Source organism: Myxine glutinosa, chromosome 1 (genome assembly GCF_964187855.1).
Source record: "Myxine glutinosa chromosome 1, kmMyxGlut1.1, whole genome shotgun sequence".
In the NCBI taxonomy this organism is placed as follows: Eukaryota; Metazoa; Chordata; class Myxini; order Myxiniformes; family Myxinidae; genus Myxine; species Myxine glutinosa.
The window spans coordinates 319872597-319944685 of NC_136261.1; the positions used below are offsets into that span (position 1 = coordinate 319872597).

Below are 72089 nucleotides of genomic sequence, written 5' to 3' on the forward strand. Positions count from 1 at the left end.
AGCTCACGATCAATAGGCTTCTTGCTTATGACCAACTCTACCATCTGGTGAAGTTTCATGAAGATTGCTTTAAAATTGTGACCTGTAGGCGATTGACAAACAGACAGACAGACAAATGAAAAATCGGTCAGAGACCGAGGACTTGCCAGAATGTACTTTTTTATCGGCCATCTTGGACAAATATGGCGGCCGAACCACGTGACCGATGACATTATCATTATTTGTTTACTATCATCTATTTTGTCATCGTTTTCTAAACTAATTTATTCCTTGATGATGCTCAATAAATTTCATCTTGTTCGGATGAAGTTTTGTACTTGTCGAATTATGACGTCATAATGGAGGCCTTGGGCCGAGAGAGTTAAAAATTGGGCAGTCTATTCCAGGGCAAGAGAAATATGTGTGTAAAGTATGGCGATTCTATGTGCAACGGTGTAGACGTAGTACTGCGAACAAACAGACAGACAGATGAAAAATCGGTCAGAGACCGAGGACTTGCCGGAATGTACTTTTTTTTTTGATTTGCCAACCACTCCCCGCCATCGCGGTCATCTCTCCAACGCACAATCCCACGAGATATGCGGAAAGGACAACCCAAAACCAATGATCTTTATAAGATTTGCTTTTGTTAAGGCTTTTGTGTTAAAACAAATATGGCGTCCGAACCACGTGGCCGATGACGTCATCATTATTTGTTTTCTCAACTAATTTATTCCTTGATTATGCTCAAGAAATTTCATCTTGATTGGATGGAGTTTTGTACTTGTCGAATTATGACGTCATAATGGAGGCACCTATGTCATCATCATTAACATATTTTATTCCCCATGGAGAGTTCTTTACAATGAGCCATGTCTCAATTTTTTCTATTCAGCACTTTCGGAGATATAGAGGGGCAACGTTTTTCCGTTTTTCCAAGATGGCGGCCGAACCATGTGACCGATGACGTCATCATTTTTTTTTTTTCTCCACCAGTTTATGCCGACATGGCGCTCAAGAAATTGCATCTTGATCGGATGAAGTTTTGTACTTGTTGAATTATGACGTCATAATGGAGGCACCAATGACGACATCATTAACATATTTTATTCCCCATGGAGAGTTCTTTGCAATGAGCCATATCTCAATTTTTTTTCTATTCAGCACTTTCGGAGATATAGAGGTGCAATTTTTTTCGGTTTTTCCAAGATGGCGGCCGAACCCTGTGACCGATGACGCCATCATTACTTTTTTTTTCTTCACCAGTTTATGCTGTCATGTCGCTCAAGAAATTGCATCTTGATTGGATGAAGTTTTGCACTTGTCGAATTATCGAATTATGACGTCATAACGGAGGCCTTGGGCCGAGAGAGTTAAAAATTGGGCACAGTCTATTCCAGGGCAAGACAAATATGTGTGTAAAGTTTGGCGATTCTAGGTGCAACTATGTAGGCGTGGTGCTGCGCACAGACAGACAGACAGACACAAACCAACCGATCAACATACTTGCCGGAATCTTTTCCGGCAAGTAATAACACACAAGACCAACCATTATACTTGAAAAATCTTCGATTTAGCAAGTAGTAATATAAAGAGAGGCAGATAAATTGTTCCAGGTTGACAAAGGGGAAAGGTCAGTGAGCATCAAAAGGATTATGTATTTATCGACAAGGGAGATAATATGGCATTGTTTTGTTTTTAAACATTAATGATCCCCATCCCCCTTCCCTCGCACATGTGAAGAGAAAAGTGGGGTTAAGCAATTGGTTCACGTCCTTCCATCCGTCCGTCCGTCGTATCATTTTAAGATAGTTAGTTTATGATCGAGGAACAACTTATTTAAATTGAACGTTTTATTTTGAACGCCAATTGGAACATGAATAGGAAGACATTTTCTCGTTTTACCTGTACCTTTGATCAGAATGCGTCCCGATCGCACATGAGCAGAGAGGAGTGAGATCATATTTTATTTTATCAGCCTGCCTGGCAACAACAACAACAACAACAACAACAGGCATTTTAAGGCCATTTTCCCTGCTGGAGCGGGGGTTAGCCTTGCGGGCCCCATGACAATCTTCTCCATTTTTACCTTATTTTCTACATCTCCCCTTGTTAACCTCCTTGCCCGCATTTCTTCTTCCACCACCTTTAGCCAAGTCTTTCTCTGTCTTCCCCGTCCTCTACCTCCTACATTCATTTCCATCATTCTTCTCAACCAGTCACTTTCATCCTTCCTCAACACATGTCCAAACCATCTCAAACTGTTTCTCTTCACAGCATCCATCACAGGCTGTATTCCCATCATCTTTCACAATTCATCATTTGTCTTCCTCTCTCTCAACGATACTCCGCACATCCACCGAACCATTCGCATTTCCACCCTTTCCAGCCTTCGTTGCTGCTCTACATTCATTACCCATGTCTCGCTCCCATAAATCATAACACTTCTCACACATGCAGCATACACCTTTCCCTTTCACCTGCCTGCCTGGCAGTCAAACAAAATTGAAAATCATTCCAAATAGGAAACTTACTGTTTTTTAAGGATGTTAGAAACTAGAAAGGACACATACAACAGCTACAAATACCTAATGTAACGTGTTTGATAAGGTGATGTAATAGACTGGGTAAAACAGTGGTAAACCCTGGAATTTATTTATTTATGCACTTTTGAACCTTTATTTAAATTGAATTATAGCCGGCAAAGCCGGTGTTGTGCATGAGCGCGTACGTATTATGTTGAAAAGCCAGATTTTGCTGGATCCCTTGAGAATTTCGAAGCTTTGACGCACCAAATCGCTCAATGGAGGCCGCCATCTTGCGGATGCGGAAGTATGCATAACAAATTGAAAAAAGTTCAATAGGAGTTTGTTTCACCCGTCTTTTTTTTTCCACAATCTTATGCACCTCTAATTTGTAATTAAAATACTTTAAGACCAACCTCGTTCCCCGGGCCCACACGGGCCCTGGTTATCTTCAACGAAAATCGTCACCAAACACCAGAACCAATGAGATTCGAGCATTTGAAAAAATATTTCAAAAACCAAATCACTCAATGGAGGCCGCCATCTTCCGGATGCGGAAGTATGCATAAAAAAATTGCGAAAAAGTTCAATAGGAGTTTGTTTCACCCGTCTTTGTTTGATTCACAATCTTATGCACCTCTAATTTGTAATTAAAACACTTTAAGACCAACCTCGTTCCCGGGGCCCACATGGGCCCTGGTTATCTTCAACGAAAATTGTCACCAATTATCGGAACCAATGAGATTCGAGCATTTGAAAAAATATTTCAAAAAAGCTTATTACCGCGATTCGGAGGCTGAAAACGGCATCAAATATTCTAAAATTGACGAAGAACTATTTTTTAGAAATCTCGCGGCCGTGGGGGATCGTTTTTCACGGCTGGAAATATCCGAAGTTGAGACGGAATTCACCGAATTAATCAAGAAGGAAATTTTATCAATTTTAATCTCATCCAGAATGCAAATGGTGTCATTTTGAACGAGGTACGGTACCTGCTGCACCTACCTACTACCAACTACCTAACCTACTGATGCCATCGTGATGGGTAAAATAGTGGCAAGAGGCTTTGGCTTCGCCGGCTCATTGCGGCTTTGCAGTCGGGTACTAGTATTTATATACGTACTTGGATACTACAGAACACAAATCGCCTTCACAATACTTCCAAGATCCGCCAGTTTTGCAGTAAATTGACATGTTATTCTAGGGTGGTGTATGTAATAGGAGCTGTCAAGCGCAACCCCTGGGAGGTGGGCGTGGCAAGCGCACAGCATTGAGATGAAGAAGAGGCTGCAGCCATGACCAAGTACAATGCCAATTGATGCTGCGTTCCATGGTGATCAATAAAGCCTCCATCTCCTAAACTGTGACTCAACGTCATCTTATTAAAGTGTATAAAGGACGTTATGATATATAAGACTTTATCTTGCTTCAGCAGCGCTAAACTTCCGGATTTTTTAAACGATCTTTAAAATCATTATTTTATTAAAATTGAAGTATAATCTTAAACACTGTGTGGGTATCGCGTTATATGAACTCTAGTTATTATGATTTTGTTTAAATAATTAACCCTACTTCACCTAGCCCTCGACTTGGAGTTTGTTGCATTCTTCTTCTTCTTCTGGTTAGTCTGCCTCATTCAATCCTGAAGATTATTGCAGAACAACCATCGTGTATGTTCGTGTTATATCCTTTTCTGAATGCTGAATATAAAGCAAAGCACGCACCATTTTTAAGTCTTTGGTTTGACTAGGCCACGGTTTGAACCACCGACCTACTGGACCCAGAGCGGACTCTCTAACCATTACGCCACCGAGTCTGAAGTTTTCTCCTCTTCTCTCTCTCTCCTCTTTTCCTGTTTGTTCATTAATTTTCTTACCATGTCCAAATATCACCCCACTACCTCCAATGTCAGTTTGTTGCCTTTTCCTACCCTCCGTCACATTGCTCTTCCATCAGCCCAGATCTCATATATAAACCAAAATGCACACCCATGAGCAGAGATCAAAATGCCTTTCTCCTCAACTATGAGGCAATGAGATTGAGAGATCACTTAATAAAGACTATTCCCTAAAATTTTGCAGAGTTATTTTGATCAGAACAATTGAAAGGTTGGAAGGCCAAATAGGTTACAAAGCACAGGCCTACCAATCAGAAACCAAAAAACCAAATGGGGACTGCGAGGGTGAGAGGGGAGAGGTAGGGTTTCCACATGTAGAAGAGCAAGTTCTAGTAGTTGTATGGTGTGCTACCATGGTTGAGACATCTGCAGACAAGTCTTGGTTTGGTCCCTAATTGCCTGTGGATGGCTACGGAGCCACAGCTAAGAGGGGGGGGGGGGTTGTAGGTTTGCAGTTCCCTGACAGACCCCAAATAAAAGTGTGCATTTCCCTATTTTTGCATTTATATTGAAATTGGACTTTGCATTGAAATTTACATTGAAATTTACATTGAAAGGGGACCGAAAAACAACAACCACGGTTCCCGAAAAAGGGGGGGGGGGGGGTTGTAGGTTTGCAGTTCCCTGACAGACCCCAAATAAAAGTGTGCATTTCCCTATTTTTGCATTTACATTGAAATTGGACTTTGCATTGAAATTTACATTGAAATTTACATTGAAAGGGGACCGAAAAACAACAACAACCACGGTTCCCGAAAAAGGCCAACCCCCGCTTGCGGGGAAAAATGGCCTCTAAAGGTGGTTATTTATTTATTTATTTATTGAAATTGGACTTTGCGAGATGTGACCAATTTTCGGAAGCCACTTTTTAGTGTCGCAACACGCTCAATTACGTGGCAGTACTACGATTAGCAAAAGATCTCTCAAGGTTACCAGCATCGTCATTTATCAATATTTCGGAAGTCTTCACCTTCTGAAAATTGCTAACCTCTCCAATTGCAACCACTTCTTTCCAATTTCCAATCGGAGGACAAGTTTCGTGAATGATATTGAATTTCTTTCGAAAACGTGGACGAAACATGACACCGCGAAACTTCGATACTGTATTTGCTTGGTGGATAATATTTATTCGAATTGGCAGAGGCAAAAAAGGAATGCGTGATCCATTTCAGGAGGAAAGTATCGCGAAACGTATCGTATTGCTTGGGATACAGTCGCGTGAAAAAGTAAGTACACCCCATTTAAAGTTTTGACTTTTTCAACATATTTCAACATACAGCTATTTGTTCTTCATTTCAACAATATTGATAGATAAAGGTGATATAATATAACAAATATCATGAAACATTTACATTTTGTAGTCCATTGTATAATTTAAATAAACATAAATGCAAATTTCGCATGTGCAAAAAGTAAGTACACCCTTGGCTCCAATAGGTGGTATTGCCCCCTTTGGCAGAAACAACCTCAAGTAGGCGTTTCTTATAACTGTCGACCAGTCTCTGACATCGACTGGGAGAAATTTTTTCCCACTCCTCCATGCAGAATTCTTTCAGCTGTGCGATGTTTGAGGGGTTTCTTGCATGCACAGCTCATTTCAAATCCCCCCACAACATCTTGATGGGATTTAGATCCGGGCTTTGACTTGGCCATTCCAGAACCCTCCATTTCTTTATTTTCAGCCATTCCTTAGTGGATTTACTGGTATGTTTCACGTCATTGTCATGTTGCAAGGTCCACCTTCGGTTGAGCTTCAACTTTCCGACAGATGGCCTCACATTATCCTCAAGCACCCTCTGGTACAATGAAGAATTCATAGTGGATTCTATGATGGTGAGCTGCCCAGGCCCCGATGCAGCAAAGCTCCCCCAAACCATAGTATTTCCACCACCATGCTTTACAGTTGGTATCAGGTTCTTGTGGTCAAATGCTGTCTTTGGTTTTCGCCAAACATGTCTTCTGGTACTGTGGCCAAATAGCTCTACCTTTGACTCATCTGTCCAGAGCACATTGTTCCAGAAGTGCTGGCCTTTGCCTAGGTGTTCATTGGCAAACTTTACTCTTGCCCTAATGTTCTTTCTGGACAGGAAAGGTTTCCTCCTGGCACACCTCCCATGTAGATCAAATTTGTGCAGCCTCTTTCTAATGGTAGACTCGTGCACTTTGACATCAACAGTAGCAAGAGCTACCTGTAGGTCCCGTGATGACATTCTGGGGTTCTTAGAGACTTCTTTCAGCATCTTACGGTCTGCTCTTTAGCTGAACTTGCTGGGGCGGCCTGGCCTGAACAAGTTGGCACTTGTTTGGAGTCTTCTCCACTTGTAGATGATCTTCCGGACAGTCGAATGATTTATTTAAAATTCTTTGGAGATCTTTTTAAATCCCTTCCCAGACTCGTAGGCATCTATAACCTTCTTTCTGAAGGCTTCAGAGAGCTCTTTTGATCTAGGCATGGTGACGCCACACACTTCAACAACAAAGAGCAAACCAAACTAAATCTCTGAGGTTTAAATAAGACAGGTTCCTCCAAGATCCTCTCTAACAATGTTCTAATCATTTGCACTTGAGCTGGTGCACCGGATTCTAATATTAGGTATTTCAAGCAGTGATAAATGTAGGGGTGTACTTACTTTTTCCACATGCGAAATTTGCATTTATGTTTATTTAAATTATACAATGGACTACAAAATGTAAATGTTTCATGATATTTGTTATATTATATCACCTTTATCTATCCTGGTGTTGGGTGTTGGTGTTGGGCTAGCGGCTAGGGTGCCAGCTTAGGATAAATAAAAACCAAGGATCCTGGGTTCGAATCCCGGTCGATCACTGAATTAACGCCAGGGGGGTTGACTCAGCCTGTTCATCCTTCCGAGGTCGGCAAATTGAGTACCAGTTCACTGGTAATTCCCTGTTTGTCGTTAAAGGCGACAAACAGGGTTGGCGGCAGGAAGGGCATCCGGCCGTAAAACATTGCTTCAAAAAGGGGACCAAAAAACAACAATAACCACGGTCCCCGAAAAAGGCCAACCCCCGCCTTGCGGGGAAAAATGGCCTCTAAACGGTGGTTTTTATATCACCTTTATCTATCAATATTGTTGAAATGAAGATCAAATACCTTTATGTTGAAATATGTTGAAAAAGTCAAAACTTTACACGGGGTGTGCTTACTTTTTCACATGACTGTAAGTATATTAACACCAAAAGTAAGGAGCGCCGGTATTAAAACAGGTGACCTGCAACTGAGCCTCGTTTGTTACCTGTGTGCACCCCAGACAAGGGAGTAAGATAAGGAATGTGCTAGTGATCAGAAGTGAGTCACTGGACTTAGATTATTCCAGTAAGATGGAATATCAGTAAAACAGCTCGGCCATGATGATAAAAAGGACACCTGCTTTTATCAGTGGAGGTGAAGGAACTTTAGTGGATCCAAAACCGGCTCAATCAAATCAGGACACCTGTAAGAACGCTGGGTCCGTTTCGCCTTGTGTGCGGCCATATGGAAAAGCTTGAAACAATTTCACAAAGTGCTGTACGACGTTTTATTGAGCCTGTATCGTGCGTCACAATTTCACCAAATGGTGCACTGTAGCCAGCTGGGGTCTCGGCGCAATCCCAGAGGTCCAATTGACTCTGGCGATTGATGCCCAGAACCCCGATGATCCAAAATACCTTCTCGCTGTAATCCAATCACATTGATGCATGGTCGCCCTTCGTAGCCAAAAACCGCCATTCACATGTGACGTGGGCCAACAATCTGGGAACGTGAATTTGTGATGTGGAAGTTACTGCTCGGCCAGAAATCACACTGAGATAGCAAGCGGTGTCACTTAGTGGGAAGGAATGAATATATCCAAGACCAGACCACTTGCTGCGTGCAGTCATAGGCAGGAGTTTGTAATTTGTTAACTCAGATCGACTCAGATCTTTTTTTTTTTTTAATACAAGGTCGAGGCTCGTGTAAGAGCTAACATTGATCACAAAAAACAAACACATAAAACATATGATAAAGGGAGCGGGAGACAAGATGGGGAGAGAAGGGGAAGCACACAAGTACAACATTTGAGAGCAGGGACATCGGGGAGATCTGTGGGAGGGAGATGGCTTGGGGGGAGGAGGCGTGGGAAGGTTGAGGAAAAAAAAAAAACACACACATGCACACTGCTAGGGCTTTTTTTTTTTTTGGTATACAAGGTCGAGGCTCTGTAAGAGCTAACATTGATCACAAAAAACAAACTGACAGAAAACACATGATCAAGGGAGCGGGAGAACAAGATGGGGAGAGAGGGGGAAGCACACAAGTACAACATTTGAGAGCAGGGACATCGGGAGATCTGTGGGAGGGAGAGGGTTTGGGGGGAGGAGGCATGGGAAGGTTGAGGTAAAAAAAAAAAAACACACATGCACACTGCTAGGGCTTTTTATTTTTTATTTTTTTGTATACAAGTTCGAGGCTCATGTAAGAGCTAACATTGATCACAAAAAAGACAAACTGACACATAAAACATGCAGTCATGTGAAAAAGTAAGTACACCCCATGTAAAGTTTTGACTTTTTCAACATATTTCAACATACAGCTATTTGATCTTCATTTCAACAATATTGAGAGATAAAGATGATATTGTAACGGTTACCGCTGGATGTACACAATCGCCTTGCACCGGCCAGAACACGGCCAGACGCGCCTCTCCCGGGCATGCCCGGACTCACTGTTCCCGGGCACGCCCGGTCTCGTCTTTCCCGGGCATGCCCGCTCTCGCCTTTCCAGGGCTCGCCCAGAGCGTCCGGGCATGCCCGCTATCGCCTTTCCAGGGCTCGCCCAGAGCGTCCGGGCATGCCCGCTATCGCCTTTCCAGGGCTCGCCCAGAGCGTCCGGGCATGCCCGCTATCGCCTTTTCAGGGCTCGCCCAGAGCGTCCGGGTATGCCCGCTATCGCCTTTCAAGTGTTCGCCCAGAGCGCCCGGGCACGCCCAGCCTCGACTTGCCAGGCCGCAGCCAAACACGCCCGGGCAGGTCCAGACTCGCCTTTCCAAGGCTCGCCCTTGATACCCGGGCATGCCCGGTATAGCTTTTGCCGGGCAAACTTCCCGACATAAATGTGTATATATATATTGTTGCCCGATAAACGGGCTTGGGAGAATACCTGAGCTGTTTTGTTTCAATAAAGCAACTCGGACGAATTCCGTCTTTGGTCGCGTCAATTCTTTCGACTCGCGTTGGAGCGCAGTTCCTTCATTGGTGACCTACCGACATGGACACGGCAGTGACGCTTAAACTGCCTACCTTCTGGGAGGCTCACGCGGCTGTTTGGTTCGCCCAGGCGGACTCCCAGTTCGCCCTGCGAGGCATCACCGCGGACGACACCCGCTTCCACCATGTTGTGGCGGCGCTCGGTCCCGCCACCGCGGCCCGCGCCTTGAGCCTCCTCCAGCACCCGCCGGCTGCTGACAAATACGACGCGCTGAAGACGCTCCTCCTCGGCGCTTTCGCCCTCTCACCGGCAGCACGCGCACGGCGCCTGCTTGACCTGCCCGAGCTCGGCGACACGCGCCCGTCCGAGCGCATGGACTATATGCTCTCGTTGCTCGGCGAGCACTCTCCGGCATTCCTGTTCCAGGAGCTGTTCCTCCGTCAGCTGCCTAACCCGGTACGCCTCGCCCTGGCTGGCACGTTGATCACGGATTCCCGCGCCCTCGCCAGGGAAGCCGATAAGATCTCCTCGGCGGGCCAGCACATCGGCGCGGTTACCTGGAGCCCGCCGCCGTCCGAGGCGACGCCCACGACGCCCGAGCGCCCTGCGCGGTTGGAGGCCGAACTGCCGGTGCAACTGGCGGCCGCCACGCCGCACCGCCCGCTTCCGACACGATGGCCGGGGCCTCCACCTGACCGGGCGTGGTGTTATTACCACGCCAGGTTCGGACACAAGGCTCGGACGTGCCGGCCCCCGTGCACTTTCGGCAGGTCGGGAAACGGCCGGGCCGGCGTTCATTCCCAGCCATGAGCGCCGGCCACTCGGGCAACTTGCTGTTTATTCGGGACAAAGCGTCTGGACGGCGTTTCCTGTGCGACACCGGCGCCCAACTGAGCGTCATACCTGCCTCCGAGCAGGACAGGCTGGACGCAGTTTGCGGCCCCTCTTTGGTCGCTGCTAATGGCTCGGCCATACGCACTTTCGGCCCACGCGTCGTCACCCTCTGCTTCGGCAGCCAGCGCTTTCAATGGACTTTTGTTACCGCCAGCGTCCCCGTGGCTTTGCTGGGCGCCGACTTCCTCTGCGCGCACGGGCTGCTGGTCGACGTCAAACGACGTCGCCTTGTCCACGCCGAGACCTTCAGCTCCCTGGCGTGCACAATGAGCAGCTCCGCGCCGACCGAACTGGCGTGCGCCCTCCCGGCAACGAACGAGTTCGCTCGCCTGCTCGTGGAATTCCCGGCCCTCACGCGGCCGACGTTTTCGGCCGTCGCGGTGCGGCACGGGATCGAGCACCACATACCCACTACGGGCCCGCCGGTCTACGCCAGGGCCCGCCGCCTCGACCCAGCCAAGCTCGCCGTGGCAAAGGCCGAATTCGACGCGTTGGAGCACCTCGGCATCGTGCGGCGCTCCGATAGCGCGTGGGCCTCGCCACTGCACATCGTGCCAAAGCCGGGGGGTGGATGGCGCCCGTGTGGCGACTACCGCCATCTCAATGACGCTACCACCCCCGACAGGTACCCGATCCCGCATATTCAGGACTTTTCCGCCCGTTTGGCGGGACGGGTCATCTTTTCGAAAATTGACCTGATACGGGGCTACCACCAGGTACCTGTCCGGGCGGCCGACGTCCCAAAGACGGCCGTCATCACGCCGTTCGGCCTGTTCGAATTTTTGCGGATGCCGTTTGGCCTCAAGAACGCGGCCCAGGCATTCCAGCGCTTGATGGACGGCGTGCTGCGCGACCTGCCGTTTCTTTTCGTCTATCTGGACGACATCCTCGTCGCCAGCACGTCCCGCGCCGAGCACCTCCTCCACCTCCGAACACTGTTCGGTCGCCTCAGCGAGCACGGCTTAATTGTCAACCCGGTCAAATGCCACTTCGGCGCGACGACCGTTGACTTTTTGGGCCACCGCATCACCAAGACCGGGGCCGTGCCGCTGCCGACCAAGGTCGAGGCCATCACCACGTTCCCGCGTCCCCGTTCCATCAAGGCCCTCCAAGAGTTCCTCGGCATGGTGAATTTTTATCACCGATTCGTGCCCCGCGCTGCTCAGCTCATGCGGCCCCTTTACGAGGCCCTCCGGGGCAAGCCGGCCAAGCATGACATTGTTTGGTCCGCGGCCATGGACGCGGCCTTCGGCAGTGCCAAACGGGCCCTCGCCGACGCAACGCTCCTGGTTCACCCGGTGCTCAACGCTCCCATCGCCCTCACTACGGACGCCTCCAACTACGCGGTGGGCGCCATCCATGAGCAATGGGTGGACGGGGTTTGGCAGCCACTCGCTTTTTTCAGCCGGCAACTCCGGCCGAACGAGTTAAACTACAGCACGTTCGACCGCGAGCTGCTCGGGCTATTCCTGGCCGTTCGCCATTTCCGACACCTCCTGGAGGGCCGCCCGTTCACGGCTTTCGTCGACCACAAGCCGTTGGTCTACGCAATGGCTAAGGTCACGGAGCCGTGGTCGGCCCGCCAGCAGCGCCACCTCTCCGCCGTGTCGGAGTTCACCACGGACATCCAGCACGTCGCCGGCAAAGACAACGCTGTGGCCGACTGCCTTTCGCGGGCCAGCGCGAACGCGGTCCACCTCGGTGTGGACTTCACGCTCATGGCGGCCGACCAGACCACCGACGCCTCGGTGCAGGCACTCCGCGTGGCGGACACGGGCCTCCGCCTGGCCGACATCCCCTTCGCGGGCACCGTCCTGCTCTGCGACGTCTCCCAGGGCCAGCCTCGCCCCATCGTGCCCGTTTCCTGGCAGCGCCGCATCTTCGCCTCCATCCACGGCCTTTCTCACCCGGGCCGGAAAGCTTCTCAGAAGCTGGTGTCGGCGCGTTTCGTCTGGCACGGCCTTCGACGAAACATCCGCGACTGGGCCAACGCCTGCACGGCCTGCCAGCGAGCCAAGGTCCACCGCCACACCCAGGCCCCGCTGGCACCTTTCGCCGTGCCTGAACGGCGTTTCGACCACGTCCACGTGGACCTGGTGGGTCCCCTGCCCCCCTCGCGGGGGTTCACCCACCTGCTCACCATGGTGGACAGGACCACCAGGTGGCCGGAGGCCGTGCCCCTCACCTCCACCACCACCGCCGACGTGGCGCAGGCGTTCATCGCCACCTGGGTCGCGCGCTTCGGCGCACCAGCGGACATCTCGTCCGACCGCGGCCCACAGTTCACGTCTGAGCTTTGGGGCGCGGTCGCCCGTTCGTTGGGGGTCACGCTGCACCGCACCACGGCCTACCACCCCCAAGCCAATGGGTTGTGCGAGCGGTTTCACCGCTCCATGAAGGCCGCACTCATGGCCGGCCTTCAGGACGACGGTTGGGCCGACCGGCTGCCGTGGGTCCTTTTGGGCCTTCGCACGGCCCCCAAGGAAGACCTCCAGGCGTCCGCCGCCGAGCTCGTCTACGGCCAGCCACTCCGCGTCCCGGGCGAATTCGTGCCTGACGCTACCAGTCCCTGGTCCGCCGCTCGCCAGCGCTCGGACCTCCAGGAGGCCGCCCGACGATTTGCCCCCGTGCCGACGTCCCGCCACGGTGGCCCCCAGTCCTACGTCCCCCCGGCGCTTCGCACAGCGGAGTACGTCTTTGTGCGTCATGACGCGCACCGGGGGCCACTCCGGCCGCCGTACGACGGGCCCTTCCGGGTCCTGCGACGGGGCGACAAGTCTTTCATCGTCGACTTCGGCGGCCGGCCGGACCGGATTTCTGTGGACCGCCTCAAACCGGCGCACATGGACGTCGACCGACCACCACGGTTGGCCCTTCCTCCGCGGCGAGGCCGCCCCCCGTCCACAGTTCCCCCCGCTCGACCACCCACCACCACGTCAGACCCCTCCCCACGACCCTCCAGGGGTCGCTTCGGCCGGGTCATCCGGACCCCCCTTAAATTGACCCTGCCTGTGCAGGTCGATTCTGGAGGGGCGTGTGTAGCGGTTACCGCTGGATGTACACAATCGCCTTGCACCGGCCAGAACACGGCCAGACGCGCCTCTCCCGGGCATGCCCGGACTCACTGTTCCCGGGCACGCCCGAACCTCCCGGGCACGCCCGGTCTCGTCTTTCCCGGGCATGCCCGCTCTCGCCTTTCCAGGGCTCGCCCAGAGCGTCCGGGCATGCCCGCTATCGCCTTTCCAGGGCTCGCCCAGAGCGTCCGGGCATGCCCGCTATCGCCTTTCCAGGGCTCGCCCAGAGCGTCCGGGCATGCCCGCTATCGCCTTTTCAGGGCTCGCCCAGAGCGTCCGGGTATGCCCGCTATCGCCTTTCAAGTGTTCGCCCAGAGCGCCCGGGCACGCCCAGCCTCGACTTGCCAGGCCGCAGCCAAACACGCCCGGGCAGGTCCAGACTCGCCTTTCCAAGGCTCGCCCTTGATACCCGGGCATGCCCGGTATAGCTTTTGCCGGGCAAACTTCCCGACATAAATGTGTATATATATATTGTTGCCCAATAAACGGGCTTGTGAGAATACCTGAGCTGTTTTGTTTCAATAAAGCAACTCGGACGAATTCCGTCTTTGGTCGCGTCAATTCTTTCGACTCGCGTTGGAGCGCAGTTCCTTCAATATAATATAACAAATATCATGAAACATTTACATTTTGTAGTCCATTGTATAATTTAAATAAACATAAATGCAAATTTCGCATGTGGAAAAAGTAAGTACAGTACACCATTGGCTCTAATAGGTGGTATTGCCCCCTTTGGCAGAAACAACCTCAAGTAGGCGTTTCTTATAACTGTCTACCAGTCTCTCACATCGACTGGGAGAAATTTTTGCCCGCTCCTCCATGCAGAATTCTTTCAGCTGTGTGATGTTTGAGGCGTTTCTTGCATGCACAGCTCGTTTCAAATCCCCCCACAACATCTCGATGGGATTTAGATCCGGGCTTTGACTTGGCCATTCCAGAACCCTCCATTTCTTTCTTTTCAGCCATTCCTTGGTGGATTTACTGGTATGTTTATGGTCATTGCCATGTTGCAAGGTCCACCTTCGGTTGAGCTTCAACTTTCCGACAGATGGCCTCACATTATCCTCAAGCACCTTCTGGTGCAATGAAGAATTCATAGTGGATTCGATGATGGTGAGCTGCCCAGGCCCTGATGCAGCAAAGCTGTCCCAAACCATAATATTGTTACGGATCTGGGACGACGGCACTCCCCTTGCCAAGGGGGGTTAACCCCTTGTCCTGTATACTGGCCGTCGCCGATCCTGGGGGTATGACGTCATGCCCGGTCAGCGATGAATAGGGTATTAGGCCTATCCGTCCTACGACCTAAGTACCAGCGCCTCCCGGTACGCAAGGAGATACTCCTGCTCGTGCCGCAGCGTAATTGATTGATTGCGCCCAGCGAAGCGAACTGCGGCGCGAGCCGTTTATCAATGACTAACCCGATTGCGGAGCTTTGGCCGAAATCGCACCACAGGAACTCAATTGGGAAATCACTAAAGCGATCGGACGAGGAGGAAACCAAACGGGTAAGAAATAACAGGATTTATTAATTATTTACACAAAACCCAAAGAGGAAGAAGAAATCAAAGTAAGAGTAATATACAGGGAAATGGAAGGAGCAGAAGGGCACAGAGCAATTCCTAGCTTATCTACACAGGCTTACTTATTCCCAGGACAACACAAAGGACAGACGACAGGCAGACTCACACGAATGGGGAATGAAGGCAGGAACGAATGGCTGGAAGGAGAGGAGGTGGGACCACAGGGCTGGATGAGGTTCAGGTCCGTGCAAACGGCAGGGCTGGAGGTGAGCGGCTGCCAACTCCACCGCAATCTGGTTCACACGGCGGCGTTGCTTCGCAGCAGCGCGTCAAAGCCCTCCACACACACGGCGGCGTTGCTTCACAGCAGCGCGTCAAAGCTCTCCACAGAACTCTTTCCACAGAACTCTTTAGAACTGCTTGGTTCGTGCTCCCTCACTCATCTGGCTCCCTCAATCATCTGGCTCCCTCAATCATCTGGCGGTGGGGGCTTATGCAACGGGTTTTTCGGCCACACCCTCGAATCTTCGCGAACCTCTTCATCGTTCTCTCTCCGCCCTCTCATGCCAAACCCACTCATTCTTGGGTTGGTTGATCGGGGCTGGCTGACTCCTCCTCCTGATGACGATGGGCAGGCCACGCCCTTCTTCCCCAAGTTAGAGCACATGGCAATGGCGGCGAATGCAGTTGGTAATGCAGGCAATGCAATTGAAAGGGGATTCTACCTTATTTCATTTGATGCAACGCAAATGAACTAGTGGAAAACAGAGCCTTATACTGAACACAGAATAAAGAAATAACTATTGAGGGAAGCCTATGATTTGCTATGTGATGCAATGTACTAACTAAGGTGCGATCAATTAACAGCCAATTAAGGGGAAATGTACACAGGGAATTTACTGCTAAATTTACAAAGTGAAGGTTCTAAAAAACCGTAACAATATTTCCACCACCATGCTTTACAGTTGGTATCAGGTTCTTGTGGTCAAATGCTGTCTTTGGTTTTTGCCAAACATGTCTTCTGGTTCTGTGGCCAAATAGCTCTACCTTTGACTCATCTGTCCAGAGGACATTGTTCCAGAACTGCTGGTCTTTGCCTCGGTGTTCATCAGCAAACTTTAGTCTTGCCCTGATGTTCTTTCTGGACAGCAAAGGTTTCCTCCTGGCACACCTCCCATGAAGATCAAATTTGTGCAGCCTCTTTCTAATGGTAGACTCATGCACTTTGACATCAACAGTGGCAAGAGCTACCTGTAGGTCCCGTGATGACATTCTGGGGTTCTTAGAGACTTCTTTCAGCATCTTGCGGTCTGCTCTCGGGCTGAACTTGCTGGGGCGGCCTGGCCTGAACAAGTTGGCAATTGTTTGGAATCTTCTCCACTTGTAGATGATCTTCCGGACAGTCGAATGATTGATTTCAAATTGTCTGTAGATCTTTTTAAATCCCTTCCCAGACTCGTAGGCATCTCTTACCTTCTTTCTGAAGGCCTCAGAGAGCTCTTTTGATCTAGGCATGGTGATGCCGCAAACTTCAACAACAAAGAGCAAACCAAACTAAATGTCTGATGTTTAAATAAGACAGGTTCCTCCAAGATCCTCTCTGATGATGTTCTAATCATTTGCACCTGAGCTGGTGCACCTGATTCTAATTTTAGGTCTTTAAAGTAGTGATAAATGTAGGGGTGTACTTACTTTTTCCACAAGCGAAATTTGCATTTATGTTTATTTAAATTATACAATGGACTACAAAATGTAAATGTTTCATGATATTTGTTATATTATATCACCTTTATCTATCAATATTGTTGAAATGAAGATCAAATAGCTGCATGTTGAAATATGTTGAAAAAGTCAAAACTTTACATGGGGTGTACTTACTTTTTCACGTGACTGTATGATAAAGGGAGCGGGAGAACAAAATGGAGAGCAGGGACATCGGGAGATCTGTGGGAGGGAGAGGGCTTTGGGGGAGGAGGCATGGGAAGGGGGGTTGGGGGTGGGAGAGGTAGAAAACCCATGGACACTGCTAGGACTTCCAGGAAAGAAGTCGTATTTCAAAAAAGTGGATCTGGGGTGAATTAACGGGGGTAGAAAAGATCAAGGTTTTGGATGGGGGAATATAAGAGATGGTGGTGAACAGCTGTTTTAAAGACCTGGAGGGAGGAGTGGGATTAAAGAGAGGGAGGGAGTTTGTTCCAGAGGCGGGAGAAAAGAAAAATGAAAGAGTGAAAGTGAGCAGAGAGTCTTGATTTTGGCAGTTTAACCATAAGAGGGTTGTTGACCTGCATGAATATTTGGGGGACAGAGCACAGATAGAGGGCTTCCAGGAAAGAAGTCTGTATTTCAAAAAAGCGGATCTGGGGTGAATTTACGGGGGTAGAAAAGATCAAGGTTTTGGATGGGGGAAGATAAGAGATGGAGATCTACAATTTCGATAACTCACATCTACTCTTAACAAGATATCGTGGAATATTTAACGTCCACCTACAACCAGTGCTGCCAGGGGGATCCTGTGACTTAAAGTCCATCCGAGGGACACATTGCTGCATCCCCCTTCGTGTGAAACACCAGGATGACAGATTATAGGCGGGTCCAGATTCCAACCCACGATTAGACTGCCAGACTACTATCACGAGGATTACCAAAAGCGTAGAATGCCATGTTGGAAATTATTCAAGACTGGGAGCCGCAGGGGAAATTAGTCAAGTTATTCCACATGGACTTTATTTTAGTTCAAGACAGACTATCTTTGACATCAAGATTCAAGATATTCCTCATCCATTTCAGTCCTTCATCTTGCAGTGTGATTTGGCTGATTTAGAGGTGGTGAAGGAGGTTATTTTTTTACACTAATAACGTAGCTCCTTCAGATGGAACATCCAAATGGAAGCAAAAATTTATCAGAGGACCTAAATGCTTCGTCTAAATGAGAGCCGAGGGTTGGTCCGAATGCACGTTCTAGTAGTCGGAGCAATGTCTTGATAAAGATGGACTTTCCCAGCAATGCAATTTGAAGTCTGGTAATGAAAAAAATGTACGATAAATAATTGCAATGTAATTAGCCTGGCTGGCTACTGAAATATATGGCATGTGGTTTCAGGTCACCCACCACCTGGTGTGAGCCTGGTGTTGGCTTAGCGGTTAGGGTGCTGGCTTGGGATCCTAGGATCCTGGGTTTGAGTCCTGGTCGATCACCGAATTAACACCAGGGGGGTTGACTCAGCCTGTCATCCTTCCGAGGTCGGCAAATTGAGTACCAGTTCACTGGTAATTCCCTGTGTGTCACAAGAGGCGACTAACAGGGTTGGCGACAGGAAGGGCATCCGGACCATAAAACATTGCTTCAAAAAAGGGACCACGGTGCCCGAAAAACCTAAAAACCGTTTGACTTCAACTCAACATGGATTTCCATCCGAAGATTTCTATTGTCTTTGATGGCAAATAATTCATACAAGGAAAGCACTAATCAGTGGATGTCCTTGGGTTGTCTATGCGCCTTATTATCTGTCTCAGGATAAACAAAGTCTTCAGATCTTTGAAGTATCTTCAAACTTCGATGTTCTCTTGGTGTTCTAATACCAACTAGAACGACACTTGGTGGAGAGCATACCTTGCCAGGCTGAACAGTTTATGTTTTGTATCCCACTGATAGGCCGGATCTGGATTTAGAGCTGAACCAAAATCTAATCGGCTTGTTCTTGTAACCTAAAAAAAGTCATCCACCAAGTTTTATCCTAAGTCATCCACATCTTTTTAAGACACCATGCGATGTGATTTCTGAGTTACATAATTCGACAAGTACAATGTTTCACCCAAACAGTATGAAAAAAAATTCCCTGCAACTTTTAGTCCAATGGGCAGGAAATTTTCACCATAGGAGCACCTCCTCCTGCAGATTTGAAAAATAATTATGACGTCATAGGTCACGGGGTACAAGTGTCATCTTGGAAAACCCGAAAAACGTTGCACCTCTATATCTCCAAAATCGCTCAAAGGAAAAAATAGAACACATGCCTCATTGTCGTGTACTCCCCATGGGGAATAAGAAATGTTAATGATGATGTCATTTGTGCCTTCATTATGACGTCATAATTTGACAAGTACAATGCTTCATCCGATCAGTATGAAAAAAATAATTGTCTGCAACTTTTAGTCCGATGGACACGACATTTTCACCATAGGAGTGCCTCCTCCTGTAGAATTTTTCATTTATTATGATTTCATTGGTCATGTGGTACAGGCGCCATCTTGGAAAAACCAAAAAACGTTGCACCTCCATATCTCCAAAACCGCTCCATGGAAAAACTTGAACCGTGGCTCATTGTAAAGAACTCCACATGGGGAATAAGTGTTATGTCTCCGATATGTATCTCGGAGCCAACTGCCACTGTTCGAAAATAATTTTTTCAACAATAATTGGAATACTAAGTATGCGGGGGTTGACAATTGTTTTGACCTTGACATAATTTAAGGTTATGACCCAATTATATATATTTTAACATTTTTTCATCATAACTCGACTAAGGTCTGCCAATCGGAACAATAATTGCCCTCTATATAGCCTAGCGCAAGGTGTATTTACGATAATTTACATCATACCCCTCCGGGTCAAAGTCCTCTCCGACCCCTATGAGAACTAGACCACCATTTAGCATTTTCTTCCTTTTTCTGCCAATGTCCTATATGTATCTCGGATTTGGTTGGGACTCGTGAAATGAATTATTGCTTCATTAATGTGAATTAAAATGTTTTGACCTTGACCTAATTTGTAAGGTCACGACATAATTCTCGAGACATTTTGACATGTTTCACCATAACAACGGCTTGTCCGATCAGAACGAAATTGCCCTCAATGTAGCTTTGAGCAAGTCGCATTTCCGATTAATTTAAATCATTCCCTTCCAGGTTAAAGGTCAAGGTCAAATAGAGGTCTGAGGAAAAAAAAATCGTTTTTTGCCATCTCTCAATTTTTCCCAAAGCGGAATCTAAAAGACCACTTAGCCTTGCAAGATGTTTTCGCATTGTAATAGTGTACCTGTACTGAAGTTGTGCACCTGATATTTGATTTGTATCATTGGTCTACTTTTTTTTTTAGATTGTGACCTAATGAACAAAAAACACCTATTTGATTTGAATAATTTTGAATAATTGAATTTTTTTTTTGAATAATTTTCCTCCAATAATTTTCTTCCAATTGAATTGGAAATTGGAATTGAATAATTTTCCTCCAATTTTCAAGATGTTTCGTTTTTGTGGATAGATTGTCGATGGGGATGCATTTTCGTAATTTACACTCTGCCCCTGAATGTTGAAGGTCAAGGTCATATGGCGGTCCAAAAACAACTTGGCCATCTTTGGATCGCGGGCGGTCGCTTTGTGATCACACGTGTCTCGTTTGTTGTGCTGTCTATTTACGATTTGAGTTGCACTGATATGTTGAACTCCCACTCGTACCTACTTGCACGCAACATGTCTGCAACATTTGCGAAACGTTACAGCAAACGTTTACAACGTCCTGGCAAAGTTGCATGGAATTTTGCACATTAGCTGCATGTGTGTGCATCATCATACTAAAATACGCCATTTTGTGTCTGTCTGTCCGTCTGTCTGATGAATTTTTGACGCCAATACATTCTGTCCTTACTTATCCAATCTCAACCAAACTTGACAGGATGACCAAGGGTTACATAATGAAGGTTGTAGCGCATTCATTTTCCCCCCTCCCCAAGGGTGTTCCCCCCCCCCCCCCCCCCCCAGCTGGTTTTCCCCGCCATTGCCGTCAATGGGTTGCGTGTTGAGGTGTATAGCCGTATTAAGTTAGTTTTATTGTGGCGTTTTTCCAAAGAAAAGATTTATGGTGGCGTTTTTCCAAAGACGCTTTTAATAACAAAATTAATGATAATCGTATACTGTATTGTTAATGTTATTACAAAACAATATTTATACTAATGATAATGTCCCACTTCCCCAAGGCGTCTTCCTGCAGTGATAACGTGTTTAAATAGTTTATAGTTATAATGTCGTTTCCGTGGGAGCAACGGCTTCTACAGGAAGTAAAAATATTATAAACCACAAACACGTAGGATTTGCTTTTTAAACAGTCGCTAATGCTCTTTATATATAACACGAAATGAAGAAATTTAGAGGAATCCCGACATCCATGAAGTAAGGTTTACTTACAGAACTGAGCGAAGATCTACGGTACTCTATATAACCGACAATGTTGGGTGAATAACATGGCCATTTCTGCCGCTACCGTGGAATTTTTCGTAGCGAACTTTTGAAACTCGCTCCCGCTGTTTAATACGAAACAAAGGGAGGAAGACCAGGGTGTGCTCCTTTACCAAGCAGCTAGCTAGCGCTTGCCAAGCCAGCCGTTCCTTAACGGTTTGAATGGAGTGCTTGCTCGAATGCTTAAACCACTTGGCGATCTCTCCACAAGGAACTTGGTAAATGAACACACACCCAATGTTCTTGAGACCCGACCATAGATCGACTGTAATCTATATACCCCAAAGAGGAATGACCCTTCCTGCCCCTCCCGGAGTGAGCAGGTGTACTAGTCCACGAAAACATCAATCATGGAACCCTCACCCCGTAACAAAGCGTTGTGAAACATCGGTTGTGGTGGATTAACCTCGCAGTGTTTTGAAACGCAGGGTCAAGCGATTTGAATTGCGTATCAAAGTGTTCTCATTACACCTGTAATGATGGATTAAATTACTTTCATGCTCCACCACCAGTTGATACTCACATTTAACGACAATTGCGTCATTCCTCATTTTCGGGGTGTTAAAATAACTTTTTCAACAGTTTGGTGTTTTAAAAAGGTATTCATTTCAGTCTCCAGATTGGGCCTGCAGGATACCTACCTACCTAAGAGTACCGTACCTGTGCACTCGCCTAGATATCGAACCTGGTGCCCGAATGTCGACCCAGCTGTGAACTGCCGTGCTGGTGTTTCACATGCAGGGCGATGTATCGATATGCATGAATACCCGTCTGCAGGCCCTGCTTATTTGCAAAAGTTAAATGGTGTCTTTCGTGAAGAGTAGGCGAGTTATCACCGGCACTCAGACAAAATCAGACATCACCGGCACTCCCATCTACTTTCTCAACAATCCTCTCCAAGAAGTTCTGTCGCTCAAGCTTTTGGGTCTCACTATCTGCCATGATCTTTCTTGGGAAAACCACATTTCCAAGCTGGCCTGCAAAGCCAGTCGCCGACTGGGCATCCTCCGTCGTGCGAAGTCCTTCCTTGGCACACCTGAGCTCCTCACCACGTACAAGGCTTTCATCCGCAGCTCAATGGAATACTGCTCTCCCCTCTGGGCTGGTGCTCCTGCCTCACACCTGGCTCGGCTTCACGCTGTTGAAAGCAAAGCATTCAGAATCATTGGAATCTCCCGCGATGAAGCTAACTCCAAGGGCCTCTCACTCACTCACCGCAGGCAGGTTGGTGGTCTTTCCGTCTTCTACCGACTCCTCTACGGCCTTGCTCCCCCAGCTCTCTCTGTGCTCTGTCCCCCAAATATTCCTACAGGTCGCACAAGATCTGCCAGCAAGCCTCTGATGGTTAAACTGCCGAAATCTCGGCTCTCTGCTCACCTTCACTCCTTCATTCCTCTTTTCTCCCGCCTCTGGAACAAACTCCCACACTCCCTTCAATCCCACTCCTCCCTCCAGGTCTTTAAAACAGCTGTTCACCACCATCTCTTATCTTCCCCCATCCAAAACCTTGATCTTTTCTACCCCCACTAATTCACCCCAGATCCACCTTGTTTGTAATTCCAACTTCTTTCCTGGAAGTCCTGGCAGTGTCCATATGTTTTATGCCTCTCTCACCCCCTTTCCCATGCCTCCCCCCCAAAGCCCTCTCCCTCCCACAGATCTCTCGATGTCTCCATGTCTCTCGGTTCCTGCTCTCAAATGTTGTGTTTGTGTCCTTCTCCCTCTCTCCCCATCTTGTCTACCGCTCCCGATGTTATTTGTTCTATGTGTCGGTTTGTCGGTTATGTGTCGGTTTGTCGGTTTGTCTTTCTGTGTGATAAATGTTCGCTCTTTCACGAGCCTCGATCTTGTATACAAAAAAAAAAAAAAAAAAAAAAAAATTACAGTCGAATGTCGAGTCTGGTAAGCCAGTTTGCAAAAGATTTGGGATAAAAACCAAACTTCCCGGGCCGACGCTACTGTAAAAGTGTGGGATTTATAGGGACATTTAAAGTATCGTAGTATGGGTAGTAGTGCTGAGGGTAGTAGTATTAGTAGTAGTAGTAGTAGTAGTGGTGGTAGTAGTAGTAGTCGTAGAGTAATTGTTGTTGTAGTCGGTGTAGTAGTAGTATTACTAGTACTCATAGTAATAGTAGTAGTAGTCGTAGTAGTATTAGTCGTAGTAGTATTAATCGTTGTAGTCGGTGCAGTTGTAGTATTAGTAGTAATGGTAGTAATAATAGTAGTAGTAGTCGTAGTAGTAGTAGTAGTATTAGTCGTAGAGTAATCGTTGTAGTCGGTGTTGTAGTAGTATTAGTAGTAATGGTAGCAGTAATAGTAGTAGTAGTCGTAGTAGTAGTAGTCGTAGTATTATTAATCGTAGTAGTATTAATCGTTGTAGTCGGTGTCGTAGTAGTATTAGTAGTAATGGTTGTAGTAATAGTAGGAGTATTAGTCGTAGTAGTATTAATCATAGTAGTATTAATCGTTGTAGTCGGTGTAGTAGTCGTATTAGTAATAATGGTAGTAGTAGTAGTAGTAGTCGTAGTAGTATTGGTCGAAGAGTAATCGTTGTCGTAGTAGTAGTAGTAGTAGTAGTAGTAGTAGTAGTAGTAGTAGTCGTAGTAGTATTGGTCGAAGCGTAATCGTTGTAGTAGTAGTAGTAGTAGTAGTAGTAGTAGTAGTAGTAGTAGTAGTAGTAGTAGTAGTAGTTGTTGTTTTTTTTTGTCTACGTTGTGGGGATTGTTTGGCCTTGTGTATGGTGGGACCGTTTACTTTCCCTGTGTCTTCTTGGGCAGTACAGCAGCACGGTCTGGATGTCAGGCAGTACACCACCTTGCGCGATCGTCACCCCGCCCAGCAGTTTGTCCAAGTCCTCATCGTTGCGGATGGCGAGCTGCAAATGGCGTGGGGTGATCCGTGATTTCTTGTTATCTCGTGCAGCGTTACCTGCGATCTCCAGGATCTCTGCACACAAGTACTCGAGCACAGCCGCCAGGTAGACGGGAGCGCCGGCACCGATGCGCTCGGCGTAGTTGCCTTTGCGAAGATGTCTATGAACACGACTCACGGGAAACTGCAGCCCAGCTCGGGAAGAACGAGACTTGGCCTTCGAGCGAGTCTTTCCACCACCTTTACCACGTCCCGACATGATTTGTAGAGAACAACAGATATCAAAATAACCTTACTGTGACAGGTGACAGTAGTAGTAGTAGTAGTAGTAGTAGTAGTAGTAGTAGTAGTAGTAGTAGTAGTAGTAGTAGTAGTAGTGCTTTTGTTGGAAAGACAATAGAGGTTTGCTCTAAGGACTCAGGAAAGTTCAGGCAAACATAAGTTTCCTGTTTGATGTCGCTCCACTTCCTCATCCCTGCAAGTCCATGGTTTGAACCGCAGTAGACAAGAACCTATGTCAAAATATGCAAAATATACATACGTACATACAGACATACAAACACTATTCTGGATGGCTGTGCCCTAGGGGCTAAGCCATAAAAAATTTAATCTCAGAATATACTGTTACAGACGCGGTTTTGGATGTTAGTTTACCGAGCGGTTTGGTATGACCGCGTCTGCACAGTTTACCCGATTATACTCGAACGTTGGCCGAGTCGCGCTACGCTAGATCAATGAAGGAAAGGACACAACGGCTGGGTTAGATGACACGACACCAGGGGTACAGTTCTCAAGACCTCCGGAGGAGGTTATAATATGGGATATGCGGAACGTTTAGATTACAAGGACAAGAGGGACAGCATAGGAAGGTGGGCACTTAATCACGGTCTTATAGTAGCCCCGACAGACCACAGATAAACAGGACAAAACTGACTCACACAGGGATTGATGGCAAGGAAGGGCAGGTCGTCGATGGTCAGCACAAGGTGCACCTTGGCTCAGGGACAGGATCCACACGGTCCGAAAGATGCAGGGAGGTCTCTCAGCGCTCGGAGGTGGCGACTGGTTCTTCTTCAAGCTGGGGGCGCATCTCTCGTCACGTCCGGTAAGTGGCTGCGTATATCCAGCGGGGAGTGACACGCCCTCGGCTCGTTAGCTCCGCCCCAGATGGAATCGGCCCGTTGCTTCTTATTGGGTGCGGGGGGTTACCGGGCTCCGCCCTTGACGAGGGGCCGACAGTCAGCCCCTTCGTGGTAACCCCGTCGGCGCACATGGGCAATGGCGGCTAACCAAGCCGGAGTGAGGACGCACACTCCCCGCGCGCTGTTGTTGTAGTTGTTGTTGTTGTTGTTTCATGAGGAAGATGGGAGGAGGTATGGGGAGGTCCTAAACTCACTACTGGTGCCATACAATCACATTCTGGTGCAACGAAGAGTCAGAATTAATGGAAACGAGTCCTTAACTGACATAGACTAAGAATAACTAGCAAGATGTCCTATAGTTGTCTACGTGAGATGCGGTGAACCTGGGCACGACATTTAATGGGGGAAAAAGGGGAAGGTCGGTTTTACAGAGTGTTGTTTACAGACAATGGGACTAGGGAATGGGGGATTGGGGATAGTTGGGGAGTATTGGGGAAATAGGGGAATATTTACAAGCGGATATGGAGGCCAAATCCCATATCCGCAACATTGCACCCTTCTCTACCCTCGGGGCGTCCCGACCCGATAAATTTTTACCTACTTTAGTGTGGCACTCAGATGTAGTTCCCTCTACTATTAACTCTACCCTGAGTGCGACAGTTTTACAGATATTCACAAATGAGTAAATATGTCCCCCTGCGACGTTGCACCCTTCTCCTCACAGAAACACACCCACAGGATAACCGAATCGCGGAAAGAATTCGCAAACTAAACATACAGCCGGTAGGGAGCATTATTTACATAAGACTACACTGATATTTACACTACGATCCAGGACCTGTTTTTGGAGGAACACATGCAGATGTTATGCATAGAGAGAGCACGCATGCCAGCATCGATACACCAACCCACGAGTGCTCTGTGGCCTTACGGCCTTTAATAATGTGCAGAGCACCCCGTTCAAGCACCAAAAGCACCACCCCATAACACAGTCAGCACCATCCGGTGCACCAATAAAGCGTTCATAAATCACCGGTGGTGTCGCAGCCGGCCGATGTTCTGCCGCTGGTCTTGCCTTCATGTGGTGCACTTGGCCTTCTTGCTTCTTTCAAAAATAAAGAAAGGCGCCAACCGCGTCCATTTCTTTATTGTGGCCGTCAGGGGGCCAACTATTAGTGGTTCACCTGCATGGCATAGGTGCCACGTTGACCCATAGGTCCATCAACGGGTGGTGCTTGCCCGCAAAAGACTGCGGTCCATGGTGGGCGGCCACAAACATTGCGGTCCATATGGTGTATCGATCCCGGCAGCAAGCAGCGAAAGTGCAGGCCCACAACTGCGGAGCCAGCACCTCTCTCTCCTCTCTCTCTGCCCCAAAGCCAGATCCTCGGAGGTGGGAGACAAAAGAAGACAAGTGAGTAAGGTGGTAAGGGCGCAAAAGTGCACGCAATACCAGGTAATGCACACTGGGGGCACATGGGAACCAGGTGAGACAGGTACGTTCCTACCGTACGCCCCCCCCCCCCCACCAGGTAACCTACATTGCCCCTCCCTTACCCCTTACTGTATCCACAAAACACAACACTACCCATAAACATCTACTTTACAAATCAACAAACGTCCCTACTGTCTTCCCCGTTCCTCCCATAAACCAAATTCGTCTTCTCTCCCTCCTAACCAATCAAATTTGCCATTTTCAACTCTCATCAAAATTTGCCATCTCCAACTCAACATCATAATTTGCCATCACCAATTCATCATCAGTCCCTCCTAGGGAGGGAGAGATGGAATCACCCCAATGTCTCATCCACGTCGTGATGCGTCTCACAAATCCAACAGCAATTCTCCTTTCCTGCACACAGAACAAAGAAACACAGGTGTGGAGTCATCATCACCACAGGTAAGTGGCTGCGTATGGTGCGACAGGTTCATCAATCCTAACTATTTCCTAATTGACTTGAACAACTTTACATTACCTGGGGTCTTTCTCCTGCCAAACCATTGGCCCTCTTACACTATGGGTTCTAAAAACCAATTCCCATTGACCAAACTGTGGTGCTTTTCAATTTGGGGTCTCACTCCCCCGATTCATCTCCCGGTGCCCTCGCACAATTTCTGGGCCGCGACGTGTAACTCTCCCAGCAGGTCTACCCACCTGCACACCTCCACCACTGCAGTTGCCTCCGAGCTTACCTGCTCCTTACCCTAACCTATCTACCTGGGGAAGGCCCTCTGGCGCTCTCCCCACTCGGTGCCCTCTCTGGCACTGGGCTACCCGGGTCCGTCCTCCGGATCCTCGGGCCCCATCCACAACTACCGGCTCCCAGAGCCCACCTGCGGCCTCACCTGGCCGACATCCTCACAGTGGTGGAGTGCCCAACCAACTACACACACTAACAGGCTACACGCCCAGCCATTTCCACAACACTAATGCACCCATCCACAATACCATTCTGCAACCGCACCACAAATGCCAATATCCAACCACAATTTACCTATACCCTCTACCTAACACTTACACTACCCGCCCCGGGTACTCGTGAAAGGGGTCCACTCTTCCCCCATTCACACCTTCGCACCATGCACACCACTCCGTACCACTTACTCCAACTCTCTCCACACCACTCATTCCAATACTCCATGTATTCCACACACCTGCACTTGCACACCTGTGCTCTCACACCTGGTGCCACCTGCACCCTTCTCTCCCCAAGCGCATTCGCGCTGATCCACAACACTCACTACTCACACACTGCTCCACACACCTGTCCAGTTTTCACACACACAGCATCATCTCATCTAACTACTCCCCTCTGAAACTCGCGCTTCCCAGTCGTCCCTTTAAACTATTGCGCTCCCTCGTCATTATCATCCACACTAATCTACCTGCGTCCCCACTACAGGTATCAGTCACTAACTAAACTTAACGTTACCTAATGTCATCTTCGCTAGATCCCTACCAATATCCTAACCCACCCGGGCTAGTTTTCACTGCCATCAACCCCATAAGCTATAGCTCCTTTGCCCCACCTGGGAAGGATGGTGGATTTGCCATCCCACCACATCGGGGGTCTCTCACTACCAATTTTGCACATCAAATTTCAACAAATTAAAAATTTGCCAATCACTATCCATCATCTGCCAATCATTACTGCCAATCCTTTGCCAATCATCAAATTTTGTTTTTCTAATTTCGGGGCCAAAACACTATCCTCGTCATTACAGTCTACTTACTAATGCCTCTCGGTGCGCCAATTCCTGTCCAAAGCCCGGCTTCGTAAAGCCAAGCCATGAATGCGGGTTGTTCTGTGCCAGCGGCTGGATGCGTCCGGCACTCGGTGCAGGGAAGGAGGTTTACCCGGGCCGAGATCCCACGCACCTTCTCGGCACGGAGCCATCCCATGGCTCGATCTCGACCTGCCGGAATGCCTCAACAAAAAGTGGTCGCCATGACGACCCTTCCTATCCAGCCGCCCGCTCCGCCTAGTGGAGCACGGACGCGGCCGTTCAAAGCGAGGCCCAGCACACACCGAGGGCCCGCTTCGGCTAAAAGTCGACCTAACCTTTAACCCGGTTACCGTCGATGCTTCACCTGGATGCTTACAAGCATACGCTACCCCTTTCGTGCTCATACATCCAGCTGTTCCCATGCTCCTCGTACCTTTCCTTACACACCCAGGTACACTCATTCCACTCACCGACTTGGTCACACACCTGACCACCGAACACCTTGGCACACATTCGTCGCTCGCACACCTCACCAACACACCTCTTCGCGCCCCCTCCTCGGTCACCTCCTCTGTGACAATCACAGGTGTGCTCTCACTCGCACACCCAACCACATGCCTCACTACCAATTCCAGCGTGCATTCCCACTCACGCTCTACCATTCCAGGTGTGCTTCCTTTCTCACCTGTCACAACCAACTCACGCTCCGTGTCACTCTTACTACTCTCACCTCCACTCTTCACAGCGCACTCACCCTTACTCTTGACAGCGCACTCTTTCCTCATGCACCTGTCCGTTACACACCTTTCTCGCGCACACTCTCCCGTTACACCCTCTGTAACACTCACCACAGGCGTGCATTCTTCCTTGCCTTTGACAGCGCACTCTTTCCCCATGCACCTGTCCGTCACACACCTTTCTCGCGCACACTCTCCCGTCACACCCTCTGTAACACTTACCACACCGCGCTTCCATGTGCTCCCTCGCACACGCGCTACGACCGACTCACTCTCGCCAGCACCCTCACTCCTTGGCACGCACTTTTTCCTCACACACCCCAGAGTCGGACTTTCTCGCACACCTCCTTTTTCGCACACCAGACCTGTCGCACACTTCACCAACGGCCTCTCACGAACACCCGGGTCCATCTCGACCCCCAAGCTTCTTAAATCCCCTGGCGCATCATACGCACGACCATATTGGTCACCACTTACACCGGGTCCTCTTCCTCTTCGCTTCTCCTCCATCACCTGCGAATCCCTCATCCGGTTAATGAGCACATCATCACGATCCGAACACAGACTTCGGACCAATTCTTTTATCTCCTCTTTTATCTCTTTCTTATCCCCTCTCCGTCGCTTCTTAATTTCGCTCACCCCTTCTTCCACTTCTTCTAATTTCTGCTTCACCTCCTTTATTCCCCGGTACGTCTCCTCAAGCTCGTCCTCCAAGGCTACCTTGACCGTTTCCATGTGCGTCCTCACCTGCCGGTCCTTCGTCTCCATTACCTCTATCACCTCGTCCAACCTCGTTGTCAGTCCCTCACGTACCATCTGACATTCCCTCTTCGTCGCTATCAAGTCATCTTTTAGTTCTTTCTGTGTCGCTTTTCACCCTCCTAATACCGCAGTGTTCCTTTGAACCTGCTCCGTTAGTCCTTTTTGTCCCTCCGTCAGCTGTTCCACCTCCTGCGTCAGGTCCTCTATGCCCCCTTGTAACTTTACAGTCCCCTTTCTCACCTCCTTCTCCATGTGCTCCTTACAGTGCCTCACCTCCTCGCGCACTCCTCCGACCTCCTCACTCACACCTCTTCTGATCTCCTCTCCCACTACTTGCATCTCCTGCCCAGATGCCACCCTCATCTGCTCCATTTCCTCCCTGTGAGCATCCAGTTTGGTTTCTACCCCCATTCTGACCCCCTCTATCTGCTGCCCCATTTGTTTAACTTCCCTTTCCGCTTGGTCCCTCATGTCCCTCAATTTGCCTTCCATCCTGTTTTCTAACCCCTCTAACCCCTTTTTCATCCCTTCCATTTGATTCTCTTGAGCGGCCATTCTGTTTTCTACCCCCATTAACCCATTTTTCACCTCTTTTATCCCGTTGTCTAACCCCTCAAATTTGTCGTCTAACTTCCCAAATTTCTTGTCTAATCCCTTAAAATTATTGTCTAACCCCTCACCGGTACCCCTCGCTTCGTCCCTCATTACCCCCATTTGGTTTCCCATTACCCCCAATTGGCCCTCCAATCGCTCACTCTGAGCATCCATCCGGTTCCCCATTACCCCCATCATTCTGCTTTCCATTTCTTCGCTATTCTTGTCCATAAGGGCCTTCATTTGTAGAAAAAAAAGGATCAAATCTACCAGCGGCGCTACTACGGTCGCGGGCGTGGACGCCGTGGCCACCTCGTGCGCGACGACGCTATTTTGCGACCCTGCCACCCTCACTGCTTCGCTCTCCTTATGTCCCTCATTTTGGTCCTGGATCGACCCTGCCTCACTCTCTTCTACCGGAACCCAGCCGTCTTGGTCTGCCATAGCGCGACTTTCAAAATTCGGGTTTTTATTTTTTTTGTAAAACACAATTAAATTTCGTTGTTATAATTTCGAGCGCGTGAAACGCGCTCCGGATCGAATCCCACTTCCCGACACCAAAATGTTACCCTAATGGTACAATTGGTGTTCCAAAATTTGGGCCTAACTGAATTTAGTCCCAGGTCCAAATCCCACTCCTGACACCAAATGTTACAGACGCGGTTTTGGATGTTAGTTTACCGAGCGGTTTGGTATGACCGCGTCTGCACAGTTTACCCGATTATACTCGAACGTTGGCCGAGTCGCGCTACGCTAGATCAATGAAGGAAAGGACACAACGGCTGGGTTAGATGACACGACACCAGGGGTACAGTTCTCAAGACCTCCGGAGGAGGTTATAATATGGGATATGCGGAACGTTTAGATTACAAGGACAAGAGGGACAGCATAGGAAGGTGGGCACTTAATCACGGTCTTATAGTAGCCCCGACAGACCACAGATAAACAGGACAAAACTGACTCACACAGGGATTGATGGCAAGGAAGGGCAGGTCGTCGATGGTCAGCACAAGGTGCACCTTGGCTCAGGGACAGGATCCACACGGTCCGAAAGATGCAGGGAGGTCTCAGCGCTCGGAGGTGGCGACTGGTTCTTCTTCAAGCTGAGGGCGCATCTCTCGTCACGTCCGGTAAGTGGCTGCGTATATCCAGCGGGGAGTGACACGCCCTCGGCTCGTTAGCTCCGCCCCAGATGGAATCGGCCCGTTGCTTCTTATTGGGTGCGGGGGGTTACCGGGCTCCGCCCTTGACGAGGGGCCGACAGTCAGCCCCTTCGTGGTAACCCCGTCGGCGCACATGGGCAATGGCGGCTAACCAAGCCGGAGTGAGGACGCACACTCCCCGCGCGCTGTTGTTGTAGTTGTTGTTGTTGTTGTTTCATGAGGAAGATGGGAGGAGGTATGGGGAGGTCCTAAACTCACTACTGGTGCCATACAATCACATTCTGGTGCAACGAAGAGTCAGAATTAATGGAAACGAGTCCTTAACTGACATAGACTAAGAATAACTAGCAAGATGTCCTATAGTTGTCTACGTGAGATGCGGTGAACCTGGGCACGACATTTAATGGGGGAAAAAGGGGAAGGTCGGTTCTACAGAGTGTTGTTTACAGACAATGGGACTAGGGAATGGGGGATTGGGGATAGTTGGGGAGTATTGGGGAAATAGGGGAATATTTACAAGCGGATATGGAGGCCAAATCCCATATCCGCAACAATACTATACAATGAACAAGCATAGGCCATTATGTTGGTACGATGACCAAATATCCGAAGTAACCTTGACTGACAAAATAATTTTTTGAGAATATTGACCCTGTTTGAGTGAATAGGTTTTCCCTTTTAAAAATGGCCTGGATATTCAGAGCCAAAAACACGACACTATTCCAATGCCCTCAGAAAACGAACCCACTGCACCTACAGGGAAAAGGACAATATCTGTAATATTTTACTGGTACAGGACAATTCCTTCAAATTTGAAAGGGGGAGGTAGTGGGGTGCGTTTAACCACTTATCGTAATAACAGTGCCTAATGTACAAGTTGGGGATAATGTATGTAACATTTTTTATATTTTAATGTAGGCCTCTGTTGTACCGTTGGGTCTCTGTTGTTGAGGCCCAAAAAATGCATTACTCCTCTATACAGATGCACATTGCACATCATTGAATATCCAGCCTGCAATGTTTGAACCCAACAGGCCATACAAACTACGCCACACAAGGTTTAAATGTTTTTTTTATAAGTAGAGGAGAGCTGTTGATTAAATATTGAATAAACTGGGTTGGTAAGAGTTCATTTAACTATTTTTTTAACCGGTCAAAATGCACAACTGCAAGAAAGTGTGTGGCAAAGAAAATCTATAAAATGCTAGATATCCAAATGTTAAAATAATTATGAGAAAAATAGGGTGAAATATTTTTTTAAATCACAACCAAACAGGTTTTGTGAAAAATGACCAAGGCTCATAAAGTCAGTTTCAGCCACAGAGTGGACTTTGTCGGGGATGATGCCGGCAATGTATTTGTGTTGTTGTTGTTGTTGTTGTTGTGTGAAATATGTTGTAATGTCTCGAGCCGAGTGAAGAGACAATCCGCATGAAGGGATGACCTTCAGGGAGCTTATATAAACTGTGTCCATTCGGTGCGCGATCGTGTGGCATACTGAATCCCCAGCGCTGTAGACTGCTGACATTAAAAGGTGCGTAATTGCTTGCTGCAAAAAAACTAGAAAGAACTGAACAGTCACGTGAAAAAGTAAGTACACCACATGTAAAGTTTTGACTTTTTCAACATATTTCAACATACAGCTATTTGATCTTCATTTCAACAATATTGATAGATAAAGGTGATATAATACAACAAATATCATGAAACATTTACATTTTGTAGTCCATTGTATAATTTAAATAAACATAAATGCAAATTTCGCATGTGGAAAAAGTAAGTACACCCCGAACATTTATCACTACTTCAAATACCTAAAATTAGAATCAGGTGCACCGGCTCATGTGCAAATGATTAGAACATCGTTAGAGAAGATCTTGGAGGAACCTGTCTTATTTAAACATCAGACATTTAGTTTGGTTGGCTCTTTGTTGTTGAAGTGTGCGGCGTCACCATGCCTAGATCAAAAGAGCTCTCTGAGGCCTTCAGAAAGAAGGTTATAGATGCCTACGAGTCTGGGACGGGATTTAAAAAATGATCTCCAAACAATTTGAAATCAATCATTCGACTGTCCGGAAGATCATCTACAAGTGGAGAAGATTCCAAACAACTGCCAACTTGTTCAGGCCAGGCCGCCCCAGCAAGTTCAGCCCGAGAGCAGACCGCAAGATGCTGAAAGAAGTCTCTAAGAACCCCAGAATGTCATCATGGGACCTACAGATAGCTCTTGCCACGGTTGATGTCAAAGTGCACGAGTCTACCATTAGAAAGAGGCTGCACAAATTTGATCTACATGGGAGGTGTGCCAGGAGGAAACCTTTGCTGTCCAGAAAGAACATCAGGGCAAGACTAAAGTTTGCCAATGAATACCGAGGCATTTTAAAGAGAAAGCACAACCAAAACAGATGGAGAGTTAAAAGAACACCAAAAACCCAAAATGACACCTTTATACAAATAATAACAAAGTACCTTGTGGGGAAATACTACAAAGTGCATTATTTACTGTCCAGACTTCTATAAAACTCCCGATAGATCGGGAATATTTGGCCACCTTGAACTCCGAAGTGATCCGTGAACGTAACAAAGTTCCCAGGCACACAAAACTACACTGCACGACATTGCTTTCAATCTTGCACTTTCTAGTTTTATATATTGCAAGTTTTGCAGATGCCAAAACAAAGTTAACCAAGAGATCCCATGATCGACTCTCTTTCTTCACTGGGTGACCAAAAATAAAAAGTGTTGGGAATGAAGCCAAAAACGCAAGAGCAGGGTTTTCACCAGCAAAACACCGGTTCAAGACGCAGACATTGTAGGTATATGTGGTAAATGGTTTCTGCTTGCCCACAGAAGCAACATCCACGAGGAGTGTTTGTGAAGTGTTGCAGGAGAACTCCAGAACTTAGTGCCCCATGAAGCAGCCTCAAACTTAGGTCCCCAACCACCCTTCGTGTTGGGTAGAGATAAAGAGATTCCCAACTTGGATGGACACTGGACAGGCAAGGGACGCAGAAGAACCTCACGCCATGGAGTGTCCATGCGATTTGCTAACACAACAAAGTGGAGTGAGTGGAATACTCGTGCATATATTTCCTTCCTTGATACGTCACAGAAGGGTGTACCCTGGTTTAGAATAGGTACACCGTATCCCTGCGTGTCGTAAGAGGCGACTAAGAGGATTGGCGTCAGGAAGGGCATCCGGCCATAAAAACATTGCCTCAAAAAGAGAACCATGACAATTACAACTACATATGGGCAGGGTACAGCCCGAAGTGGAGATCAGTTTCTGAGGTTTGGGACATGGAATGTAGGGACAATGACAGGGAGATCAGGAGAAGTGGTGGAAGTATTGGTCAGAAGAAGAGTGGACATATGTTGTGTGCAAGAGACGAGATGGAAGGGAAGTGGTGTGAGAATGGTGAAGGGTAGGCAGGGACAGAAATACAAGTTTGTGTGGCAAGCGTGGCCAGAGGGCGTGAATGGTGTTGGTGTCCTGTTTTCTGAGGAGTTTGTAGACAGTGTGGTTAGTGTGACTAGAGTGAGTGATAGGTTGATGATGGTGAAAATGATGATTGGAAAGCTCTTGGTGAACGTCATCTCAGGATATGCTCTGCAGGTTGGTCGGAGCGATGAAGAGAAGGACAAGTTCTAGTGTGCGATAGAGAAGCTGATGAAAAACGTGAAAGACGAGGAAGTTCTTGTGGTAGGAGGAGACCTAAATGGACATGTGGGAAGGAGTATGGACGGTTTTGAGGGAGTTCATGGGGGTTACGGATATGGTGTGAGAAATGGAGAAGGTGAAAGGATTTTGGAGTTTGCTGATGGAGCTGATTTGTTAATTTGTAATACTCAGTTCCAGAAAGAGGACAATAAGCTTGTTACATACACGTCAGGTGGGTCGACTACAACCGTTGACTACCTGATGGTGCGTAGGCGAGATAGGGGGCACCTCCGGGACACAAAGGTGATCCCGGGGGAGGAGGCTGTTTCACAGCACCACGAGGTTGTCTGCGACATAAGGGTGAAATGCGCGAGGAGAGCTCGGCGGGTGAAGTACCAACCGAGAATGAAGGTGTGGAGGTTGAAAGAGGTGACAGTAAGGGAGGCTTTAAAAGAGAGGCTGAGTATGGTAGAGGATGATGTGGTTGAGCTTGAAAGTGGTTGGATGTCAATGAAAGCTAGTCTGTTGGGAGCCGTTGGTGAGGTATGTGGATGGACAAAAGGACCACCGAGGCACTCGGAAACATGGTGGTGGGATGATGAAGTTGGAAAGAGGATTGACGAGAAGAGGAAGAAGTTCAACGAGTGGCAGAAGGCGAAGGGTACAGGAGCAGAAAAAGCAGAGCATGAAAGTTAAAAGGCAGCCAAGAAGGCTGCAAAGAAAGAGGTAGCAAAGGCGCAGGAGGTATGTAGGAAAATGTTCGGAGAATGCTTGGATTCGGAAGAGGGTCAGAGAGCGGTATTCAGGATTGCAAAGCAGATAGCGAAAGAGAGGTGTGATGTGATGGGGGTGAGTTGCTTAAAGGATGAAGTGGGGCAAATCGTTGTGGACCCAGAATGAATTAAAGGAATATGGAAAAGATATATGGAAAGCTGTTGAATACAGAGAATGAATGGGATGGTAACATAGAGAGTAACCCAGTTTTAGGACCGGCAGAGAAGATAACTGAGAAGGAAGTTGAGGAAGCGATAAAAGCAATGAAGAGTAGAAAAGCGGGAGGGCCGACGGGAGTTGTGGGAGATATGTTGAAGGCAGCAGGAAGTTGGGGTGTGAAGAGAATGACAGAGATCTGTAATCTGGTGTTGAAAGAAGGCCGCATTCCAGTGTATTGGGAACTGAGTACACTCGTCCCTCTATACAAGGGGAATGGTGACCCTCTAGAGTGTGGCTCGTACCGAGCGATAAAGTTATTGGAGCATGGAATGAAGGTATTGGAAAGTGTGTCGGAGAGGAGGATAAGGAAGAAGGTGAAGATCGACGAAATGCAGTTTGGATTTATGCCAAGTAGAGGAACGACAGATGCGCTTTTTATTGTGAGGCAGTTGCAGGAGAAGTACATGGAGAAGAGGAAGAAGTTGTTTCTTGGGTTTGCTGATCTGGAGAAAGCATTCGATAGGGTTCCACGTGAAGTATTGACATGGACATTGAGGAAGTTAGGAGTGGAGGAATGGTTGATCAGAGAAGTGATGGCAATGTACAATAGAGCGCGCACAGCTGTAAGGACGAAGGACGGGAACAGTGGTGAGTTTGAGGTGGAGGTGGGAGTGCATCAGGGGTCGGTAGAAAGTCCACTACTATTTGTAGCTGTGATGGAGGTGCTGGCTCAGAACGTAAAGGAGGGTTTACCGTGGGTGTTGTTGTATGCAGATGATCTGGTCTTGACTGTGGAAAGTATGGATGGACTGAAGGAAAAGATGAACAAGTGGAAGGAATGTATGGAGGCAAAACGTCTGAAGGTGAATATCGGAAAGACTAAGGTGATGGCAAGTGGTAAAGCATGTGGTGAGGTGGAAAGTACTGAGAAGTGGCCATGTGCTGTGTGCAGGAAGGGTGTCGGATTGAACTCCATTCAATGTACAATGTGTGCTGAGTGGGTTCATCAAAAATGTAGTGGTCTGAGAGGGTCATTAACCAGTGTGGCAGCTACATTCAAATGTAAGGTGTGCACAGAGAGAGCTGCAGATGGAGGAAATGTTGAGTTGGATCTTGGAGATGGCGTGAAGCTGGAAGGTGTGAAAACATTTTGGTACCTCGGAGACATGCTGAATGGAGAAGGTGGATCTGACTCGGCAACGGTTGCTGGAGTGAGATGTGCATGGAAGAAGTTTCGGGAACTGAGTGGCATGCTGACGAGGAGGGGAGTGTCGTTGAAGCTGAAGGGAAAGGTGTATGCTGCATGTGTGAGAAGTGTTATGATTTATGGGAGCGAGACATGGGTAATGAACGTAGAGCAGCAACAAAGGCTGGAAAGGGTGGAAATGCGAATGGTTCGGTGGATGTGCGGGTATCGTTGAGAGAGAGGAAGACAAATGATGAATTGCGAAAGATGATGGGAATAGAGCCTGTGATTGATGCTGTGAAGAGGAACAGGTTGAGATGGTTTGGTCATGTGTTGAGGAAGGATGAAAGTGACTGGTTGAGAAGAGTGATGGAAATGAATGTGGAAGGAAGTAGAGGACGGGGAAGACCGAGAAAGACTTGGCTGAAGATGGTGGAAGAAGAAATGCGGGCAAGGGAGTTAACAAGGAGAGATGCAAAAAATAGGGCAAAATGGAGAAGATTGTCATGGGGACCGCAAGGCTAACCCCCGCTCTAGCAGGGAAAATGGCCTTAAAATGCATGTTGTTGTTTGTGTTGTTGATGCGTCACGGAAGGGCACCCCAGCCATGCCAGGGACCTTGGTCATATTATGCGGAGGTGGCGCAAGGAAAAGATCACATCCATGAGGTTTCATTCTGAAAGCCACGGAAGTAGGAGGGCAAACCTGCATAGCTTCCTCACCTTTGTAACGGTTCTCCAGGTAATCCAGACAATAAGTCAGTTTGTCAAGATCAGACAATTGTCTGCATATTTATCTTTAAGGGTGTAGTACTGGTGAAAAATTGAGAAAACTACATAGGTACCTTTGAGAGGCCTTTACACAAAAACAAAGTCAAGTTAATATCTAATTTTCAGTTTTTCTTGAAAGATATAATCTTGGCTTTAAGGGTGTAGTTCTGGTGAACAGGTGATTTTTTTTTTTTTTTTTTTTTTTTAGCTGAACAGTTTCCTTATAGTCTTATAAACAAGAACCATGCTATTAGAGGTCATAGAAGTACCCCTAATTATTGTTATCTTTACACGCAATTTACAAGAAATATAATATTTTGCATGAAATTTGTTATAACTTTAAATTTGCATCATTCTTTTGGGCTGAAATTTGGACAGGATATTCAGAATATCACTTCCTTTAAAATGATGAAGGCTTTTGTTCATAGGAGTAGCCATTGTGGATTTATTGAAGGACAACCAAGTTTTATCTGGCAATTGGCATAATTAGCTAATTAGTGAACATTTGACATAATTTCACAAAATCCTCTCATCAGGTAGTAGAGTAACACATGTATAATACATGTACCAAGTTTTGTGTGAAAAGAGTGATAGGTGACAGAAGATAGAAGTAGAAATGTGTTCTTTGTTTTTCCTTGTTTTTTATTGACGGTCTAATTTATGCAAATTATATGCATGTAATATGACAAAGAAGCGTTGAAACTGGTCTGAGTTAAAGCCAAGATTATATCTTTCAAGAAAAACTGAAAATTAGATATTAACTTGACTTTGTTTTTGTGTAAAGGCCTCTCAAAGGTACCTATGTAGTTTTCTCAATTTTTCACCAGTACTACACCCTTAACTCAGACCAGTTTCAACGCTTCTTTGTCATATTACATGCATATAATTTGCATAAATTAGACCGTCAATAAAAAACAAGGAAAAACAAAGAACACATTTCTACTTCTATCTTCTATGTCACCTATCACTCTTTTCACACAAAACTTGGTACATGTATTATACATGTGTTACTCTACTACCTGATGAGAGGATTTTGTGAAATTATGTCAAATGTTCACTAATTAGCTAATTATGCCAATTACCAGATAAAACTTGGTTGTCCTTCAATAAATCCACAATGGCTACTCCTATAAACAAAAGCCTTCATCATTTTAAAGGAAGTGATATTCTGAATATCCTGTCCAAATTTCAGCCCAAAAGAATGATGCATTTCCCAAAGTTATAACAAATTTCATGCAAAATATTATATTGAATTGAATTGAAATTTGAATTTTTCAATAATTAGGGGTACTTCTATGACCTCTAATAGCATGATTCTTGTTTATAAGACTATAAGGAAACTGTTCAGCTAAAAAAAAAAAAAAAAAAAAAAATCACCTGTTCACCAGTACTACACCTTTAATGCAAGTTCCTCTGGTGAGAGAATGCCATTCTTCCCATCCTTTAGGAGATCGCCCACTGTGGATATATTTTTCAACAAGAGTTTTCTCCTTATACTGAGGGAAGCTAGCAGTGGGGCTTGTAGTAGAGGGTTCAAGAAAAGTGGATCTTCCAGCAGGTTTTCCCCTGGGTGGGGACCATTTGTTCTGGTCATTTCAATTGTATACCAGGCCTTCAGCATTTCCTGATAAAAAGAAGGCAATGGGTCACTGGAAATGTTTTTGGAGTTTATACTGAAAATTTGTCTTTTATACCTTAGGCCGAGCACTTTACTGAAAAAGTACGATGCCAATGTGCACAATTGTGGTGTTGGGTTCGCGCAAAGGTACCTTTTAATTGCCTGCAGTCTGAAGGTGTAAAAGTGGCTTCGAAGACAGGGAAAGCCCTGTCCACCTTCAGCAAAAGGCACGCTCAGGATTCTGAGGGATACCCAATGCTTAGCATTCCAAAAGCAGTCCTCTAACTTCCTTTGCATCTTAGCCAGAAACCAATCAGGAACACTTATGCAAGAAAGCCTGAACAACAGTTTGGGAAGGACAAATTGTTTCAGTAAAAGAGTTCTCCCATGTAAAGATAGGATCCTTAATAATCCATTCCAATCTCTCAGCTTCACCTGCATTTTTCCTTCTAGAGTGCTCCAATTGTGAATTGATGAGCCGTTATGAGAGATTGACAAATAGACCCCCAAATATTTGAGTTCCTGGTGACTCCATGTTAATTGCTGAAACAGCATAGGGAGTTCGCCGATCTGCATTGCTCCAACCAGTAGTCCAGAGCTCTTCTGACAGTTTATTTGAGCAGATGATGCTGCCGAGTAGATTTGCTGACAGTCATAAACTGTTTGCATGTCTCTTGCACTTCCCGCAAACACGAGAACATCATCAGCATCTTACTATAATTCACCAAATGTCCGTCCGTCTGTCTGTCCGTCCGTCTGTCCGTCCGTTCGAAGGTACCGCAAAAACGGCTGAACCCATCACAACGATATTTTGGGTGGGTAATCCTGGGATCTCCTGGAGTAAAATAGGCCATATTGTTTTTCCAATTTCAGCTTTGGCCTCCAGCATTTTCAGGTTTGGACTCCTGCATAACGTTATTTTCCCGGGTGCCGCACAAACGGCTGCACCGATCGCTGCACAGCTGCACTGCACGGCTGCACCGATCAGCTGCACCGATCGGACTCGGTGACCTCGGACAAAGACCTTTTATAAGGACATGGGTTGAATCCCTGCTTGAGAGAATGCCAACCCCCTCCCCGCCATCACGGCCATCTCTCCAACTCACAATCCCACGACATATGCGGAAAGGACGACCCAAAACCAATTATCTTCTTTTTGATTCGTATATAAACATCAATAAAAGTAAATAATGACCTCGGCCAAAGTTCAAACGACGTGGGTTTAATCTCTACATGAGAGAACTCCACATAGCTATTTGGGTGGTGTATAAGCCAACAGATCGCTGTCTCCATCGATCTTGCCGAGGCCGTAACACCTATCGGCTCAAAATCCTTTTAACTGTTGACTTGGTAGTTTTTACAATAAAGGAAACATTAACAATGTTGTTAAAAGTTTATTTTGTGATTAATTTGTGATTGGAGTTATATTGTTTGGAATGAAAAAAGATATATTGAGATCAAGTGAATGACGAAATGCCGTGATGGTTTCTACTTTCTAAACGTGAACTTCGCGAATCGCCATATGCAGATTCGCCATGGACCCACAATCGATGTTTCTCTACGTGAACGTACCCGTTTGTTTGCGTACGGGTACGTTTTTCATGGAAGTCCTTCACGAACTTGCTGTCCATGTCTGACGTGCGACTGAAGGTGCTGCAGGAATGTGGAATTTATTGGTTTCATGCTTTAGCATTCGCCATTTCTGCATTGCCTGTTTGCTTCTGGCCTCCCACCTGTGTGTAGCACGGGTATCTCACGAGTAAGCAGAAAGAAAGAAGGGACTATTACAGCCTGGTACCATGATGCCAGGTAACCTTCGCCTCATCAGACAGAGAAAAGGCTCAATACACAAGGAATATAGCTGGCCAGACAAAGGACATCCTTGCCTTATTCCACTCTCAAAAGGAAGAGGTGCGAGTAAGAAACCATCAACTTTAATGAGGCACTCTGCAGAAGTGTAAAGTGTCCGAAGCATACCTACATATCTCCTCCCTAACTCGAAGAATAGCAAGGTCTCAAAGAGGTAGTCATGGTTCACTCGGTCAAATGCTTTCTCCTGATCTAAAGAGAGGAACCCAATTCGAGTTTTAGTCATGTCCGCATAGTGTATCAAGTCCCTGACCATATATATATATTGTTACGGTTTTTAGAACCTTCACATGTAAATTTAGTAGTAGATTCCCTTATAAATGACCCTTGTGTACATGTCCCCTTAATTGGCTGTTAATTAAAGATTGCACCTTAGTTAGTCCATGTACAACACGTTGGACACTTTAGGATCTCTATAGTTATGTCATTATTCTGTGTTCCAGGTAAGGCTGTGTTTCCAATAGTTGACTCTACGTTGCATCAATCAAATAAGATAGGTCCCTTTCAGTTCCCCAATCATCTCTGCAAAGTGCCAGTAACAGTTGGGCTGTTTTCGTGGGCATCACACCGCCTCTGCTCGCCCAGCAGCGTTCGCTGCCTGGCGCCAAACTCCATTAGGCACGAGGCCTAGAGGGGGGGAGGAGCCGCCAGAGCACAGGCGTGGCACCACCTCGTCATCAAAGGTGGAGTCAGAGAGCCCTTAACACCCAACCAGGGCTCGGTGGGCATGGCTTGATAGGGCGTGGCAAGAAATGTCTGGAGAGTTCGAGAGGGTTCCAAGGGCGAGGTAATAAAACCCTTGGCGCAATGCCCCCACCAGAGACGCGTGAGGAGGTTCAAGAGAGTCGGTGGGAAGCAGATGAGCGAGGAGCACTGAAAGACACATGAGAAAGGAGCACTGGAGAGAGACGCGAAGAGAGACGTGCTGACGACCGGGTTTTGCTGAACCAAGAGCGAGTGCATGCACGCGGGACACCAACGGCGTGCCGCGATTCCCGAACCTCCCTGCCCACCAGTCCTGTGGACCGTCTGCCCTTCTCATCCTTCCCACCATTCCTGCCTGAAAACCCCATTAGTGTACGTGAGTTTGTTCTGTTTGTCTTTTCGCTGGGTATAAGTAAGAGTGTTTAAGAATTGCCCTGTGTATCTTCTTCTTCTTCGCCCTGTAAATTACTTTCATTCCCTTCTTCTTTGGTTTTGGTTTTTGTATAATAATTAATAAATCCCTGTTGCTTCTTATTCTTTGGGTTCTTTCTCGTCCGATCGCTTTAGGGATTCCCCATTGAGTACCTGTGGCGCGATTTCGGCCGAACCGCTTACAATCGGGTTTAGTCTTTTGTTAACGGCCCGCGTCGCAGCTCGCTTCGCTCGGCACAATACATCTATTATGCTGTGGCCCGGGCGGGAGTATATCCTCGTGTACCGGAAGGCGCAGGTACTTAAGTCATAGGAATAATTGGCCTACTACCCTATTCAGCGCTGACCCGGCATGACGTCATACCCCCAGGACCGGTCGGACGGCCAGCTTAACAAGACAAGGGGATAAACCCCCCCCCCCCCTTGCTAACGGGAGTGCCGTCCCCCGGATCCGTAACAATTGGTGTCGGGGAGTGGGATTTGAGGCCCGAACCAAACTTTTAAAACATTAAAAAATTTGGTTGAAATTACGAGCGGCCGAAATTTTATTCGAACATCCAAATTAAGTCATGCCATGGATGATCAAGGTGATCGGATGCCGGTGGGGGTGGAAGAAGAGGGTTTGGAGGTAACCCAGGACACCAGGGAGGAATTGGGAGAGAGAGAGGAGGAGAGAAATACGAATGCGGTAGAGGGGATTTCAGGCGCACAAGATGGCGGCCTCGTGCACGAGGTTAGAGGCGCACAAAATGGCGGCGGCTTGCACGTGGCAATGAGAGCCGAGCCAGCAGCGCCGGTGGATGTGAACCTCTTCATGACGCAAATGATGGCCTTTATGGTCAAGACGGGGGAAGAAATGGAAAAGATGAATGGGACGATGGGAGCCCAGAAAGAACAAATGGGGGGAATGAGAAATGAATTGGGAGGCCAAATTGGAGCAATGAGACATGACATGGGAAGCCAAATTGGAGGATTGGAAAACAGAATGGGGGAGCGATTGGGAAATCAAATCGGGGGGCTAGAAGCCAAATTTGAGGGTTTAGACAACAAATTTGAGGGCTTAGACAACAAATTTGAGGGGTTAGACAACAGGTTGGAAGGGCTGGAAGGTGAATTGGGGGCCAACTGGAGGATTTGGGTAATCAAATTGGGGAAATGAAGGATGGGTTAACGGGGTGGGAAAATAGAATGGCCGCCCAGGAGAACCAGATGGAAGGGGTGAAGAATGGGTTAACGGGGTTAGAAAACAATATGGAAGGCAAATTGAGGGAAATAGGGGAGCAATCCACCCGGGAAATTAAACAAATGGGGGATCAGATAGAGGAGGTAAAAATCGGGTTAGAAACCAAATTGGACACCCACAAGGGGGATTTGGAGCAGATGAGGGTGGCATCTACAAAGGAAATAGGAGAGATGGGGGAGGATATAAGGCGCGGAGTGAGCGAAGAGGTCGCGGGGGTACGCGAAGAGGTAAAGCGGGGTGAGGAGCGCATGGAGAAAGAGGTGAGGAACAGCATGGCTCGGTTACAGGGGGGAATAGAAGACCTGACGCGGGGAGTAGAGCAGCTGACAGTGGGACAAAAGGAGTTAGGGGAGCAGGTGGAAAAGAACATGGCGGTAATCGGGGGGTTGAAAGCGACGCAAAAAGAAATAAAGAAAGAACTAATAGCGACAAAGAAGGAATGTCAGACGGTACATGAGGGACTGACGTAGAGGTTAGAAGAGGTGGTAGAGGCAATGGAGACAAAAGAACGGGAAGTCAGGACGCACATAGAAACGACCAAGGTGGCTTTAGAGGGAGAAATTGAAGGGGCGCACCGGGAAATAAAGGAGATGAGACAAAAATTAGAGGAAGTGGAAGAGGAGGTAAGCGAAATTAAGAAGAGACGGAGGGAGACTAAGAAGGAGATAAAAGAGGAGGTGATGGAATTGGTGCAAGGTCTGTGCTCACAGCATGATGATGTGCTTACTGACCAAATAAAGAGTTTGCAGGTGGCGGAGGAGGAGCGAAAGAGAAGAGGTGGCGAGGTGAGTGGCGATATGCTCGGAAATGTATATGGTGTGAGGGGAGATTCAGTGAGCTTGGGTGTTGGGCTAGACCCGGGCGTTCGTGAGAGGCCGCTGGTGAGGTGTGTGGCAGGTGCAGAGTGCGTGGACGGAGAGTGTGCGCCGAGGAGTGAGTGTGCTGTCGAGAGTGAGAGTGAACGCACGACAGAGTGTGGTGGTGAGAGTGACACGGAGAGTGAGTTGGTGGTGGCGCGGGTGCGGGAGGGCACATTGAAGCACGTGATTGGGGGTGCAAAAGAGTGCACACCCATGGTTGTCACAGAGGATGTGACTGAGGAGTGGGCGTGAGGTGTATTGATGAAGTGTGTGAATGACGAATGTGTGCCAAGGTGTGCGGTGGTCAGGTGTGTAACGAAGTCTGTGAGCAGAATGAGTGCACCTGGATGTGTGAATAAGGAACGGAACGCGTGGTGTGAGCATGCAAGTGAAGCATCGACGTTAAACGGAGCAGCGGTTAGACCGACGTTTAGCCGACGCGAGCCCTCGGACCATGCCGGGCTTTGGGTACTGCGGGAACCGGCGGGGGTCGTAATCACGGCGGTTTCAAAAGAACCGCCGTGTGCGATCCGCGCCGGGCCTCGCCCTGCACGGTCGCGTCCGCACTCTGCTAAGCGGAGCGGGCGGCCCGGTTTGAGGGAAGGTAGGAAGGGTCGGCACGGCGCCCCCTTGTGGTTGTGGCGTTCCGGCCGGGCAAGATTGGTCCATCGGGCGGGAGACCGGAAGCTCTGCGCCGAGATGGACCTTGGAATCTCGGCCCGAGTAAGCCCCCTCCCCTGAACCGAATGCCGGACTGATCCAACCGCGGTAGACAAACCACCCGCATTCATCGCTCGGCTTTGCGAAGCCGAGCTTTGAAAATGTAACGATGCACAGAGGCTCGAAGTTTAATGGACATGTGATAGGTAGTGAAATTTGATTGGCAAAATTTGATGGGCAAATTGGATTGGCAAATTTGATTGGCAGTAATGATTGGTAAATTTGATTGGCAGAAAATTGGATGGGCAAAATTGATAAAGGGAGATGCCCGATGTGGAGGAATGGCAACTCTGCCATCCCTCACATCTCCCGGGGCACATGAGCTATAGATTATGGGGTTTTGGCAGTGTAAGCTTGCCAAGGGCGGGTTAGGATAAATGTATAGGGACCTAGCGATGACAATAGGTTATTGTAGAATTAAGTAGTGACATTGTACAGGTAGGGGGGACGTAGGTAGATTAGTTGTTTTATAATGACGTGGTATGTGCAATAGTGTAAGGGATGCCTGGGGATGCACTAAGTTAGAAGGGCACCAGGTAGATCAGATGATGCTGTGTGTGTGTGTAGAACGAGTATTGAGCAGAGTATTGTGAGTGTGGGTGAATGGCATTGTAGTGAATGAAGAAGCCTGGGAGGAAAGGAGGGTGCAAGAGCCACCAGGTGTGTGTGAGCACAGGTGTGCAAGTGAACAGGTGTATGGAGAATGGTTGTGTGGAATAGCTGGTATGGGATACATGGAGTATGGAATGGATGGTGTGGAGTGAGTAGTGTGGAAAACGTGGAGTGGAGTGGTTGGTGCGAAGGGTGTGAATCGGGGAAGATGGACCCCCTTCACGAATACCCGGGGAGGGTAGTTTAAGAGTAGGTAGAGGGTATAGGTAAATTGTGGTGGATATTGGCATCTGTGGTGCGTGTGGTAGAATGGTGTTTGGATGGGTGCATTTGTGACGTGGAAATGGCTGGGCGTGTGGCCTGTTAGTGTGTATGGCTAAATGGGCACTCCGCCACTGTGAGGATGTCGGCCAGGTGAGGCCGCAGGTGGGCTCTGGGAGCCAGTAGAGTTGTTCAGTGGGGCCCGAGGATCCGGAGGATGGACCCGGGTAGCCCAGTGCCAGAGAGGGCACCGAGGGGGTAAGTGCCAGGGAGGGCCTTCCCCAGTTAGATAGGTTAGGATAAGGAGCAGGTAACTCGGAGGCAACTGCAGTGGCGGAGGTGTGCAGTTGAGTAGACCTGCTAGGGGAGCCACACAACCCAGTCCTGAAATTGTGCAAAGGCACAGGGAGTTGAATCGGGGGAGTGAGACCCCAAATTGATGAGCACCACAGTTTGGTCAATGGGAGTTCGGTTTTTAGAACTGCATAGTGTAAGATGGCCAATGGTTTTGCAGGGAAAGACCCTGGGTAGAGTAAAAGTGTTAAAGTCATTTGGAGGATAGTTAGGATTGGAATCTCCTCGCACCATCTACATCCACTCACCTGAGGTGATAACGGAACTCCACACCATGGTTTGGTTATTTTTGTGCAGATGTTTGTGGGAATGTGAGACGCATCATGACGTGGGGGGTGACATTGTGCTGGATGTTCCATCTCTTCCTCCTTAAGAGGGATTGATGGTGAATTGGGTGATGGCAAATTTGGTTGGTTAGAGGGATTGTGGATGAATTTGGATTAGGGGAGATATGGGGAAGACGAGACGATAGAGACGAATTTGTAAATTGTCGTGTAAATACGGGGTAAGGGGCGAGGGTAGAGTAGGTGACAAGGGGGGGGGGGTGACGTACGTTAGGGATGAGCTTTCTCTGCTCGATCTCCAGGTGCACCTCACCTCTGCATTGCCTTTATTGATGTGTACCCTTGCGCCGTTACCCATCGCTGACTCTGCTTTGTCTTCCTCCCCACCCATGGACCGTGCTCTCTGGGCACTGAGGGAGAGCATGCGGGAGCCGCATCTGAGTGCCCGAGCCGCCGCTGCCAGCTGCCTGGATCGATGCACCACCCTATGGACCACACGTTTGTGGCTATGCACCACACCCCTATGGACCACGGTACTGTGGCCGAGCACCACTGATGGACCCCACGTGTTTGGGCCTGGCCCCTCTGCTGGGACCGGCCACGATGGCCCAGGGAAGTTTGCTTGTGGACCACGGTGAGGTGGCCCCTTTTGCCCTACAGGTGGACCACCCATAGTTGGCCCCTGTGGGCCATAAATAAAAATGGACACGTTTTGTGCCTTTTTATTATTGCAAATAGGCAGCAAGCCAGAAGAAAGGACAACACCAGGAAGAGACGTCGGCCAGCAGAGGGAGCAGCAAGAAGAAGAAGACCATCAGTTTGTTTTATTGTGTGTGTGCAATGTAGCACTGGATGGTGCTTGCTGGTGCTTATTGGTGCTTATTGGTGCTTTGGTGCTTGCATGCTCGGGGATGCATTGTAATATCAATTCTGCATCCCCGGGCATGTCGACGTGGTGTATCGGTGCAGTGCATGCTTTTTCCTCCCTCCCACAGGGTTCTTTTTGTTTCTCAAAACAAATGACAGGTCCTGTGTTGCAATGTAAATACAAATAGTGCTGTGCAAATAATGCTCCCCACCGTACATGTATAGTTTGCGAATTAATTCCGTAATTCAGTGATCCTGTGGGTGTGAATCTGTTAGGCAGGATGCAACGTAGCAGGCGGGACATACTTAATTGTGTTTTAAAACTGTCGCACTCAAGGGAAAGGTTAATAGTAGAGGGGTATTACACCTGCGTGTCACATCAAGTTAAAGTTTTTTTCGGCCCGAGACGTGCCGTGAGGAATGAGGGTGCTGTGTTATGGTTTTTAGAACCTTCACATGTAAATTTTGTTGTAAATTCCCTTATAAATGACCCCTGTGTACATGTCCCCTTAATTGGCTGTTAATTAAAGATTGCACATTAGTTAGTCCATGTACAACACGTAGGACACTTTAGGATCTCTATAGTTATGTCATTATTCTGTGTTCCAGGTAAGGCTGTGTTTCCAATAGTTGACTCTACGTTGCATCAATCAAATAAGATAGGTCCCTTTCAGTTCCCCAATAATCTCTGCAAAGTGCCGGTAACAGTTGGGCTGTTTTCGTGGGCATCACACCGCCTCTGCTCGCCCAGCAGCGTTCGCTGCCTGGCGCCAAACTCCATTACGCACGAGGCCAAGAATGGGGGAGGAGCCACCAGAGCACGAGCATGGCACCACCTCATCATCAAAGGTGGAGTCAGAGAGCCCTTAACACCCAACCAGGGCTCGGTGGGCATGGCTTGATAGGGCGTGGCAAGAAACGTCTGGAGAGTTCGAGAGGGTTCCAAGGGCGTGGTAATAAAACACTTGGCGCGAGGCCCCCACCAGAGACGCGTGAGGAGGTTCAAGAGAGTCGGTGGGAAGGAGATGAGTGAGGAGCACTGAAAGACGCATGAGAAAGGAGCACTGGAGAGAAACGCGAAGAGAGATGCGCTGACGACCGGGTTTTGCTGAACCAAGAGCGAGTGCATGCACGCGGGACACCAATGGCGTGCCGCGATTCCCGAACCTCCCTGCCCACCAGTCCTGTGGACCATCTGCCCTTCTCATCCTTCCCGCCATTCCTGCCTGGAAGCCCCATTAGTGTATGTGAGTTTGTTCTGTTTGTCTTGTACTTGGGTATAAGTAAGAATGTTTAAGAATTGCCCTGTGTATCTTCTTCTTCTTCACCCTGTAAATTCCTTTCGTTCCCTTCTTCTTTGGTTTTGGTTTTTGTATAATAATTAATAAATCCCTGTTCCTTCTTATTCTTTGGTTTCTTTCCTGTCCGATCGCTTTAGTGATTTCCCCATTGAGTACCTGTGGCGCGATTTCGGCCGAACCGCTTACAATCGGGTTTAGTCTTTTGTTAACGGCCCGCGTCGCAGCTCGCTTCGCTCGGCGCAATACATCTATTATGCTGCGGCCCTGGCGGGAGTATTTCCTCGCGTACCGGAAGGCGCTGGTACTTAGGTCATAGGAATAATTGGCCTACTACCCTATTCAGCGCTGACCGGGTGTGACGTCATACCCCCAGGACCGGTCGGACGGCCAGCTTAACAAGACAAGGGGATTAACCCCCCCCCCCCCCCCGCTTGCTAACGGGAGTGCCGTCCCCCGGATCCGTAACAATATATTATCATATATTGTTTTGCCAGGGACAGCATATGACTGGTCGGAGACCACTAATTTTGTCAACACAGGTCACAGACGATTTGACAACACTTTTGCCATTATTTTGTAGTCCAAGCATAACAGAGACACCGGACAAACAGTTATCAAGCATAACATAACAAACTGTTAACATAACAAACTGTCTCATAACATAACAGTCTCATAAACAAGCATAACAAACTGCCTCATAACAGAGACACCGGACAGGACAGACAAACAGCCAAACAGTTAAATCTTGGTTTCATCAGACCACAGAATCTTGTTTCTCACAGTCTGAGAGTCCTTTAGGTGCTTTTTTGCAAACTCCAAGCGGGCTTTCATGTGTCTTTCACTGAGGAGAGGCTTCCGTCTGGCCACTCTGCCATAAAGCCCAGATCGGTGGAGTGTTGCAGTGATGGTTGTCCTTCTGGAAGTTTCTCCCACCTCCACACAGGATCTCTGGAGCTCAGCCAGAGTGACCATCGGGTTCTTGGTCACCTCTCTTACCAAGGCCCTTCTCCCCCGATTGCTCAGTTTAGCCGGGCGGCCAGCTCTAGGAAGAGTCCTGGTTGTTCCAAACTTCTTCCATTTAAGAATTATCGAGGCCACTGTGCTCTTGGGAACCTTCAATGCAGCAGAATTTTTTTTTGGAGGCTTCCCCAGATCTGTGCCTCGACACAATCCTGTCTCTGAGCTCTGCAGGCAGTTACTTCGACCTCATGGCTTGGTTTTTGCTCTGATATGCATTGTCGGCTGTGAGACCTTATATAGACAGGTGTGTGCCTTTCCAAATCATGTCCAATCAATTGAATTTACCACACGTGGACTTCAATCAAGGTGTAGAAACATCTCAAAGATGATCAAGAGAAATGGGAGGCACCTGAGTTAAATTTCAAGTGTCATAGCAAAGGGTGTGAATACTTATGTCAATGTGATATTTCCGTTTTTTCTTTTTAATAAATTTGCAAAACTTTCTAAAATCCTGTTTTCTCTTTGTCATTATGGGGTATTGAGTGGAGATTGATGAGGGAAAAAATGAATTTAAACGATTTCAGCATGAGGCTGCAACATAACAAAATGTGAAAAAAGTGAAGGTGTATGAATGCTTTCTGAATGCACTTTTACTTCTTTACTGATACCTGGAGTGATACTCATTTTCCTTTTGCTGTTCAAAGCTCTGAGGAGCAGACACTTTCTTTAAGACAGTGGGACAGTCTGCTCTCAAGTGGTCCTTTGCCTTACAAATATGACAACAAGGCTCATTAGTTACCGTTTCATCCAAATCTGTAACTTTACAAAAATTGATTATTTAAGTCATTCATCGAATAATTAAATAATTAATCGATTAATTGATTAATCAATAAATCAAAGATAACCTTTATAGCCACATCACTGGTCACTGTCATGTCCAAATATCAGCTTCCTAGCTCAAAAGGTGCCTGAGATATTGCCCAGATGAGAAAGAAAATAAATAAATAATTAATAATGAAAAGAAAGAAATAATAATCATAAAAAATTAAATAATTAATCAATTGGCTTATAGAATACTTAAACCATCACCATTTCATCCATTTCTGTAACTTCAAAAAAAATAATTAATTACGTCATGAATCGGATAATTAATCGATTAATTGATTAATCAATAAATCAAAAATAGCCTTTACAGCCAAAATCACTTGTCATTGATTGTCATGTCCGAATATCAGCTTCCTCACTCAAAAGGTGCGTGAGATAATGCCCAGATGAGAAAGGAAATAAATAAGTACTTAATTAATCGATAACAATTCAATGACTAATCAATTAATTGATCAATCAAAAATATATATATTGTTTTTGCGAAAGCACTTGCTCACTATTGTGCCCAAATTTGAGCTTCCTAGCTCAAAGAATGGCTGAGATATCGCCCGAACAAACAAACAAGAAAGAAAGAAAACAAGAAACAAACCGGAGTGAAAACTGAGTACTCCCTTTCAGGACAGAACTCTCTTATCTGTCTCCCTCTTCCAAATCCTGGTGGCGTCTGGTCAAATCTGTTTCTGGTGTTTGTTCCCCCTCCATCCCCTCCCTCACCTCAAACGGCCACACGGCTGACTCCGCGCGTGAAAAAGCTGAATGCCTCAACTCTGTGTTTGCCTCTAAATCTTGTGTCCCATCCCTCTCTGTCCCAAACCCATCCCTCTCTGTACCCACCGTACCCAGTCGTACCCAGCTGCTCCTGGACTCTGTGTCCTTTCCTCCTGACAAGGTGGAAAAGTTTCTGTCAACCCTCGACTCTGATTCTGCAACTGGACCTGACGGCATCAGCCCACGGGTCCTAAAATCTTGTTCTTCCACTCTTTCACTCCCTCTCTCTGTTCTCTTCACACTCTCTTTTGCTCAAGGTCATCTGCCATCTGCTTGGAAATCTGCCAACATCACCGCTTTGCACAAAAAAGGTGCAAAAACAGATCCTAGCAACTACAGACCAATCAGCCTTCTCTCAATTATCAGTAAAGTCATGGAATCCATCATTGCTTCAGATATGAAATCTTTCCTCTTCTCCAATGGCTTGATCTCTGATCATCAATTTGGGTTCAGACCTGGTCACTCTACTCTGGACATGCTGCTTCTGCTTTCTCAGCAATGGAGGAGGTCCTCAATGCCAAACAGGAAATTCGAGCTGTCTCCCTTGACATATCACGTGCCTTCGATACGGTCTGGCACCCCGCCCTGCTCACCAAACTCTCCTCTGTTGGTATCCATGGAAATCTCCACGCATGGCTGGCGGACTTCCTCTCTAGTCGTAGTCAACGTGTGGTGCTGAATGGGTTTCTCTCATCTCCTCTTCCTGTTCAGGCTGGAGTTCCCCAAGGCAGTGTTCTGGGCCCTGTGCTTTTTCTGGTCTTCATCAATGATCTCCCCGACTCTCTTGAAAATCCTCTCTATCTCTTTGCTGATGACTCTACTCTCTGTCGCTCCGTTCTTCATCCCTCAGATCGACAGTCTGCAGCCTCCTCACTCTCTGCAGACCTGGACAAAATCACAGTCTGGGCAAACAAGTGGAACATGTCTTTCAATCCTGACAAATCTCACACTCTTACAATGTCTCTCCGAAAAGACCGACTGGACAACCCTCCCATCTACTTTCTGAATAATCCTCTCCAAGAAGTTCTGTCACTCAAACTTTTGGGTCTCACTATCTGCCATGATCTTTCCTGGGAAAACCACATTTCAAATCTGGCCTCCAAAGCCAGTCGCCGACTGGGCATCCTCCGTCGTGCGAAGTCCTTCCTTGGCACACCTGAGCTCCTCACCACGTACAAGGCTTTCATCCGCAGCTCAATGGAATACTGCTCTCCCCTCTGGGCTGGTGCTCCTGCCTCACACCTAGCTCGTCTTCACGCTGTTGAAAGCAAAGCATTCAGAATCATTGGAATCTCCCGCGATGAAGCTAACTCCAAGGGCCTTTCACTCACTCACCGCAGGCAGGTTGGTGGTCTTTCCATCTTCTACCGACTCCTCTCTGGCCTTGCCCCCCCAGCTCTCTCTGGGCTCTGTCCCGCAAATATTCCTACAGGTCGCACAACATCTGCCTGCAACCCTCTTATGGTTAAACTGCCAAAATCAAGACTCTCTGCTCACCTTCGCTCCTTCATTCCTCTTTTCTCCCGCCTCTGGAACAAACTCCCTCACTCTCTTCAATCCCACTCCACCCTCCAGGTCTTTAAAACAGCTGTTCACCACCATCTCTTATCTTCCCCCATCCAAAACCTTGATCTTTTCTATCCCCGATAATTTCACCCCAATTCCACTTTTTGAAATACCAACTTCTGACCTGGAAGTCCTTGGTGTCCTTGTGTTTTATACTTCTCCCCACCCCTTCCCACGCCTCCTCCCCCCGAGCCCTCTCCCTCCCACACATCTCCCTGCTTTCAAATGTTGTGTGCTCTCAAGTGTTTGTGTGCTTCCCATTCTCTTGTCTTCCACTCCCTCTTTTTATATATATTGTTTGTCTGGTTGATTTGTTTGTGAAGTAAATGTCAGCTCTTTCACGAGCCTCGATTCAGTATACAAAAAAAAAAAAAAAAAAAAAAAAGCGTGCGTCATTGCCGGGCCCCCTTCAGTGCCTGGCAATGACGACATGCAGCGCCTGGAGGTGGCAAAGGAAGGGAGCGGTGTGCAATACAAACGAAAATGGAGGAGGATGAGGAGGAAATGTCGAAAAGTAGCACAGCTCGAGGAGCAGCAAAATGGCGTGGCGTGACGTAGTAGTAGTAGTTGTAGTAGTAGTAGTAGTAGTCGTAGTATTAGTAGTTGTGGTAGTAGTCATAGTAGTAGTAGTAGTAAGAGTAGTCATAGTAGTAGTAGTCGTAGTAGTAGTAAGAGTAGTCATATTAGTAGTAGTAGTAGTAGTAGTCGTTGTAGTAGTAGTAGTAGTAGTAGTAGCAGTCGTTGTATTAGTAGTTGTGGTAGTAGTCATCGTAGAAGTAGTCGTCACAGTAGTAGTAGTAAGAGTAGTCATAGTAGTAGTCGTCGTAGTAGACAGTAGCACAGTCATTTTACCCTCACATCAGTCCATACTCTTCGCTATGTAATATTTGAAGTCATTAATCACTCCTGATTTGAATAATCCACACACTTTGTAATGTAGCCTCAAATAAAGTGTGGTCTTGTCCTGTGAGTAACGACAGGTGTATTGACGCGATTGTCGGAGTGACGTAGCTCCAGCAGATGGCGATACCGCACTTCACGTTTAAAATCGATGTACTCGAAAAAACGGTTCGCAAAGTGAAAATCCTGGAAATCGGAGAATTAACGGAGGTTTTAGCAGGAATTTGTAATTCGTTCACGGTACCTGCCAATAATTCGCCAACTCTTCTCGAAAGATACCATAGGGGGGTCTTCATGGTCCATCAACGACCTTTGGTGTCAGAAGTGTCCTTTGGCCTCGGATTAAGGAATTCTTTGTAAAAAAAATTTGCAAAATCGATGAATCTGTGCGACTTTTCTACATCTTTCTTGTACAATAATTTAAGTTAATTTTTCTCCAAACGAAAGTTCCTCCATTTTACTTTGAAAACGAAACAATCAGTGATCGTCTAATTTTCTATTTCTACGTCAGGTAGGGGACCTCTCGCTTATGGTTCTCATCCAACGAAATGTTTGCCTGCTTTGGCAAATCATATTCAGGTGAGGATCTCCCAGATTATTACCTCCGCCACCAAAGGAAGATGAAGGTTATGTTTTCACCCCTGTTTGTTTGTTTGTGAACAAAACAACTCAAAAGGTTGTGGACGGATTCGGACGAAATTTGGCAGAGATGTAGCGTATGTGACAAGGACGAAATTATTAGATTTTGGTGAAGATCCGGATCCGGCTATTAGAATTTTAAAGTGATTCTTCACCATTGAGAGATTGGGCTAAAATCGACATATGGCAGGATATCTCAAAAAGTTGTGGACTGATTTAGACGACGATTTAGACGAAAGCTTTCACTCACTCACCACAGGCAGGTAGGTGGTCTTTCTGTCTTCTACCGACTCCTCTCCGGCCTTGCTCCCCCAGCTCTCTCTGTGCTCTGTCCCCCAAATATTCCTACAGGTCGCACAAGATCTGCCAGCAACCCTCTGATGGTTAAACTGCCGAAATCTCGGCTCGCTGCTCACCTTCACTCTTTCATTCCTCTTTTCTCCCGCCTCTGGAACAAACTCCCACACTCCCTTCAATCCCACTCCTCCCTCCAGGTCTTTAAAACAGCTGTTCACCACCATCTCTTATCTTCCCCCATCCAAAACCTTGATCTTTTCTACCCCCACTAATTCACCCCAGATCCACCTTGTTTGAAATTCCAACTTCTTTCCTGGAAGTCCTGGCAGTGTCCATATGTTTTATACCTCTCCCACCCCCCCCCCCCCCCTTCCCATGCCTCCCCCCCAAAGCCCTCTCCCTCCCACAGATCTCTCGATGTCTCCATGTCTCTCGGTCCCTGCTCTCAAATGTTGTGTTTGTGTCCTTCCCCCTCTCTCCCCATCTTGTCTACCGCTCCCGATGTTATTTGTTTTATGTGTCTGTTTGTCTTTCTGTGTGATTAATGCTCCCTCTTTCACGAGCCTCGATCTTGTATACAAAAAAAAAACAAAAAAAAAAAACTTGTTGGACAGGTTGTGTGTGTCACAAGGAAGAATCGATTCAATTTTGGTGAAGATCCGGATCCGGATCCAGATCGTAGGATTTTAAAGTGATTCTTCACCATTGAGTGATTGTGCTAAAATCGATATAAAGCAGGAGATCTCAAAAAGTTGTGGACGGATTTGGACGAAACTTGGTGGACAGGTTGGGTGTCTGACAAGGAAGAATCGATTCGATTTTGGTAAAGATCTGAACATGGATTCGGATATGAGAATTATTTAAATTTTAAGTGATTCTTCACCATTGAGTGATAGAGCTAAAATCGATATAAAGCAGGATATCTCAATTTGTTATGGATGGATGATTTTGATTAAATATGATTATGTATTGTGATTTTCTGGTACAATATTCTGTACTCTGGGATACAAAACGTAAACTGTTTGTTTACCTGACGGAGGTGTGCTCTTTACTGAGTGCCGTTCTAGTTAATGATCTGCGAAAGGTGTTTTAACAGCATTGCACTTGTTACGTAAACAGCAGCCAAAAGTGCAACGAAAGATAAACTCGAAATCAGAAACAAAATTCACAAAGTTGCTTGTGGTTTTTGATCACATCTATATCGCGAAACTCGAAGAGCTGAACTTATAAAATGTGTCATGATGTCCGTCCCTCTGTCCGTTAACTTTTTTCTATCTTTGCTACTCCTCCCTTGTCACCTGGCTGATTGTTATGAAACTTGACACATGAATACAAGAAAGTAGTCCGCACAATAGTTCAGGCTTCGATTTTTCGATTTTGGATAATGGGGGCTCCCAATGGGGGTTATCCCCCGAACCTTCAGATCCCTACTCATCCCTTATTTACCAACCGATTCCTCTGAAACCCGATACAGCCCTTCAACTAGAGGGTCCGTCAGATCACTCGGTCTTAGGTTTTTCGATTTTAGATCAGGTGGGCTCCCAGGGAGGTTTCCCCAAATCTCAAACTCAAGCGATGACCATCAGCCCACTCAGGGGTTGGTCCTGCAGAAGGAATTTCTTGGCAAGGGTTATACTGGGTGGTGTGCCATTGCCTTCCCAGAATTGTTGGTTTTTGGGGTTTTTTCTCTTTTGTCTGTTGTTCCGTTTGTCTATCCATAAAATCACAACTCATTCTCATCATCATCATCATCCTGTTTTCAGTCCACTGCATCATGAAGGCCATCCTCATCTATAACATGGGGGTATTGGCATACTCGCCATGCTTGCCAAGTGCAGATCGATGACGAGTGGATTTAGGCAGGAATTTGTAATGTGTTCAGGGTGCCGGATAACCTGCCTACCCTTGGTAGAAGACACTGATGAGGATCTTTAACATCCACGAACAACCACTGCAGCCAAACGGGTCCTCCTACTTACCATCCTTCAGAGAGACTGCAGGGTGCACAACATGGGCGCCTCGCCCTGACCACGAAACACCAGGATTGCAGCTGGGCCGACAGGTCAAACCCAGGCAAGATAGCTCAAAGGTGAGTGTGCGTACCTCCAAGCTTCCCAGTCTATCAAGGCCAGTACACATAAGAGTGAAATAAATTAAACCATTTTGAAAGAGGTTCCTTTCCATGTAAGATGAAAGGAGCGAAATAACCCCAATGAAATAAAAGGCAACTTTGCAAACGGTTTTCTTTGAACTTTTTCACTGTATAATTGCCCTCTGACCGTGTAAATTACAAAGAGATGGGCTGGTGTAAGGTGGTACTATTTATTAGTTTGACGATCTTGAGTCTAGACGTTCGTGCAAGCATGGGGGAAATCCTGGAAGGTGTTCTGATAGGTCACGGCAATAATGAATTTCCTCCGCCACCGAAGGTTGTCTGTTTATCTGCCTGTGAGCAGAATATCTCAAAAAGTTGTGGACGGATTTGTTTGAAACCTGCTGCACAATTTGGGTATGTAACAGGGACAAATTGATTCTATTTTGGTTCAGTTCCAAATGCAGATCTGGCCTATCAGAGGGATACAAAACGTAAACTGCTCAGCCTGGCAGAGGTATGTGCTCCCTACCGAGTGCCGTTATAGTTAATATGACCCGACTGCAAAGCCGCATTGAGCCGGCGAAGCCAAAGCCTCTATTGAACTTTTTCGCAATTGTTTATGCATACTTCCGCATCCGCAAGATGGCGGCCTCCATGGAGCGATTTGGTGCGTCAAAGCTTCGAAATTCTCAAGGGATCCAGAAAAATCTGGCTTTTCAACATAATACGCGTTCATTTACAACAGCGGCTTTGCCGCCTACTAGTACCCGACTGCAAAGCCGCAATGAGCCGGCGAAGCCAAAGCCTCTTGCCACTATTTTACCCATCACTATGGCACCAGCAGGTTAGGTAGTTGGTAGTAGGTAGGTATAGTAGGAACCGTAGGCCTACCCAGTTCAAAATGACACCATTTGCATTCTGGATGAGATTAAAATTTATAAAATTTACTTCTTGATTAATTCGGTGAATTCCGTCTCGACTTCGGATATTTCCGGCCTTGAAAAACTATCCCCTACGGCCGCGAGATTTCCAAAAAAATAATTCTTCGTCAATTTTAGAATATTTGACGCCGTTTTCAGCCTCCGAAACGCGGTACCGTAATAAGCTTTTTTGAAATATTTTTTCAAATGTTCGAATCTCATTGGTTGTGGTGTTTGGTGACAATTTTCGTTGAAGATAACCAGGGCCCGTGTGGGCCCGGGGAACGAGGTTGGTCTTAAAGTATTTTAATTACAAATTAGAGGTGCATAAGATTGTGAATCAAAAAAAGACGGGTGAAACAAACTCCTATTGAACTTTTTCTCAATTTTTATGCATACTTCCGCATTCGCAAGATGGCGGCCTCAATGGACCGATTTGGTTTTTGAAATATTTTTTCAAATGCTCGAATCTCATTGGTTCCGGTGTTTGGTGACGATTTTCGTTGAAGATAACCAGGGCCCGTGTGGGCCCGGGGAACGAGGTTGGTCTTAAAGTATTTTAATTACAAATTAGAGGTGCATAAGATTGTGAATCAAACAAAGACGGGTGAAACAAACTCCTATTGAACTTTTTCGCAATTGTTTATGCATACTTCCGCATCCGCAAGATGGCGGCCTCCATTGAGCGATTTGGTGCGTCAAAGCTTCGAAATTCTCAAGGGATCCAAAAAATCTGGCTTTTCAACATAATACGTACGCGTTCATTCACAACACCGGCTTCGCCGGCTACTAATGGATTGCCTCGTATCTGAAGACACCTGACAGTGTGAATTTGTTTTGGGTGTCGCAGCTACAGCCCACATATCAAACACTGGGGTAGCAATAGGTACAGTACTAGCCTGGTGTCGAGGATTCCAGTACTCAAGAAGAACAGAGCACTTGCTACACGCAGTTTAGGCAGGAATTTGTAACTCACCTACTCTTCGTGAAAGTCACTGTGGGATCTTTAACGGCCACCAACGACCAGCGCTTGCAGATGGATCGTCCAGTTTGACGTCTCTCTGATGACAGTATATGGTGTACATCCATTGATGTATCACCCTGTGTGCGAAACACCTCAATGGCAGTTTATAGCTGGATTGAGATTCAACCCCAGGCTACACGGTCAAAACGTCCTATCGGGGACACCTCTTCATGGTAGTTGTACCCCCCAATGCCAGTCTGGGGCCAAATCTTCCCCATTCTTTCCTGCTGCCTGGATTCGTCAGAGCAGCGCGGTCACCGTCAGAGTGCTGATCTGTCCCTGTGGACCATCCCTTTCCCTCTTGTCTCTCGTCTGTCTCTCGTCTCTCTCTCTCTCTCTCTCTCGCTCTCTCTCTCTCTCTCTCTCTCGCCCCCTCCTGGCTGTTGGTGTGTTTGGGTGTGGCAAGATGGCGGATGTAGGTGTTTGTGTGTAGGTGCGGTCAGAGTGGAATTATCCCGTTTGTCTCCCCTCTCCCTTACCCCCTCCCTTTCTTCTCCCACCTCGTGTTTGTGGTCGTGTGTGTATCTTCCCCTTTGGACAGAGAGAGGGAGAGAGACAACACCTATTGGGTCATATTGGCGGAAAATCTTTCCCCGGTTTCACGGTGGTTATCGCGCCAAAATTGTTCTTTTTTCTTTTCGGCATTAATCGCGCGTCTTGCTGGATTATAGACGATTTACTTTCAATTATATTTATTTGTTTTCGTTTGTTTTATTTACTTTTCTTTCATCTCTTTAACCTGAGGTTCGGGTAAGACAGAGTTCTCTTGCTGTCGTCATGGCGGCGGCTTGTTCGCAGTGAATGTTAACCCGTAAGCACGCTTTAGTTTGTGTTCCCCCGATGGGGTTCTAACCGAAGAAAATGTTTTGGCGGTCGGCGATGCTATCGGTGTTGAGCGTGTATGTACCGCATCACGTATGGACCAGAAGGTCGTAGTGTTCGTCTCGGATGAACGTTTTGTTCACGACATTGTGAGTGCAATGTTAACGTTCACGACGTCGTGAGTGCCGTGTTAACGTTCATGCCATCGTGAGTGACGGATTAACGTTCATGACGTCATGAGTGCCGGGTTAACGTTCATGACGTCGTGAGTGCCGGGTTAACGTTCACGACATAGTGAGTGCCGGGTTAACGTTCACAACGTTGTGTGTGGGGGGTTAACATTCACGACGCCATGAGTGCCGGGTTAACGTTCATGACGTCGTGAGTGTCGGGTTAACGTTCACAACGTTATGTGTGTGGGGTTAACATTCATGATGCCGTGAGTGCTGGGTTAACGTTCATGACGTCGTGAGTGCCAGGTTAACGTTCACGTTGTCGTGAGTGCTGGGTTAACGTTCACGATGTCGTGAGTGCCGGGTTAATGTTCACGACGTCGTGAGTGCCTGGTTAACGTTCACGACGTTGCAAGTGCCGGGTTAACATTCACGACGTTGTGAGTTCCGGGTTAACGTTCACGACGTTGTGAGTGCCGGGTTAACATTCATGACGTCGTGAGTGCTGGGTTAACGTTCACGACATTGTTAGTGCCGGGTTAACGTTCACGACTTCGTGAGTGCAGGGTTAACGTTCACGACGTCGTGAGTGCCTGGTTAACGTTCACGACTTCGTGAGTACCGGGTTAACGTTCACGACGTCGTGAGTGCCGGGTTAACGTTCACGACGTCGTGAGTGCCGGGTTAACGTTCCGACGTTGTGAGTGCCGTGTTAACGTTCACGACGTTGTGAGTGCCGGGTTAACGTTCACAACGTCGTGAGTACCGGGTTAACGTTCACGACGTCGTGAGTGCCGGGTTAACGTTCACGACGTCGTGAGTGCCGGGTTAACGTTCCGACGTTGTGAGTGCCGTGTTAACGTTCACGACGTTGTGAGTGCCGGGTTAACGTTCACAACGTCGTGAGTGCCGGGTTAACGTTCACGACGTTGTGAGTGCCGGGTTAACGTTCCGACGTTGTGCGTGCCGGGTTAACGTTCACGACGTTGTGGTGGAAGAGGTGATACCACGTGAGGAGGTGATACCCAGCGTCTCAAATGCTTCCGCTGACACTGTTTCCATACATGGCGAGGACGATAAAGACGATTTTGTAACCGTGTCAAAGGAACGTAGAGCGTCTGCTCCTCGTGGTCCCACCAGTGCCCCCAAGGTAGGTGTACTGGATACGGGTGTTGCAGTAACTGAGGAACCCCAAAGTAATCAAAGAAAGGATGAAATAATTTCAAATGCGGAAATTGTAATCCAAAACGAACAGTGTAGCACGGTCCCTTCAAATAGTTGTGCAAATGAGGTGTCTATTGGTGGTGAAACGTCTGTAGAATGTACGGATGTATCGTCATCACCATCACCAGAGCCTGAACAAAATAGTGTTTCGGCCCTTGATATTCCCACTGCAACAAATACTCAAAATACAGATTGTGTGGCTCCAATGGAGGTGCCCGACGAAGTGGTACAAGATGGTGGATTAGCGGCCCCATCTCATGTCGAGGAGAGTGCGAATCAGTGTTCGCAAAGTAGCACCCGGAATCACTCGGTAGACCCCCAGACTTGTCTATAAACGAGGTGGTAAATGTCCAGAGTGAAATTCATGAACCTGCTGGAATGTTATCTGGATTGTCTGCTTCAGATGATGACATGGAGGTGGTAGATCTGTCCCAGTCATGTGATCATTAGCAAATATCTCCCCAGGTTATTGTGACCTTCCTAAATGAGACGTTTAGGCAGCGTAATGTCCTAATACAGAACGTTTTCCTCACTTACCTGTCTTCATGCAGACTGCAAAATGTATAATTAGAAATTCTAAAGATTTTGAAATAACAAAACCACAAATTCATAGACTGAGGAAATGTATATACAAGAGCGAGGTCGGAATGCTGGCAGCAGCAGCCAAACTTCCTTGATACGGGATGAAAAGAAAGGAAGTGTTTTTTGGCACCTTAAACATTCATGGGGGTGATGCCAACCATTTGCGTCATCTCCAAGTTAAGAACTTAGTGCTTCAGAAACATGGAGATATCTGTTTATTGCAAGAAACACACATAACAGACACTTCACAGCCTGAATGGCTTTGCCTTTATAAAGGGCAGTGGTTCTTTAGCAACCTGTCCTCTGTTTCTGCAGGAATTGCTCTTTTGCTTCGTCCACGTTTTGTTCCTGACTGGTGTAACTTTCATGAAATAGTTAAAGGTCACTTAGCATCCTTAGAGTTGGTTTATCAAGGCTTTCACCTCACCTTACTCAATGTCTATGCTCCTTTTAATAGTGTAGCCCGTAAAGATTTTTTTCACATGACAGCTTTTGTGGCGGGAGTAATGCATTCACTCGTGTCCGTGTGTGTGTGTGTGTTTGTGAACAAGATATCTGGAAAAGTTATGAACGGATTTGGATGAAAGTTGGTGGGATGATTGCCCTTGGAATAAGGAAGAATTTATTAGTTTTTGGTGAAGCTCAGGATATTATTCCCGATCCAGGAATTTTTTGAAGGATTTTTTTTTACCATTGGAAGACAGGGCTCATTTTTTTTAAACATTATCTTCTATATATTCTATATTTAACATTGTGATATGAAAATAGTTTTCATATTTGTTGTAAATGTCGTTTAAACTCGTGGTTATTCGTTAGAGCGGTGTATTTTTTTTAGCAGCGTCGTCTTCAATGTTCATTTTTTTTCTTTCTAATAAAGACATATTCTGTCATTTTAAAACCACCAAAGTGTGTATTAGGTTTCCCGTTTCATAAAATGTATCGTTTGATACGTATAATGCTTTAAAACTGTTATTTTTTTTTGTTTTATTTTTAACCTCAGAAGAGATATCAACATTTAGCTCAGCGAATGTCAATCGCGGTGTCAGTATTTGATTAACTTATAAAGACTTAGTTCCAGATTTGTCAATGGCTGAAGTATATTAACAAACGAATAAAACAGATTTGGCAAAATTCCAACTTTTTTTTAATAGATCGCATATTCACCCAGGGATGTGAGAGGCTGAAGAAGAAGAAACCTCGCATGGGCTTCCCAGACCAAATAAATAATTCTGGTTCTGGCTCTGCGATTTTCAGGTTTATTACTCCCACCAGGGAGTAACGCATTCGATCGTGTCCGTCCATGTGTGTGTTCGTATGTTTTGTGTGTTCGTGTGTTTGTGAACAAGATATCTGGAAAAGTTCTGAACGGATTTGGATGAAAGTTGGTGGGATGATTGCCCTTGGGATGAGGAAGAATTCATTAGTTTTTGGTGAAGCTCAGGATATTATTCCGGATCCAGGAATTTTTTTGGGAATTTTTTTTGGGAAAGATTTTTTCTCTTTTACTGCATTAAAGCTTTTATTCTTATTCTTAAATGATGTTTTTCTCCTCTAATTCCGAGATATATCAAAATTAATTCTCTGACATGGCTTACTTTCTTTTTCATTTATTGTTTTGGGGAGAGGGGATGTTAAACAAAACGTATTATTCCAACTTTGCCCATGGCGGGAGTATGCGCTCTACTGAGTGGCGTTCGAGTTGTATCTGTATTGGAGGAGATTTCAATCGTACGTTTGAACCCAATCTACGTAGATAGAAATACACCAGAGCCACATCCCGAATCTCATAAAGATATGTCATTGTTTTTCCTCACTTAATCTACTTGACACATAGCGCATACAGCACCCGACAGCTTCTCAATACACCTGGTGCCGGTTTGCTAACAGGTTGGTAAAGCTTGCAAGGCTTGATAGATGGTATATTAATTCCACTTTTAGAAATGTACTCGTGTCTTGTAATCAATTTCCTTCTGCTTTCTCTGATCACCACCTGGTAGTGCTTGGCCTATCCTCTTCTCACTTGATTCGTAAAAGTGCGTATTGGACTTTCAATACCAGTCTGTTAGAGGATTGCACTTTTTACTGATGCGTTTAGTAGTTTTTGGGAAACACTTGTCCAAAGAAAACCTTGTTACTCTTCTGTTCAGTTATGGTGGGACAACGCTTTATGGTGGCCCAAATTCGTGTTTTTGTCAATGTTTTAAGTCCTTTTCCACAAGTAAGAATAAAATTGCTGTTTCACTCTTAGAAACTGGGATTTTGCAGTTAGAGGAAGACTTGGCAAAATCTCAAAATGATAGGAAACTTCAGTTATTGGAAAAAAAGCGTATCGAAGAGAATTGATTCATGAGAGAGTAATGGGGATGTCAGTTAGACACAGAATCCAAAATATGAAGTTTTTTCTGGTGCCACAACTAAAAGCTTTTCCCAGTTAGAAGGATTTAAGAAGTCCCAAAGGCAGATTTTTTCCTTGTTAAATGCTAAAGGGAATATTACACAAAATGAGAGTGATGTGAGAACGCTTGTGAAAAGTTTTTTTCTGGTTTATTTGCGGAGAAATCCGTGTGTAAAGATATTGTTGATGATATGACAAATCATCTTCCTGTTTTGAGTTGTGATCAGAGTCAAGGTCTTGCAGAGCCGTTTACCCTGGAGGAACTCAGTATAACTCTGCGTAGCTTTGAACACGGAAAAGCCCCTGGGATTGACGGCCTTCCAGTGGAATTTTTCACAGCGTTTTGGGACATTTTAGGTCCATAAGTACTGCTGGTTCTGCAAGAAAGTTTACACTCTGGCATACTGCCCCTCAGCTGCAGAAGAGCGGTGGTTTTCCTTCTCCCAAAAGGTGGAGATCTCCATCGGGTTGAGAACTGGCGTCCCATTTCATTGTTGTGTTCTGACGACAAACTCTTTTTCAAACTGCTGGCCATTGGCTAAAGAGTGTCATTGGAACTGTTGTTCATACTGACCAGAGTTACAGTATTCCAGGAAGATCAGTCTCGGATAACATCTTCTTAATTAGAGATTTGATTGACTGTGGCCTTAAGGAAGAAGAGCGGGTTGGTTTGATTTTCCTTGACAATGAAAAGGCTTTTGACAGTGTTGATCACACTTACATGTTTCATGTTTTGCAAAAGTTTGGCTGTGGTGAAAAGTTTATAAGTTTTGTTAAATTGTTATACAACAATATATCTAGTTTGTGTAAAGTAAACAATAGTCTCTGTTCCCCCATTCAGGTTCAGAGGGGTGTTCGGCAAGGCTCTCCATTGTCAAAGTTACTGTTTAGCCTTGCACTTGAGCCATTACTAATCAATCTTAGAATCTCTCTTTCCGGTTTTGTACCTTCTCCAGAGGAGCACCATATCATGGTATCTGCATATGCTGATGATATCTGTGTAATAATTAGAAATGATCGGGACCTAACTACTCTTCTCGAATCCTTACGCAGGTTTCATCCTGCTTCACTTTTGCGGGTCAATTGGCAAAAGAGTAAAGCTTTGTGGGTGTCTTCAGCCAATTGTACATCGGGTAGACTTCCCTTAGCTTTTCCTTGTCTGAGGGTGGCCACCTCAATCTCTTCCGAAAGGACCAAGTTGGAGAAGAATCTACTTGCTGTATGTTAGGTAATTACGTCGATCAAATCTAGATATCTCACGGTGTTACGTTCCAATCAGTGACAGCCAGGATCACGTGTCAAGTGAGTTCTTTAACTTCCTTGTCTTCCTCTGCTGCTCTCTCTCATCAGCTCTAGTCTCTAGACCATATAAATACCACACCTTGTTGCATAGAAATACCACACCTTGCCGCATGCATGTTCGATCTAGTTTTTGTTAACGGCCTTGTAGCATACCTGCCTGCTCTACTACTTCAGCATAAATTTACCTTTCACCAAGCCCAGGTCTGCTTGGACCAGGGCGGTGATTATACAGTTGCGGATTCGGGGGTCGGCGCTCCCCTTACCAAGGGGGAGGGGGGGGGGTTAATCCCCTTGTCTTTTAAGCTGGCCGTCCCCCAATCCTGGAAATTACGTCACTTCCGGTCGGTATTAGCCAGGGTAATTGGTCAATGGAGTCCCAAATACCTGCTTACTAACCCAACCGTAAAGCGAGGAGATAACTCCCGCTCGAACCACGGATATGATGGTAATTGCCGAGCGGTTTAGCAATCCGCAGTTTGAGCCGTTAACAAGAAGACTAAACCCGATTAAAGCGGTTCCTATCCTGCCACATGTATTCAATGGAGAGAAAAGACTAAGGCAATCGAATAAGAGGAAACCAAAAGGTAAGGAAGAACACAGGAATTTATTAACACCAATAATTAAAGAGGAAATGAAAGGGTAAATGTACAAGGGAAGAAGAAGAAGGAGACACAGGGCAACCTTAAACAGTCTTAATTATCACGCCCCAGGACAACACAAACAGACTTACATGAAAGGAGTAATAGTGGCAGGGAGGGAAGGTCCAAGCAGAAGGACGGCGTGGGCTCCGGCTCCGATCCACGCTCCGGTTCCGATCCACGCTCCAGCTCCTCGGCGAAACCCGGCAGGTAGCGCTGCTCATATATTGTTGCATGCGAGCGGACTTTACTTTGCGGGGTTCATATATCGGGGAAGGTATTCGGCTTTCTCTCTCAACGTTCATAACGTGCTGCAGTTCAACAGAAGTCCCCGGCGCAGTCCGTAACAGTTGGTCTCTCCCTGAGCAGTTCATAATCATCAGCATCCCCCAGCGCAGTTCTAGGTAATCAAGCTCTCTTTTGGCACAGTTCGTATCAAGCAATGGTTCCCTGCGCAGTCCGTAATCAATGATGCAATCTGCTCAGTCCGTCATCAATGGTGGCTCCCTGCGCAGTCCGTAATAGGGCTTCGAGCTCGCGCTTATATCTCGCGCGTTGAAATCAAGCCGCCTTCATAGGGCTACGCCCACTAGCGAGCTTACCTCAGCCCTGGTTGGTCGGCGAGGGCTCGCTGGCTCCACATTTGATGATGAGTCGACGGGGGGGCCACGCCTCCTCCCCACGCTCCGCCCTTCTTCGCCAGCCTGACCCAGTCTGCGCAATAGCGTTTGATGCAGCGAACGCTGCTAGCAAGCAAGCGCTAAGGCGCGTAATAGCAAGAGAGAGACAACCCCCGCCTGTAGGGGCGCATGATGGAGTAGCTTGGAGAGAGAGAGACAAACCCCGCCTGTAGGTGCGCATGATCGAGTAGCTTGGAGAGAGAGAGATCAAAATGCACGGGATTGAAGGACCTATCTTATTTAATTAATACAACGCAGAGTCAAACTATTGGAAACAGAGCCTTACCTAAAACACATACTAATGAAATAACTAGAGTTCCTATGGTGCCCTACGTGTTGTATATGGACTAATTAGGGTGCGACCTTTAACCTTTGGAAGATGGGAATATTTACAGGGCATTATTTATAATGGATTATTATTTACAAGTGCCGGTTCTGTAAACCGTAACAATACATTCGTTTTATTATTGTCAAATGGTACGAATATTATTATTGTTGTTAATATTATTAGTATTAATAAATGCTTTGTTACAATGTTATTATTGTTCTTGTTATTTAATTTCTAATAGGAATACCATGCCATGGAAGGACCTATTAAACTGCTCTATACACCTTAACATGGCGCATGTTTAGAAACACAGGAATTCTTCCGAATTCTTTGTAGTTAATAAGCCTAATCATCTCAGGAGATCATAACTACATATATTCTCATTTTGAACAGCCTCCAGGGCTCTGCTGCTGAGTCTGCTGGGGAAGCTTAGAGCTCTTTCATATGGCCCCCTCAATAGGAATTTCTGACTATGTCAGTACCTGCAGGGGGCGATATTTTTGATCTTCGCCCCGAGCACCACAAACCATCACTACGCCACTGACTGTATCGGTTGTCTGTCCCTTCTGTAATACCATTGAAGATTTGTTTCATGGGTATATTGATTGTATATGATTATGTCTTCTTTTTATTTTACTGAATAATATATTTGATCGACTAAATGTTCTGTTTTCCCTCCGGATTTTTATTTTTGGGCTTGGAGTCGCTTCGGCAGATGAAAAGTTATTACTGTTTTTGAATTATGTATTGTCAGAAGCTAAACTAGCAATCTACTTGTCTAGAAAGGCAAAAATCAAAGGCAAACCACCAGAGCAATGTAATATGATCCTGCATTTTCAATACCTGGTCTCAACGCGGCTAAAACTAGAATTGAATTACTATGGCAACAACGCAAATATTAATGCTTTTGTTGAAACTTGGTGTGTTGGAAAGATGTGCAAGGTCAATGAAAATGTATTAGAAATTTACATGTGATTTCCTCCTCTGTTTCTCAATTCATTTGGATTGCCATACATTGATTGTTCTTGTTTTTGATTGTTTTATGCTTTTGCTGTATTCTTTTCAAACTTGTTTTGGTTTTATTCTTTTTTGTATTCTTTTAATAAAAAGCAGTCAAAAGTCAAAGTCTCTCTCTCTCTCTCTCTCTCTCTCTCTCTCTCTCTCTCTCTCTCTCTCTCTCTCTCTCTCGCTCTCTCTCTCTCTCTCTCTCTCTTGTCCTCTCTCTCATTCTCTCCCCCCCCCCCCTGTCCTTCTCTCCTTTCCTATGTCTCCCCCTCCCTTTCTCCCCTCTCTTCCTCTCCCTTCCTCTCTCTCACTCTCCCTCACTCTATGCCACTCTGCCACTCTCCTCCCTCCCTCTCCTGCCTCTCTAACTCTGCCATGGCCCTGACTTTGTGAAGGCAAGGGTACACCATCCTGGATGTGGGGATCTATGGGTCGCTCCTGCGAGATCGATCGGCTGTCTCCGTGCTGCAGGCTTGTTCGAGAGAACTGTCCGGGGCTATACAACAACAACAAGAACAACAACTGACAGTTTATGACAGCCAGTCTGTAGTTTGGACAGGATGCCATTTATAACCAAGATTCAAAAATGCAATAAATTAGGAATTACAATAAATTACACCAATCAGTTATAATCGGTGTTTTACAGAAGATTAGGCTCTCAAAAGTTGTTTGCAAAAACCTAACGTCACTGAATCTTTTGAAAATTTGTTGCCAAATAATTGGCTCCCATTTGCTGTGACTTCATCCATATATTGATTACTCGAGCAACACAGAGGTGAATATGAAAAGTTACGTTTAAGCATGGTAAGAGTGTTTGTAATCATGGGAGACTATCTGGGTGTGCCACAGCACACAACCCAAATTGTTATTCCCACCTTCTTGTGGAACATTTTTGGTCCAATTCTTTTCATGAACTGGCAAACCAAGCCTGAGTGTGTTGTTTATTTTGGGCAGAGATATATATATATATATATATATATATATATATATATATATATATATATATATATATATATATATACATATATATATATATAAATATTTTCAATTTGCCCTATGTGACACTGCGACAGACTGTTGGATATTTCACCTCCACCAACGACCTCCATGCGAAACACCAGGGTTGCAGTTTTTAGCTGGACCGAGATTCTAACCCATGCTAGATAGCTCATAGGTGAGTGCACATAACTATAGGGTCTAGGCTATCCTGCCAGGCCAACTCAATGTCTGCAAGCAGATTCTAAAATCCATCCACAGCAAAACCTACTTTTACATTGACAACTTGACGCATATGTACCGTGAAGTTCCTAGTCTGCCTCCAAGTACATATCTGTTTCACTTTTGCACTATTTTTGCTATCTCTGCATCTGCTTGCTGGCAGACTGTTCCACATACCATCCATACTGCAAAACAGCCATCTTACTTCTGTCCCTCCTGCCCCCTCATTCTTATTCAAGCCCCTTGCTTTATGACAAATGTGACCAAAAAGTCTGTAGACCAAATCTAATGGAAAAATAACAACAGAGCACAATGGTAACATCTCAAAATGAATCTCCGCCAATGCTTGAACAAATATTGTCACCTGAACTTTAAAACCCCAATTTGTATTACAATGCTGTAATTTTTTTTCATGGGGTTACACGATGGCCTATAGGTATGCACAATCGCCTACAAAGCTGTCCAACCTGGATTTGAATCCCGACCCAGCTATGAGCCGTCATCCCGACCCAATATAAGCATCCCAGTGTTTCAGGGGCAGGGTGATTCCCTACAGGGCATCCTGTCTGCTGACATTAGTTGGTGGACATTATAGATTCCACGGTGTCCTTTGAGAAGAATATGTGAACGATCACCGGCACAATGTAGAAATTCCAAATTCCTACACAAACTCCTGCTTATAGAGGGATGGCAAAACCTCCAGCATGACCCCTGGCCTAGAAACTGCTTCGGCAGAACCAATGCTCCGTAACACAGGGTATGGAACATCGGATCGGATATCGGCGGATTGGAATCTTTCCCAGAATTGTGACTATAGAAATGCAAACTCTTGGATGGGCTATATTTAAATATAGCGCAGACGTTACTTATTCAAGCTCCTATACCCTCCTAGACTGCCACCACATTGGCTGTTTCATACTGCTCCAGCAGTTGTGCTGATTATTTGAACAACTGATCCATAACCACTTCCAAAGCCTTCTCTTGTGAATAAAAAGCTGAGAAATTAAATCTAAACAGCCCTAATTATTGTAATTTTTTGCATTGCCTCCCAGCATGTCATTCTATTATACTTTGTTTGGCATCTTCACACCCATGTTGTCATCACCAAAACCTTTTCCACATCTTCTCCAGCCATTTTCTTCGTGCTATATGCCTTACCTCTCACCTTTGAGAGGTAATTCGCATGTAGCATATAACTCACCTACATTTAATGAAAGGCATCATGGGAATTTTAACGTCCACCAACAACCGGTGCTTTCCCAGAATGGTGACTGGGTCCTCCAGCTTAAAGTTCATCCAAACGATGGTACATACATTGATGCCACACGCCCGTACCCTACCTGTGAAAGACCACGACGGCAGTTTATATAGCTGGGTCGAGATTCGAACCCAGGCTGGACAGGTCAGAGGAGACTGTGTGCCACTATGCAATCCTGCCAGCCCTGAGTAATCATATGGCATAAGCCATAAATTAGGATCCTAAGGCCTAGGTTCGGTGGGCTTGGGATCCTAACGGCCTGAGTTCGAATCCCGTTCAGCTGTTGAATCAATACCAGATGGGGTTGACTCAGACTGTCATCCTTCTGAGGTCGGCGAAATGAGTACCAGGGTACTGGGTCCTCTCTCAAGGAGGTTGGTGGCAGGATTTGCACTCCTGCCGCCGTAAAAACACCTCATTCCATAGCACACACAATGGTGTGTGTTAGTGTAAAAACACCTTATTCCGTAGCACACAGTGGTGTGTGTGTTCGTGTAAAAACACCTTATTCCGTAGCACACACAGTGGTGTGTGTTGGTGTAAAAACACGTTATTCCGTAGCACACACAATTGTGTGACGTGCTGATCCAGCGTATGCTCCCATATATATATATATATATATATATATATATATATATATATATATATATATATATATATATATATATATATATATATACTGTATATATATATATATATATATATATATATATATATATATATATATATATATATATATATATATATATATATATATATATATATATATATATATATATATATATATATATATACACACACACTAGCCGAAAGCACCCGGTGTTGCCCGGGTTCTTTTTGAATGAATTTACTACTATAATTCAGCTTTTACTTGCGGCCGTAGAAGATTGACTACTATAATTCAGCTCAACTTTTAATTGCGA

General features: G+C 46.5%; 1 protein-coding gene across 1 annotated transcript; it reads right to left on the reverse strand.

The window, feature by feature from the left end:
* Window positions 1-24021: 24021 nt before the first annotated feature.
* LOC144892405 (histone H2A type 1-like) lies at window positions 24022-24444 on the reverse strand. The gene has a single exon (XM_078778950.1). The coding sequence runs from the start codon at window positions 24442-24444 to the stop codon at window positions 24022-24024; it is 423 nt and encodes a 140-aa protein (XP_078635076.1).
* Window positions 24445-72089: the final 47645 nt, after the last annotated feature.

Bases quoted from the DNA above. Each gene is read 5' to 3' on its own strand.
- LOC144892405 (XM_078778950.1), bottom strand. From the start codon at position 24,444: ATGTCGGGACGTGGTAAAGGTGGTGGAAAGACTCGCTCGAAGGCCAAG.